The sequence below is a fragment of the Arachis ipaensis genome, chromosome B9 (genome assembly GCF_059453495.1).
Source record: "Arachis ipaensis isolate K30076 ecotype BB chromosome B9, ASM5945349v1, whole genome shotgun sequence".
NCBI lineage: Eukaryota > Viridiplantae > Streptophyta > Magnoliopsida > Fabales > Fabaceae > Arachis > Arachis ipaensis.
In genome coordinates, this window is record NC_142444.1 from 60,560,341 (window position 1) to 60,632,429 (window position 72,089).

Consider the following 72,089-nt stretch of genomic DNA (forward strand, 5'->3'; position numbering starts at 1 on the left):
TCTACTTCAACAATTCATCCATACTAAAATGAGAAAATCTATATGAACATCCTAGTTATCCAACAATAGCAACAAAACTAGCATTCCTATGCAATCAACAACATCAAGAAGTCATAAAATGTACAAAAATCTAGAGCTAAAAACAAGAGGGTATACATAAAGAAGATCTTACCATGGTGGGGTGCCTCCCACCAAGCACTTTTCTTTAACGTCCTTAAGTTGGACAGTCAGTCGCTCAAGCTTCTCCTCTTCTAGGTGCATTCATTAGTAGGAACACCTCTAGCGCTTTTGGGAGCTTGTAGCCATGGTACTTCTTCACTCTATGTCCATTCACCTTGAAAGTTGCTTCACTTTTAGGATCAAACAATTCCACCACCCCATAGGGCTTTATCTCCTTCACCTTGAAGGGTCCTTCCCATCTAGAACGGAGCTTGCCAGGCATGAATCTAAGTCTCGAGTTGTAGAGGAGAACCTCATCACCTTCTTGAAAATCCTTCATCCGAATGTGATGGTCATGAAATGCCTTAGTCTTTTCCTTGTAGATCTGGGCATTCTCATATGCTTCATTCCTCAAACACTCAAGCTCCTCTAGTTGTAATTTCCTGGCCACACCCGCTTTGGTTGAATCCATATTGCACTGCTTTACCACCCAATAGGCTTTATGCTCAATCTCCACCGGAAGGTGGCATGCCTTACCATAGACGATCCGGAAGGGACTCATCCCCAACGGAGTTTTGTAGGCCGTCCTATACGCCCATAGTGCATCTCCTAACCGGAGGCTCCAATCCTTCCTTTGTGGATTTACCACTTTCCCCAAGATTCTCTTAATCTCCCGGTTGGACACTTTCGCTTGTCCATTGGTTTGTAGGTGATAAGCAGTGGCAACCTTATGCAATACTCCATAGCGTTTGAGCAGTGCCACTACTTTCCTGTTACAGTGGGATCCTTGGTCGCTCACGATTGCTCGTGGCGACCCATAACGGCATACAATGTGATTTCTAATAAAAGAAATGACATTATTGACATCGTCAAGGCAGGTAGGTGATGAGCGGATATTTTATACGCTTTTTGGGGTTAATTTCATATAGTTTTTAGTGTGTTTTAGTTAGTTTTTAGTTTATTTTCAATAGTTTTTAGGAAAAATTTATATTTCTGGACTTTACTATGAGTTTGTGTGTTTTTCTATGATTTCAGATATTTTCTGGCTGAAATTGAGGGAGCTGAGCAAAAATCTGATTCAGGCTGAAAAAGGACTGCTGATGTTGTTGGATTCTAACCTCCCTGCACTCAAAGTAGATTTTTTGGAGCTACAGAACTCCAAATGGCACGCTTCCAATTGCGTTGGAAAGTAGACATCCAGGGCTTTCCAGAAATATATAATAGTCTGTACTTTGCTCAAGAATAGTCAACGTAAACCGGCGTTCAACGCCAGTTCCATGTTGCTATCTGGCGTCCAGCGCCAGAAACAAATTACAAGTTGGAATTCAACGCCAGAAAAGGATCCAAAGCTGGCGTTGAACGCCCAAAACAGCCCTATGCACGTGATTTGTTTAAGTCTCAGCCCCAGCATACACCAAGTGGGCCCCAGAAGTGGATTTCTGCACCATCTATCATAGTTTACTCATTTTCTGTAAACCTAGGTTACTAGTTTAGTATTTAAACAACTTTTAGAAATTTATTTTGCATCTCATGACATTTTAGATCTGAACTTTGTACCTTTTGATGGCATGTGTCTCTAAACTCCATTGTTGGGGGTGAGGAGCTCTGCTGTGTCTCGATGAATTAATGCAAGTATTTCTATTTTTCATTCAAACATGCGTGTTCCTATCTAAGATATCCATTCGAACTTCAATATGAATGTGATGAACGTGACAATCATCATCGTTCCTCCACAAATGTGTGCCTGACAACCACTTACGTTCCACCATAGAATGAATGAATATCTCTTAGATCCCTTAATCGGAATCTTCGTGGTATAAGCTAGATTGATGGCAGCATTCAAGAGAATCCGGAAAGTCTAAACCTTGTCTGTGGTATTCCGAGTAGGATTCAAGGATTGAATGACTGTGACGAGCTTCAAACTCGTGAGTGCTGGGCGTAGTGACAGACGCAAAAGGATAGTAAATCCTATTCCGGTACGACTGAGAACCTGCAGATGATTAGCCGTGCGGTGACAACGCACCTGGACCCTTTTCACTGGAAGGATGGATGGTAGCCATTGACAACGGTGATCGCCCAACACACAGCTTGCCATAGGAGGACGTGCATGCGTGAATCAGAAAATAGAGGAAAGCAGAATTTCAGAAGACAAAGCATCTCCAAAACTCCAACATACTCTCCATCAGTGCATACAAGTATAATTTGTGTTCTGCCCTTTTATTCTTTGCAATCAAATTTGATAAGTGAATTATTTTATTGTTTTCCTGACTAAGAGTTACAAGATAACCATAGATTTCTTCAAGCCAACAATCTCCATGGGATCGACCCTTACTCACGTAAGGTATTACTTGGACGACCCAGTGCACTTGCTGGTTAGTGGTACGAGTTGTAAAAAGTGTGATTTACAATTCGTGCACCAAGTTTTTGGCGCCGTTGCCGGGGATTGTTTGAGTTTGAACAACTGACGGTGAATCTTGTTGCTTAGATTAGGAAATTTTTGTCTTTTGGGTCAGAGTCTTTTATTTTCTTTTCAAAAATAATTTTTCTATTAAATCTCGTGCCGAACTTTAAGTTTGGTGTTTTCTGGTTGGTTTTCCTTTGTTTTTCAAAAATTTTATTTTGGTTTTCTAAAAATTTTAAGTTTGGTGTTCTTTCTTCATGTTCTTGTGTTCTTGCGAGTCTTCAAAGTGTTCTTGAGTTTTCCTTGCATCTTGATCTTAAATTTTTTAAGTTTGGTGTTCCTTGGTGTTTTCCCTCCAGAATTTTCGAAAACAAGGAGCATTAGATCTAAAAATTTTAAATCTTGGGCTATCTTATTGTTTCTCTCTTTCCTCTTTAAATTCAAAAATATCTTTTCTCTCTATTTTTAAAAACAAATTTTCGAAAATTATATTTAAAATTCAGATTTTTTTTAAATTTAAAATCTTTTTCAATTCGTATCTTTTTCAAAACTTCCTGACCACTTTCTCTCTCCTCATTTTTTCGAAAATCTTCACCTAATTTTATTTATTTTATTTTAATTCATTTTATCTTCGAAATAATTAAATAAATAAATAAAAATAAATTTTTTATTTTACATCATCTCCCTTTCTCCATCATGGATCTTAGTGGAAATATACAGTCCAGGAGGACTCTGGGGTCATATGCTAACCCCTCTACTGCTTCATATGGGAGTAGTATCTGCATACCCTCCATTGGAGTCAGTAGCTTTGAGTTGAATCCTCAGCTCATTATCATGGTGCAGCAAAGCTGCCAGTATTCCGGTCTTCCACAGGAAGAACCTACAGAGTTTCTGGCACAGTTTTTACAAATTGCTGACACAGTACATGATAAGGAAGTAGATCAGGATGTAGATTATTACTATTTCCATTTGCTGTAAAAGACCAAGCCAAGAGGTGGTTAAATAACCAACCTAAGGCTAGCATAAGGACATGGAAACAGTTGACAGAAAAATTCCTGAATCAATACTTTCCTCCAAAACGGATGACACAGCTAAGGCTGGATATCCAAGGCTTTAAACAAGGAGATAATGAATCCCTTTATGATGACTGGGAGAGATACAGAGAGATGCTACGAAAATGCCCCTCTAAAATGTTTTCAGAGTGGGTTCAGTTAGACATCTTCTATTATGGGCTTACAGAAAGAGCTCAGATCTCTTTAGATTGCTCAACAGGTGGATCTATCCACATGAGAAAGACAATTGAAGAAGCTCAAGAGCTCATTGATACAGTTGCTAGAAATTAGCATCTGTACCTAAGCAGTGACTCTTCCATGAAAGAAGAGGCTAAAACAGTAACTGCTGAACTCAGTCCTACAGAGCAAGCTGTTGAATTCAATCAGCAATTGGATTTTCTAACAAAGCAGTTGGCTGAATTCAAGGATAAACTACAAGAGACAAGGATGGCTAATATACACATGGAAGTACAACTAAAGCAAATAAAGCAGCAGCTGTCAAAATAAATAACAGAAGAATGCCAAGCAGTTCAATTAAGAAGTGGGAAAGCACTAAATACCCCACTTCAATGCAGCAGGAAACCAAGAAATAAGCAAACCACCCAAAATCCATCTGAGGACAGTAAGAGCCCAGGGAAAAATAATTCTGGCGTTAAAACGCCAGAAGTTGGGTGGAAGGCTTGCGCTGAACGCCCAGACCATGCTCAGGACTGGCGTTCAACGCCAGAAACAAGCAAGGATCTGGCATTGAACGCCCAAAAGAAGCACAGTTCTGGCATTCAAATGCCAGGAACAGATGAGGAGCTGGCGTCTAACGTCACTCCAGCTTCTAACTCTGGCACTCAATTGCAAGTGAGGGATCAGACACACACAAGTGCTGATAACAACCCATCTAAAAAGGCTTCTTCAACCACTTCTGTAGGAAATAAACTTACAGCAACTAAGGTTGAGGAATATAAAGCCAAGATACCTTATCCTCAAAAACTTCGCCAAGAGGAGCAGGATAAGCAATTTGCTCGCTTTGCAGATTATCTCAGGACTCTTGAAATAAAGAATCCATTTGCAGAGGCACTTGAGCAAATACCTTCTTATGCCAAGTTCATGAAAGAGATCTTGAGTCATAAGAAGGATTGGAGAGAAACTGAAAGAGTTCTCCTCACTGAAGAATGCAGTGCAGTCATTCTGAAAAGCTTTCCTGAAAAGCTTAAAGACCCTGGGAGTTTTCTGATACCATGCACATTAGAAGGTAATTGCACCAAGACAGCTTTATGTGATCTTGGGGCAAGCATCAACCTAATACCTACATCCACTATCAGAAAGCTTGGTTTAACTGAAGAAGTTAAACCAACCCGGATATGTCTCCAACTTGCTGATGGCTCCATTAAATACCCATCAGGCGTGATTGAAGACATGATTGTCAGAGTTGGGCCATTCGCCTTTCCCACTGACTTTGTAGTGCTGGAAATGGAGGAGCACAAGAGTGCCACTCTCATTCTAGGAAGACCCTTCCTAGCAACTGGACAAACTCTCATTGATGTCCAACAGGGGAAAATAACCCTGAGAGTCAATGATGATGAGTTTAAGTTGAATGCTATCAAAGCCATGCAGCATCTAGACACATCAAAAGACTGCATAAAAGTTGATCATATTGACTCTTTGGTAGAAGAGATCAACATGGCTGTGAGTCTCGAATCAGAGTTGGAAGACATCTTTAAAGATGTTCAGCCTGATTTGGAGGATTCAGAGGAAATGAAAGAGCCTCTGAAATTTCCTCTGGAAGAGGAAAAACCTCCTAAACCGAGCTCAAACCATTACCACCATCCCTGAAATATGCATTTCTGAGAGAAGGTGACACTTTTCCAGTGATCATAAGCTCTGCTTTAAATCCACAGGAAGAGGAAGCACTTATTCAAGTGCTAAGGACACACAAGACAGCTCTTGGGTGGTCCATTGGTGACCTTAAGGGCATAAGCCCAGCTAGATGCATGCACAAAATCTTATTGGAGGATAATGCTAAACCAGTGGTTCAACCACAGAGGCGGCTAAATCCAGCCTTGAAGGAAGTGGTGCAGAAAAAGGTCACTAAATTACTGGAGGCTGGGATCATTTACCCTATTTCTGATAGCCCCTGGGTGAGCCCTGTTCAAGTTGTCCCTAAAAAGGGGGGCATGACAGTGGTTCATAATGAAAAGAATGAATTGGTTCCTACAAGAACAGTTACAGGGTGGCACATGTGTATTGACTACAGAAGGCTCAATACAGTCACCAGAAAGGATCATTTTCCTTTACCGTTCATAGACCAAATGCTAGAAAGACTGGCAGGTCATGATTATTACTGTTTTTTGAATGGCTACTCAGGCTATAACCAAATTGCAGTAGATCCCCAGGATCAAGAGAAAACAGCATTCACATGTCCATCTGGAGTGTTTGCTTATAGAAGGATGCCATGTGTAATGTGCCTGCAACCTTCCAGAGATGCATGATTTCTATTTTCTCTGATATGGTGGAAAAATTTCTGGAAGTCTTCATGGATGACTTCTTAGTATATGCAGACTCATTCAGCTCCTGTCTTGATCACCTGAAACTAGTTCTGAAAAGATGCCAAGAGACCAACCTGGTTTTAAACTGGGAAAAATGTCACTTTATGGTGACTGAAGGAATTGTCCTTGGGCATAAAATTTCAAACAAGGGAATAGAGGTGGATCAAGCAAAAATAGAGGTGATTGAAAAATTACCACCACCCGCAAATGTTAAGGCAATCAGAAGCTTTCTGGGGCATGCAGGATTCTATAGGAGGTTTATAAAGGATTTTTCAAAAATCACAAAACCTCTGAGCAATCTGCTAGCTGCTGACACGCCATTTGTGTTTGACACAGAGTGTCTGCAGGCGTTTGAAACGCTGAAAGCCAAGCTGGTCACAGCACCAGTTATTTCTGCACCAGTTAAGACATTACCATTTGAGCTAATGTGTGATGCCAGTGATCACGCCATTGGTGCAGTACTGGGACAGAGGCATGACAAGCTTCTGCATGTCATTTATTATGCTAGCCGCGTTTTAAATGATGCCCAGAAAAATTACACAACCACAGAAAAAGAATTGCTTGCAGTGGTTTATGGCATTGACAAGTTTAGATCATACTTAGTAGGATCAAAGGTGATTGTGTATACTCACCATGCTACTCTTAAATATCTACTCACAAAGCAGGATTCAAAACCCAGGCTCATAAGATGGGTGTTACTTCTGCAAGAGTTTGATATAGAAATAAGAGACAGAAAAGGGACAGAAAACCAAGTGGCTGATCATCTGTCTCGGATAGAGCCAGTAGAAGGGACGTCCCTCCCGTCTCTTGAGATCTCTAAGACCTATCCGGATGAGCATTTATTTGCCATTTAGGAAGCACCATGGTTTGCAGACATTGCAAACTATAAAGCTGCAAGGTTCATACCCAAAGAGTACAACAGGCAACAAAAGAAAAAACTAATTACTGATGCAAAGTACTACTTGTGGGATGAACCCTATCTCTTTAAGAGATGTGCAGACGGAATAATCTGGAGATGTGTGCCTAGAGAAGAAGCACAGAGGATCCTATGGCATTGCGATGGATCAAAATATGGAGGCCATTTCGGAGGTGAGCGGACAGCCACCAAGGTCCTCCAATGTAGTTTCTATTGGCCCACTCTCTATAGAGATTCCCGAGAGTTTGTACGTAACTGTGACAGTTGCCAAAGAGCTGGTAATCTACCCCATGGTTACGCCATGCCTCAACAAGGAATCTTGGAGATTGAGTTGTTCGACGTATGGGGAATTGACTTCATGGGACCTTTCCCACCATCATACTCAAACACTTACATTCTGGTGGTAGTTGACTACGTATCAAAATGGGTAGAGGCCGTTGCCACACCCACCAATGATACTAAAACAGTGCTGAAGTTTCTCCAGAAATATATCTTCAGCAGGTTTGGGGTCCCTAGAGTACTAATCAGTGATGGGGGCACTCACTTCTGCAACAAACAGCTTTACTCTGCCATGGTCCGGTATGGGATTCGCCACAAGGTGGCGACTCCATATCATCCACAGACTAATGGGCAAGCTGAAGTCTCTAACAGAGAGCTAAAAAGAATCCTAGAATGGACTGTAAGTACCCGTAGAAAGGATTGGGCAAGAAGCTTGGATGATGCTCTGTGGGCATACAGAACAGCATTCAAGACTCCTATAGGGACCTCTCCATACCAACTTGTGTATGGTAAGGCATGTCACCTGCCCGTGGAACTGGAACATAAAGCCTACTGGGCAACCAGATTCCTAAACTTTGATGCCAAATTAGCTGGAGAAAAAAGATTGCTCCAGCTAAATGAGCTAGAGGAATTCAGATTCTCTGCTTTCAAAAATGCCAAGCTTTATAAAGAAAAATAAAAAAAGTGGCATGACAGAAAGCTGTCATCTAGAATCTTTGAACCAGGACAAAAGGTCCTGTTGTTTAACTCTAGGCTCAGGCTATTCCCCGGAAAACTGAAGTCCCGGTGGAGGGGACCATATGTGATTACAAGTGTATCACCATATGGTTATGTGGAGCTTCAAGATATTGATTCTGATAAGAAGTTCATTGTTAATGGACAGAGAATCAAGCACTATCTTAAAGGCAATGTTGAGCAAGAGTGCTCAAGGCTGAAGCTAGATTAAAAGCTTAGCAAGGTCCAGCTAAAGACAATAAAGAAGCGCTTGCTGGGAGGCAACCCAGCCATGGGGCATCACTTCCTCTAAGCATTTTTTCCTATTCTTGATTTTATTTGTTTATATAAAGTTCACTGATACTAAGGTAAAGAGTCAATTGTATAAGTTCACAGGGCTACAGAAGGATTCTACACACAAAACAGAGAAAAAGAGCTCACTGGCAAGAAAACACCAGTAAAAGTCTGTTTTGGGCGTTCAACGCCCAAAAGAAGCATCCACTGGGCGTTGAACGCTAGTAAGGATAGCCATCTGGGCGTTAAACGCCAGAAAGAAGCATCTTCTGGGCGTTGAATGCCAGAAAGAAGCTCCTTCTAGGCGTTTAACGCCAGATTTACAGCGTTCTGGGCATTCAGAAAAATGCCCAGTGACAAAGGAGTTCCTGGCGTTCAACGCCAGAAAGAAGCAACAGCTGGGCGTTGAACGCCCAGGAGAGGCAGCATTTTGGCGTTGAACGCCCAAAACATGCAGCGTTTGGGCGTTCAAACGCCAAGATGGTGGGGAGGAGGTGAATTCGTTTTTACTTCATATTTTTCATTCTAAATTTAATTTTCATGTTTCAATTCATGATTTCTTGCATAAACATGTTAAGAACCCTAATTTCTAAAATCCTTAATTTCTAAAAACCCTATTTTAAAAATATCAAATGTATCTTAATCCATAAGCACAAATCCTTTTTTTCAACCCAATTCAACTCTTTTTCAAAATTTTCAAAACAAATCTATCTCTTTTCTTTCAAAAATCTTTTCAGCTAATCAATATCTTTTTCAAATCTCCGTATTATCTTTTTCAAAAATCCAAATCTATCTTTTTCAAATATCTTTCATATCTCTTCAATTTTAGATTATATCTTTTCTTATCATACTTAAAATTTTCTTAAAAATCATATCTTCTATCTTATCTTCCTCCCTATTTTCGAAAACCCACCCCCCTTCTCCCTTTAAATATGGGTTCGGCCTCCCTCCCCTCCCATCCACCATTGCACCTAGCTCTCCTTCTCTCCCTCTCCCTTGGTGTGCTTATCCGTGATCACTAAGATCATGGCTCCTAAAGAAAAATAACCCACTCCAAGAGGCAAGAAAGAAAGCGTTCCAAAACCACTTTGGAATCAAGGGAAGTTCTTAACTAAAGAACATTCAGACCATTATTACAAAATAATGGGTCTAAGATCAGTGATCTCGGAAGTTAGATTCGATCTGAAAGAAGACGAATATCCGGAGATCCAGGAGTAAATTCGAATCAGGAACTGGGAGATCCTAGCTAATCCTGAAACGAAAGTGGGAAGGAATATGGTCCAAGAGTTCTATGCTAATATGTGGCATACAGACAGGCAAAGACTATCTGGATCTGCTATCTATGACTATCGGACCTTGGTCAGAGGAAAGATTGTTCATACCCACCCTGACAAGATCAGGGAGATCTTAAAGCTGCCTCAGCTCAAAGATGATCCAGACTCCTTCAATAGGAGAATGATGAGAACAGACAAGGGCCTGGATAAGATTCTAGAGGATATATGTATCCCTGGAGCCAGGTGGACCACCATCACGAAGGGTGTCCCAATTCAACTCAAAAGAGAAGATCTCAAACCAGCCGCCAGAGGATGGCTGGACTTCATTGGGCATTCTCTGCTGCCCACTAGCAACTGTTCTACAGTCACTATTTGAAGGGCAGTGATGATCCATTACATCATGATGGGAAAAGAAGTGAAAGTTCATCAACTGATTTCAACTGAATTCTACAAAATTGTAAACAAAAATTCCAAAGATGCCAGGTTGGCTTATCCAAGCTTGATTTCTATGTTCTGCAAGGACACTGGAGTAAGGATGGGAATAACTGAGTATATCTCAGTTGAGCGGCCAATCACCAAAGCATCAATGGAAAAACAACAAGCACAGAATGACTCCATCAAGAAGAGAACACAGGAAATTCTCCTAGAAATCCCTCAATCTGAATACTGGGAGTATCTTGAAACATCTATTACCAAGATGCAAGAAGCTATGGAACAAATACAGAAAGAACAGAAGGAACAAAGTAGCATTCTTTGCTATTTGCTTAAAGAACAGGAGGAGCAAGGGCGTGATTTAAGGGAATTGAAGCGCCAGAAATTATCTCTTGAAGGACCAAGCATCCCGCAGATTAGAGGAACATCCACTTCCCAGAACAAAGGTTGTTAAATTCCAATCTTAGCCTTAACTCTGTGATAACTGTTTTTATTAGTTTTACCTTAGGAGTCATATAGTAGTAATTAATATCTATATTTTTTATTTTATCCCCCAATTAAGCTATAATTTAATTTTATCATCATCATTAAACATGAATAAAATAGAAGAATTTCTTTAGAATAAGAGGCAATATTTTTTTTGAGTTTTTAATAAGGTAAATTCTAATTATTTATATGTGGTGGCAATGCTTTCTGTCTTCTGAATGAATGCTTGAACAGTGCATATCTCTTTTGAATTTGATGTTTAAGACTGTTAAATATGTTGGCTCTTGAAAGAATGATGAACATGAGACATGTTATTGATAATCTGAAAAATCATAAAAATGATTCTTGAAGCAAGAAAAAGCAGCAAAGAACAAAGCATTCAAAAAAAAAAAAAAAGAGAGCAAGCAGAAAAAGCCAATAACCCTTAAAACCAAAAGGCAAGGGTAAATAAAAGGGATCCCAAGGCTTTGAGCATCAGTGGATAGGAGGGCCTAAAGGAATAAAATCCTGGCCTAAGCGGCTAAACCAAGCTGTCCCTAACCATGTGCTTGTGGCGTGAAGGTTTCAAGTGAAAACTTGAGACTGAGCGGTTAAAGTCAAGGTCCAAAGCAAAAAGAAGAGTGTGCTTAAGAACCCTGGACACCTCTAATTGGGGACTTTAGCAAAGCTGAGTCACAATCTGAAAAGGTTCACCCAATTATGTGTCTGTGGCATTTATGTATCCGGTGGTAATACTGGAAAACAAAGTGCTTAGGGCCACGGCCAAGACTCATAAAGTAGCTGTGTTCAAGAATCAACATACTGAACTAGGAGAATCAACATCACTATCTGAATTCTGAGTTTCTATAGATGCCAATCACTCTGAGCTTCAATGGATAAAGTGAGGTGCCAAAACTGTTCAGAAGCAAAAAGCTACTAGTCCCGCTCATCTAATTAGAATCTGAGCTTCACTCCAAAAACTCTGAGATATTGTTGCTTCTTAAAATTATTTTCATTCTATTTTATTTATCTAGTTGCTTGAGGACAAGCAACAGTTTAAGTTTGGTGTTGTGATGAGCGGATATTTTATACGCTTTTTGGGGTTAATTTCATATAGTTTTTAGTTTGTTTTAGTTAGTTTTTAGTTTATTTTCAATAGTTTTTAGTCAAAATTCATATTTCTGGACTTTACTATGAGCTTGTGTGTTTTTCTGTGATTTCAGGTATTTTCTGGCTGAAATTGAGGGAGCTGAGCAAAAATCTGATTCAGGCTGAAAAAGGATTGCTGATGTTGTTGGATTCTGACCTCCCTGCACTCAAAGTGGATTTTCTGGAGCTACAGAACTCCAAATGGCGCACTTCCAATTGTGTTGGAAAGTAGACATCCAGGGCTTTCCAGAAATATATAATAGTCCATACTTTGCTCAAGAATAGGCGACGTAAACTGGCGTTCAACACCAGTTCCATGTTGCTGTCTGGCGTCCAGCGCCAGAAACAAGTTACAAGTTGGAGTTCAACGCCAGAAAAGGATCCAAAGATGGCATTGAACACCCAAAACAGCCCTATGCACGTGATTCAGGAGAATGAATGAATATCTCTTAGATCCCTTAATCAGAATGAATGAAGACAGATAGTGTTACTGACTCTCCTAGTTAAGTATGTTGATTCTTGAAGACAGCTACTTTATGAGTCTTGGCCGTGGCCCTAAGCACTTTGTTTTCCAGTATTACAACCGGATACATAAATGCCACAGACACATAACTGGGTGAACCTTTTCAGATTATGACTCAGCTTTGCTAGAGTCCCCAATTAGAGGTGTCCAGGGTTCTTAAGCACACTCTTCTTTTTGCTTTGGACCTCGACTTTAACTGCTCAGTCTCAAGTTTTCACTTGACACCTTCACGCCACAAGCACATGGTTAGGGACAGCTTGGTTTAGCCGCTTAGGCCAGGATTTTATTCCTGTGGGCCCTCCTGTCCACTGATGCTCAAAGCCTTGGATCCTTTTTATCACCCTTGCCTTTTGGTTTAAAGGGGTATTGGCTTTTTCTGCTTACTTTTCCTCTTTTTTTTTTCTGTTTTTTCTGCAAGCTTTTCACTGCTTTTTCTGGCTTCAAGAATCAATTTTATGATTTTTCAGATCACCAGATAACATTTCTCATTTTCCTTTCATTCTTTCAAGAGCCAACAATTTTAACATTCATAAACAATCAAATTCAAAAATATGCACTGTTCAAGCATTCATTCAGAAAAACAATAGTATTGCCACCACATTAAGATAATTAAACTGTTTTAAAATTTGAAATTCATGCACTTCTTTTTCTTTTTCAATTAAAAACATTTTTCATTTAAGAAAGGTGATGGATTTATTTTCATAGCTTTAAGGCATAGAGACTAATGATCATGTATAAAGACACAAACATAGATAAACATAAAGCATAATTTTCAAAAAACAGAAAATAAAGAACAAGGAAATTAAAGAACGGGTCCACCTTAGTGATGGCGGCTTGTTCTTCCTCTTGAAGATCTTATGGAGTGCTTGAGCTCCTCAATGTCTCTTCCTTGCCTTTGTTGCTCCTCTCTCATGTTTCTTTGGTCTTCTCTAATTTCATGGAGGAGGATGGAGTGCTCTTGGTGTTCCACCCTTAGTTGTCCCATGTTGGAACTTAATTCTCCTAGGGAGGTGTTGATTTGCTCCCAATAGTTTTGTGGAGGAAAATGCATCCCTTGAGGCATCTCAAGGATTTCATGATGAGGAATTTCCTCATCCTCTTGTCCATGAGTGGGATCTCTTGTTTGCTCCATCCTTTTCTTAGTGATGGGCTTGTCCTCATCAATGAGGATGTCTTCCTCTATGTCAATTCCAGCTGAATTGCAGAGGTGACAAATGAGATGAGGGAAGGCTAACCTTGCCACAGTGGAGGACTTGTCCACCACTTTGTAGAGTTCTTGGGATATAACTTCATAAACGTCTACTTCCTCTCTAATCATGATGCTACAAATCATGATAGCCTGATCTATAGTAACTTCAGACCGGTTGCTAGTGGGAATGATTGAGCGTTGGATGAACTCCAACCATCCCCTAGCCACGGGCTTGAGGTCATGCCTTCTTAGTTGAACCGGCTTCCCTCTTGAATCTCTCTTCCATTGAGCGCCCTCTTCACATATGTCCATGAGGACTTGGTCCAACCTTTGATCAAAGTTGACCCTTCTTGTGTATGGGTGTGCATCTCCTTGCATCATAGGCAAGTTGAATGCCAACCTTACATTTTCCGGACTAAAATCTAAGTAATTCCCCCGAACCATTGTAAGCCAATTCTTAGGGTCCGGGTTCATACTTTGATCATGGTTCTTGGTGATCCATGCATTGGCATAGAACTCTTGAACCATTAAGATTCCGACTTGTTGAATGGGGTTGGTGAGAACTTCCCAACCTCTTCTTCGGATCTCATGTCGGATCTTCGGATATTCGCCCTTTTTGAGCTTAAAAGGGACCTCGGGGATCACTTTCTTCTTGGCCACAACTTTATAGAAGTGGTCTTGATGCACCCTTGAGAGGAATCTCTCCATCTCCCATGACTCGGAGGTGGAAGCTTTTGCCTTCCCTTTCCACTTTCTAGAGGTTTCTCCGGCTTTTGATGCCATAAATGGTTATGGAAAAACAAAAAGCTTTAGCTTTTACCACACCAAACTTAGAAGGTTGCTCGTCCTCGAGCAAAAGAAGAAAGAAGAGAGTAGAAGAAGAAGAAATAGAGGAGATGGAGTGGGCTTTGTGATTCGGCCAAGGGGGAGAAGTGTTGTTTAGGTTGTGTGAAAATGAAAGAGTGAAGATGGGTTTATATAGGGGTGAGAGGGGTGTGTATGGTTCAGCTATAGAGGGTGGGTTTGGGAGGGAAAGTGGTTTTAATTTGAATGGTGAGGTAGGTGGGGTTTTATGAAGGATGGATGTGAGTGGTGAAGAGAATAGTGGGATTTGATAGGTGAGGGATTTTTGGGGAAGAGGTATTGAGGTGATTGGTGAATGGGTGAAGAAGAAAGAGAGTGGTGGGGTAGGTGGGGATCCTGTGGGGTCCACAGATCCTGAGGTGTCAAGGATATCTCATCCCTGCACTAAGTGGCGTGCAAAACGCCCCTTTCTGCCAATCCTGGCGTTAAACGCCAGGCTGCTGCCCATTTCTGGTGTTTAACGCCAGCTTCTTGCCCATTCCTGGCGTTAAACGCCAGTCTGGTGCCCTTTTCTGGCGTTAAACGCCCAGAATGGTGCCAGACTGGGCGTTTAACGCCCATTCTGCTACCTTTACTGGCGTTTAGACGCCAGTAACTGTCTCCTTCAGGGTGTTCTATTTTTCATTCTGTTTTTCACTTTGTTTTTGCTTTTTCAATTGTTTTTGTGACTTCACATGATTATCAACCTACAGAAAACATAAAATAACAAAGGAAAATAGAAATTTAACATAGAATAGTAACGATTAGGTTGCCTCCCAACAAGCGCTTCTTTAATGTCAATAGCTTGACAGTGGCTCTCATGGACCCTTACAGATGTTCAGAGCAATGTTGGAACCTCCCAACACCAAACTTAGAGTTTGAATGTGGGGGTTCAACACCAAACTTAAAGTTTGGTTGTGGCCTCCCAACACTAAACTTAGAGTTTGATTGTGGGGGCTCTGTTTGACTCTGTATTGAGAGAAGCTCTTCATGCTTCCTCTCCATGGTGACAGAGGGATATCCATGAGCTTTAAACACAAGGGAATCTCCATTCACTTGAATGATCAATTCTCCTCTGTCAACATCAATCACAGCTTTTGCTGTGGCTAGGAAGGGTCTGCCAAGGATGATGGATTCATCTATACACTTCCCAGTCTCTAGGACTATGAAATCAGCAGGGATGTAATGGTCTTCAACCTTTACCAAGACATCCTTTACAAGTCCATAAGCCTGTTTCTTTGAATTGTCTGCCATCTCTAGTGAGATTCTTGCAGCTTGTACCTCAATGATCCCTAGCTTCTCCATTACAGAGAGAAGCATAAGGTTTATGCTTGACCCTAGGTCACACAGAGCCTTTTCAAAGGTCATGGTGCCTATGGTACAAGGGATTGAGAACTTTCCAGGGTCCTGTCTCTTTCGAGGTAATTTCTGCCTAGTCAAGTCATCCAGTTCTTTGATGAGCAATGGAGGTTCATCCTCCCAAGTCTCATTACCAAACAACTTGGCATTTAGCTTCATGATTGCTCCAGGGTACTTAGCAACTTGCTCTTCAGTAACATCTTCATCCTCTTCAGAGGAAGAATACTCATCAGAGCTCATGAATGGAAAAAGTAAATTCAATGGAATCTCTATGGTCTCAGTGTGAGCCTCAAATTCCTATGGTTCCTCATTAGGGAACTCTATGGAGGTCAGTGGGCGTCTATTGAAGTCTTCCTCAGTGGGAATCACTGCCTCTTCCTCCTCTTCATGTTCGGCCATGTGGGATGTTGTTATGGCCTTGCACTCTCTTTTTGGATTCTCTTCTGTATTGCTTGGGAGAGTACTAGGAGGGAGTTCAGTAATTTTCTTACTCAGCTGACCCAATTGTGCCTCCAAATTTCTAATGGAGAACCTTGTTTCAGTCATGAAACTTTGAGTGGTTTTGATTAGATCAGAGACAATGGTTGTTAAGTCAGAGGGGTTTTGCTTAGAATTCTCTGTCTGTTGCTGAGAAGATGATGGAAAAGGCTTGCTATTGGTAAACCTATTTCTTCCACCATTATTGTTGCTGAAACCTTGTTGAGGTCTCTGTTGATCCTTTCATGAGAGATTTGGATGATTTCTCCATGAAGGATTATAGGTGTTTCCATAGGGTTCTCCCATGTAATTCACCTCTTCCATTGCTGGGTTCTCAGGATCATAAGCTTCTTCTTCAGAGGAAGCTTCCTTAGTACTGCCTGTTGCTGCTTGCATTTCAGACAGACTCTGAGAAATCATATTGACTTGTTGGGTCAATATTTTATTCTGAGCCAATATGGCATTCAGAGTATCAATCTCAAGAACTCCTTTCTTCTGAGTTGTCCCATTATTCACAGGATTACTTTCAGAAGTATACATAAATTGGTTATTTGCCACCATTTCAATGAGTTCTTGAGCTTCTGTAGGCGTCTTCTTCAGATGAAGAGATCCTCCAGCAGAGCTATCCAATGACATCTTGGATAGTTCAGACAGGCCATCATAGAAGATTCCTATGATGCTCCATTCTGAAAGCATGTCAGAAGGGCACCTTCTGATCAATTGCTTGTATCTCTCCCAAGCTTCATAGAGGGACTCACCATCCTTCTGTCTAAAGGTTTGGACTTCCACTCTAAGCTTACTCAATTTTTGAGGTGGAAAGAACTTTGCCATGAAGGCATTGACTAGCTTTTCCCAAGAGTTCAGGCTTTCTTTAGGTTGTGAATCCAACCATGTCCTAGCTCTGTCTCTTACAGCAAAAGGAAAAAGCATAAGTCTGTAGACTTCAGGGTCAACCCCATTGGTCTTGACAGTGTCACAGATTTGTAAGAACCCAGCTAAAAACTGATGAGGATCTTCCAATGGAAGTCCATGAAACTTGCAATTCTGTTACATTAGAGAAATTAATTGAGGCTTAAGCTCAAAGTTGTTGGCTCCAATGGCAGGGATTGAGATGCTTCTCCTATAGAAGTTAGGAGTAAGTGCAGTAAAGTCATTACCTTCCTTGCATTGTTGGCATTATTGTTGTTTTCGGCTGCCATGGTTTCTTCTTCTTTGAAGAGCTCTGTTAGGCCATCTAGAGAGAGTTGTGTTTTGGTTTCTCTTAGCTTTCTCTTCAAGGTCCTTTCAGGTTCAGGATCAGCTTCAACAAGAATGCTTTTATCTTTGCTCCTGCTCATATGAAAGAGAAGAGAACAAGAAAGTATAGAATCCTCTATGTCACAGTATAGAGATTCCTTGAAGTGTCAGAAGAAAAGAAGAATAGAAGGAGGAGGTAGATGGAAGAGAATTCGAACATATAAAGAAGGAGGGGGTTCGAATTGTACCTTGAGGAGGAGTGTTAGTCCTTTAAATAGAAGGATGTGCGAAGAGGGGAAGAATTTTCGAAAATAAATTAAAAAGATTTTGGAATTATTAAAAGAAATTTTGAAAAATTGATTGATGATTTTCGAAAACTAAAATTGGGAAAGAAATTAAGTGATTTTTGAAAAAGATTTTGAAATTAGAAATTAAAAAGATATGATTGAGAGTTAATTTTGAAAAAGATGTGATTGAAGAGATATGATTGAGAAGATATGATTGAAAATCAATTTAGAAAAAGAAAGTTTTTTTTTTTAAATTAAAGTTGATTACTTGACTATCAAGAAATTAAAAGATATGATTCTAAAATTTAAAATTTGATCCTTTCTTAATAGGCAAGTAACAACTTGAAAATTTTTTGAAGTAAATCTTGAATTGAAGCAAGAATTTTTGAAAATATAAAATGGAAAGAAATTGATTTTGAAAGAGATATGATTGAAAAGATATGATTTGAAAAAGATTTGATTTTGAAAAATTATGAAAACTTGAAAAAATGTGAATTAAAAACAAAATCTTCCCTCTAGTGTCATCCTGGCATTAAACGCCCAGAATTGTGCCCATTCTGGCGTTTAACGCCCAAATCTCTACCTTTTTGGGCGTTAAACGCCCAGCCAAGTACCCTGGCTAGCATTTAAACGCCAGTTTTCCTTCTTCACTGGGCGTTTTGAACGCCCAGCTTTTTCTGTTTGATTCCTGTGCTGAATGTTTTGAATCTTCAATTCTCTGTATTATTGACTTGAAAAGACATAGTTTTGAAAATATTTTTGAATTTTTGATGATGAGAAACAATAAAAATGCAACTAAGATCAAATAAACAATACATGTAAGACACCAAACTTAAAAGTTTGTATACTAAGGACTATAACAATGTAAAAATGCATGTAAGAAATAACAAAACATACAAAGCAAGAGAATTTGAAGATCAAAGCAATGAAATCATCAAGAACAACTTGAAGATCAATGAAGAACATAATGCATGTATTCGAAAAAAATGCAAGAATAAAAACATGCAATTGACACCAAACTTAAAAATTGATACTAGACTCAAACAAGAAACATAAAATATTTTTGGTTTTATGATTTTAAATTTTTTTGTATTTTTTTGAAAATTATATAGAAAAGAAAATAAAGAGAATCAAAACTTTTAATAAGAATTCCAGGAATCATGCAATGTTAGTCTAAAGCTTCAGTCTAAAAAGGATTAGACATGTTTAGCCAAGCTTCAGCAGGACATTACATTCAATAGCTAAATTGATGAGAATCAATTAGCTTTTGTGATGGTGGGAACATCACCTTGAAACTCTAGAATTCATTCTTAAAAATTTTGAAGAAAAGATACCTAATCTAAGCAACAAGATGAACCGTCAGTTGTCCAAACTCGAACAATCCCCAGCAACGGCGCCAAAAACTTGGTGCACGAAATTGTGATCATCAACAATGGCGCCAAAGGACTTGGAGCTCGCAAACATGAATCACACTTTGTCACAATTTCACACAACTAACCAGCAAGTGCACTGGGTCGTCCAAGTAATAAACCTTACGTGAGTAAGGTTCGATCCCACGGAGACTGTCGGCTTGAAGCAAGCTATGGTCATCTTGTAAATCTCAGTCAGGCGGATTCAAATGGTTATGGAGTTTAAGGTGATGAAAATAAACATAAAATAAAGATAGAGATACTTATGTAATTCATTGGTGGATTTTAGATAAGTGTATGAAGATGCTTTGTTCCCCTTGAACCTCTGCTTTCCTATTGCCTTCTTCCAATCATTCATACTCCTTTCCATGGCAAGCTTTATGTTGGGCATCACCGTTGTCAATGGCTACATCCCGTCCTCTCAGTGAAAATGGTCCTGATGCTCTGTCACAACATCAGCTAATCAGCTGTCGGTTCTCGATCATGTCGGAATAGGATCCATTGATCCTTTTGCGTCTGTCACACGCCCCACAATCGCGAGTTTGAAGCTCGTCACAGTCATCCCTTCCCAGATCAACAATGGCTGCCATTAATTCTAGCCTATACCACGAAGGTTCCAATCTTAGATTAGAAACCCAAGAGATACACACTCAATCGAAGGTAGAACAGAGGTGGTTGTCAGGCACACGTTCATAGGTGAGAATGATGATGAGTGTCACGGATCATCACATTCATCAAGTTGAAGAACAAGTGATATCTTAGAGAAGAAATAGACTTGAGTTGAATAGAAAAACAATAGTACTTGTATTAATTCATGAAGAACAGCAGAGCTCCACACCTTAATCTATGGTGTGTAGAAACTCCACCGTTGAGAATACATAAGAACAAGGTCCAGGCATGGCCGAATGGCCAGCCTCCAAACGTGTCTAAGATAGCATAAGACTTATCAAAGATTCAAAGTATGAAAATACAATAGCAAAAGGTCCTTTTTATAGAGAACTAGTAGCCTAGGGTTTACAGAAATCAGTAATTAATGTAGAAATCTTCTTCCGGGCCCACTTGGTGTGTGCTTGGGCTGAGCATTGAAACATTTTTGTGTAGAGAATTTTCTTGGAGTTAACGCCAGCTTTTGTGCCAGTTTGGGCGTTTAACTCCAGCTTTTGTGCCAGTTTTGGAGTTAAACGCCAGAATTCTTGAGCTGACTTGGAATGCCTGTTTTGGCCATCAAATCTCGGGCAAAGTATGAACTATTATATATTTCTGGAAAGCCTAGGATGTCTACTTTCCAACGCAATTGAGAGCTCGCCAATTGGGCTTCTGTAGCTCCAGAAAATCCACTTTGAGTTTAGGGAGGTAAGAATCTAATAGCATCTGCAGTCCTTTTTCAGCCTCTGAATCAAATTTTTGCTCAGGTCCCTCAATTTCAGCCAGAAAATACCTGAAATCACAGAAAAACACACAAACTCATAGTAAAGTCCAGAAGAGTTATTTTTATTTAAAAACTAATAAAAATATAATAAAAACTAATTAAAATATACTAAAAACATACTAAAAACAATGCCAAAAAGCGTATAAATTATCCGCTCATCAGTAGTGGTCCTTCCTTGTAGTGATGTTCAATCTTCTATAATCAATGCACACTCGCCATGCGTTTTGTACTCTCTTGGTGACCACTTCACCATCATCCTTTTTAACCGCAGTGATGGCTGATTTCTTGGGAACAACCTGGACCGGGCTCACCCACTCACTGTCAGAAATTGGGTATATGATACCCGCATCAAGTAGCCTAGTGACTTCCTTCTTTACCACGTCGAGGATGATTGGGTTGAGTCTCCTTTGTGGTTGCCTAACCGGCCGAGCTCCCTCTTGGAGAAATATACGATGCATGCACTTGCGGGGGTCAATCCCTACAATATCGGCTAGGCTCCAACCAATTGCCTTCTTGTACTTTCTTAGAACATCTAGGAGCTTCCCTTCCTCTTCACTAGAAAGCTCACTAGCAATAATGACCGGAAACTTTTGGTTGTCCTCTAAGAAAGCGTACTTTAAATGAGATGGAAGAGGCTTCAGCTCACTCTTTGCCTCAAGCTGAGGTTCCTTTTCATCAGGCTCATGGAGTTCATTCTCAACAACTTTCTCTTGTTCATCCTCTTGGCCATCCGTCTCTTCAACAATAGGGTAGCATAACTTGATGTAGTCTTCTTTTCGCACTTCCACTACCACTTCATCGATTACATCACATCGAAGAACGGAATGCTCTTCGGGAGGATGCTTCATGGCTTCTTCCAAATTAAACTTTATAGTCTTGTCTCCAACCTCAAAGGAATATGTGCCGGTGAAAGCATCTAACTTGAATTTAGAGGTCTTAAGGAAGGGTCTACCAAGTAGAACGGAGGATGAGCTTCTATTTTCTGTTGGAGGCATTTTAAGGATGTAAAAGTCCACCGGAAAGACCAAGTCCTTGATCGCCACAAGTACATCTTCTGCTATTCCTATCACAGTGATCACACTTTTATCGGCTAAGGCAAACTTCACCACCGACTTCTTTAATGGAGCTAAATTCAACTGCACAAAGATAGAAAGCGGCATGATACTTACGCAAGCTCCTAGATCACACATACAGTCATGAAAAGTGCGCCCACCAATACAACAAGACACCAAACAAGGCCCAGGGTCACCACATTTTTTTGAAATAGGCTCCATCAAGGAAGAAATCGAACTACCCAAGGATAATGTCTCCAAATCTCCTATCCTATCCTTGTGTGTAAACAAGTCTTTCAAAAATTTTGCATACTTCGGAATTTGTTAGATAGCATCAAGAAGTGGTATGGTTACCTCAACCTTCTTGAACACTTGAAGCATGTTCAAATCAAATTTCGGGGTTTTCTTTGCTTTCTTCACCATGGAAGGGAATAGAATAGGAATGGACTCATCCACTATAGCTTTCCTCTTGGGTTCCTTAAAGCTTACTCCTTCTTCCTCATGCCTTTTGTCTACCTCCTCTTCTTCATGTGGAGCTTCAACAACCACTTCTTCCTCATGAATGTTTTCCACGACCCTAGGAGGTATCTCCTCCAATGTAGTCCTCGACCGTAGAGTGATGGCATTGAGACCGCCCTTGGGGTTTGGAAGAGCTTGAGGGTTGGTTGGTATTATTGTTGGAGGAGGGCATGGACATCTTTGAAAGCATGTCGGCGAGGTTGGCCAATTGAGCGCCCAAGGCGTCAAATTGAGCCTTGTTGCTCTCGTCCCATTTCTCCATAGCAGCTCTAAGCTCATCAACTTGATTGGTGGAAGATGAAGAGGTTTGGTTGGATTGTTGTCTATGGTGTGGTGCTTGGTATTTGGTGTAGCTGCTTTGGTTTTAGTTGTGGTAATTTTGGTTGACTTGGTGGTTGTTGTTGTTATGGTGGTATTGGGATGAAGATTGGTTGTTGTTGTGATGATAAGAAGAGTTGTTCCATCTTTGGTTTTGATTTCTCCCTTGTACATTATCCCTCCACCCTTGATTTTGATTACTACCATGGGGGTAGTTGTTTTGGCCTTGAGAAGGATAGGGCGGATGGTTGTTGTAATTCACATTGGTTATGACAAGGGCATGTTCCTCTTGAATTTGATGGCATTGATCAGTGTAATGTGTGGTGCTAGAGCACAAACCACAAATCCTATGAGGGCCTTCCAGTTGAGCAACTGGGGGTGGGGCTTGGATGGCTTGGATGGAGTAGTATTCCTTTTGATCTTTTTGTATTCGCGTGAGGATAGTGGTCATGTCCCCAAGTTCTTTGGTCAAGCTTGCTTCGGAGGAGGATGGTTTTACCACACCCTTAAGAGGATTACTTCTCACCCTTACATGTTGTGTAGCCTTGGCAACATCATTTATCAATTTCCAAGCTTCTCCCTCCGTCTTTTTTTTTGAAAGGGAACTACCACTAGAAGCGGTGAGCAATCTTCTATCTTCCACACAAAGACCTCCGGTGAAGTAACTAATGAGCAAGTGAGTGTTCAATCAATGGTGTGGACAAGATTCCAATAGCCTTTTGAACCGAGTCCAATACTCATATAAACTCTCTTGGTCCCTTTGTATTATACCCGAGATCTCCTTCCGGACGTAATCGGTCTTCTCCAGTGGGAAGAACTTATCTAGAAACTCTCTTCTCAAGAAATCCCAATTGGTCACAATCTCATCCGATAGCGAATAAAACCATGTCTTTGCTTGCCCTTCAAGAGAGAAGGGAAAGGCAAAAACCATAATAGCCAACTCATCGGCTCCATGCCTTCGAGCCGTAGAACAAGCAACTTGAAAGTCTCTTAGATGTCGGATGGGGTCTTAACCTGGCAACCCATGATACTTAGGAAGTAGATGTATCAAGCTACTCTTCAACTCAAAATTTGGATCAAGGTTGGGATACCTTGCTTGCAAAGCTTGAAGTATGAGATCCGAAGCTCCTTGCTCATGCAAAGTGATCCGTCATGGCTCCGCCATGTATGGTTCACCTGTAGCATGCAAAGATGTATTAGTAGTGCCAACAGAAGAATAGGAAGTAGCGGACTCCAAGTCACTCTCGGTACCGTCTAGTGATTCGGTATGTTCCTCGAGAGAGGCCGAAGTACTAGCCGTATAGTCCAACCGCCGTCTAGCTTGCCGAGTGTGTAACAACGTTCTTTCAATCTCAGGGTCAAACTCGGCTAAGCTAGAATTCGGTTGAGACCGAGTCATCAAACTTGGGAGTCATAGCACACATACAAAAGAAATCTAAACTATAGGTAAGTATTGAAAGAAAGTAAACTAATTACAATTTTCACATATTCACATAACCAATATCAAGGCATATGTTGCAACCATTCCCCGGCAACGGCGCCAAAAAATTTGATGGCCACGGAATACCGTCGGTAAGGAATTTCACAAGATTTTCGCGTTGCAAGTATAGCCCTCAACCGAAAAATAATCTGCGAATCAAATTTCAAAGGAATTGGTTGTCACAAATTCAACCCCAATAAAAGTAAACGAAGTATTCAAACCTCGGGTCATCTCACAAGGAATGGGCAAACATGTGCATCAACATTGGTTAGAATTCCGGGGTTGTAAGTCATGAGCAAGAAATTAAACTAAGAATCCTAACAAGCAAGTAATCTTGAAGTGCAAGAAACTAATTCAAATAACTAAAGCAAGATGTGAGCAATTCCAAACTAATAAGATAACATCCAATATAAGCCTACTCTAAAACTAAACAAATAACTATGACTAAGACAAAGCAATTAGGTTTTTTGTGTTTTCAAATATGAATGATAAAACAACTCTTGGCTAGACATGGGAATTGGGGTCACTATCCTTGTCTAATAACCATAGATTGATAATTATGAGGAACCAAACTCATTAAGTCTACTTCTATACTTGAAGTATGTTAAATGGTTTAGTCAACATCAACCCATAAGGTCCAACCTAGCTACTAATTGACTTAGTAGTATGCTAGTGTCAATGGTTATCAAATTGACCACTAAGGGTTCCCAAATCATCAAATCCATTAGACCCAATGACTCAAGTTTACCCAATTCCCTTAGCCTAGGCCAAGAGTAAAGAGAACTACTCCATAATCAAGGGAAACATTTCATCAAACACATGGTGAGCATTACTAAAAGACATATTCAAAGTGCAATTAAATTGAAATTAACAAGTACCCACTAACAATTATCAACATACAATCACTCAAACAACACAATTAACCATGAAAATCATCAATGTAACATCAAAAATTCAAGATTCCCAAGATTCATGGAATGGGTATAAAATGACAATTGACAAGAAAACATAAAACTACACAAGATCTAAACAAAATTATGCTAAGGAATTCAAATTAAGCAATCAAAACTAGTAATTAACAAGATCCAATTCAGAATTTAACAAGGGAAGATCAAATCAAACTAGATCTAGAGAGGAACAAGGGTTTCTCTCTCTAGAATAACAAGAACCAAAAACTAGCTAAAAATTGTGTCTAAGTGTGAATGAATGATCCCCCCATTTCCCCTAGCATCCTTGGGTCTTTTCCATGGAGAACCAGCTTAGATTTGGGCCACTTGAGCCTCAGAAATTGCCAGGCACGATTTCCTTTAATGAGGTCACGTGCAGCTTATCGCGTGTACGCGCCATGCGTGCGTGCGCGCAGATTGATTTTGTGATCCACGCGTGCGCACCATGTACGCGTGCCCGCCGGTGTGGATTTCTCTAATCTGCGCGTATGCACCGATCTTCGCGTGCCGCTTCCAGCTCTCTACATCCACGCGTGCGCGTGAGGTGCGCGTGCGCGCCCATGCTGAAATTCCCAAAATCCAAATCTTCATGTTCCTTCCTCTTATGCATGCTTTCTTTCTCTCTTCTAGGCCATCCTTGCCCTATAAATTCTGAAATCACTCAATAAACACATCACGGCATCGAATGGTAATAAAAGAGGATCAAAATTTAGTAATTCTAAGGCAAAAGAAGCATGTTTTCCATCTTGAAGCAATATTAGGAAGAGAACACAAAACCATGCAATTCTTGTGAATAAGTATGAAAAATATTGACAAAACCCCCCAAATTCTACACAATATAAACCACAAAATTGGAGTTTATCAGTCCTCCCTTAATGAGAGGTGTAAAAGTCTTTAAATACTAAATTAATGACTAAGAATTACATTAAGAAGGGTAAAATAGTCTTTTAGTACTAAAATCCATTTTTGGGGCCCACCTGGTGAGTGTTTGGGCTGAATTTTGATGAGATCCACGTGCTATGAGGCCTCTAGGGTGTTGAACGCTGGCTAGGGGGTCTTCTTTGGGCGTCTGGACGCTGGTCTCCTCCTTATGGGCGCTGGACGCCTGGACTGGGGCAGGAGGCTGGCGTTGGACGCCAGTTTTGGGCCTTCTATTCTAAAGCAAAGTATGATCTATTATACATTGCTGGAAAGCTGTGGAAGTCAGCTTTCTATAGCCATTAAGAGTGCCCCATTTGGACTTCTGTAGCTCCAGAAAAGCTCTTTCTTTGTCTCTAAATCAGACTTTTGCTCCAACTCCTCAATTTCAGCCAGAAAATACCTGAAATTGCACAAAAACACAAAAACTCATAGTAGTATCCAAAAATGTGAATTTAACACTAAAACCTATGAAAACTTAATAAAAATTAAACAAAATATGCTAAAAACTATATGAAAATGATGCCAAAAAGCGTATAAAATATCCGCTCATCACAACACCAAACTTAAACTGTTGCTTGTCCCTAAGCAACTAAAAACAAAGTAGGATAAAAAGAAGAGTAAGATACAATAAATCTCAGAGTTTCCAATAAAACTCAGTTTCAATTAGATGAGCAGGACTTAGTAGCTTTTTGCTTCTAAATAGTTTAGGCATCTCACTATCCACTGAAACCCAGAAATGTTGGTCTCTTTAGGAACTTAAAATCCAGATGATATTATTGATTCTCCCAGAGTCTTGAACACAGCTTTTAGAGTCTTGGCCGTGACCCTAAATACTTTGTTTTCCAGTATTACCACCGGATACAAAAATACCACAGACACTTTAACTGAGTGAAACCTTTTGGATTGTGATTCAGCTTTGCTAGAATCCCCAGATAGAGGTGTCCAGAGTTCTTAAGCACACTCTTTTTTCTTTGGACCACGACTTTAACTGCTCAGTCTCAAGCTTTTAACTTGACACCTTCACTCCATCAGCATATGGTTAGAGACAACTTGGTTGAGCCGCTTAGGCCCTCCTAACCATTGATGCTCAAAGCCTTGGATCCTTTTACCCTTGCATTTTTGTTTAAAGGGTTATTGACTTTTTGCTCTTGCCTTTTGGTTTAAAGAGCTATTGGATTTTTTTGTTTTTTATTTTTTTTGCTATTTTTCTATTTTTTTGCATGCATATATTATTTTTTCTTTTGCAACATGCTTTTTCTTTTTCTTTTTGCTGTTTTTTCTTGCTTCAAGAATCAATTTTTGAGATTTTTCAGATTACCAATAATACTTTTCCTTTTTCATCATTCTTTCAAGAGCCAACATTCTAAAATTCCAACTTTAAATATGCACTATTTATTCATACATTTCGAAAACTAAAGGAATGCCACCACATCAAGATAATTGAACTATTCTTATTATATAACTTGAAATTCATGTATCTCTCAATTCTTTTCAAATAAAATTTTCTTTTTAAGTAAGGTGAAAGATATATGGAACATTTTATAGCTTAAAGACATAGATGAAAATGATCATGCAATAAGAATAAGAGAACATACAATACAACATAACAGAAAATAGAAATATAACATAAGAAAAGGGGATTAAGAGAACGAATCCACCTTAGTGATGGCTGCTAGTACTCCTCCTTGAGGATCCAATGTAGTGCTTGATCTCTTCAATGTCATGCCCTTGTCTTTGTTTCCATACTTAGGAGTGGTATAAGTAAAAAAGAAAAGCTTTTGCAACATCAAACTTAAGAGTTTTGCTCGTCCTTGAGCAAATATGAAAAATGGGGAAGAATAGCATAGAAGAAGGTAGGGTAGGTGGAGATTCTGTGGGACCTACTGGTCCTGAGAGGCTAGGGAATTCAAATTCTCTGCCTTCTGTATGAGCGTTGAACGCCCAGCTTGTGCACCACAGCTGGCGTTCAATGGCTGCTTGCCTCCCATTTGTGGCATTGAATGCCCAGGAGGAACCTCCTTCCTGGTCTTTTTCTCACTGTCACTTGGGAAACTATCAGTGGACTTCAGAATCTACTGTGAAAGATGTCCTACTTGAGATTTGAGATTCTTAATAATCTCTCCTCGGTTTTTTATACTCCCTCTCACTTCTTCCTTGAATTTTTTCATGTCTTCAGACTCTTTGCAAAGATTTGCAAGCATAGCTTCCATTTTGGCCATTCTGTCCTCATCATGTGGTGATGGTTGGTTGGAATTAGGATGTTGAGGGTGGTTATTGTGGTTTTGGTATGGTGGCTGTGAATAAGTGTTTTGTGTGGTCTGGTATGGTCTTTGGTTGGAGTATTGGTGAGTAGAATTGTGATATTGGTTTGGATTATGGGATCTGTGGTCTTGGCCTTGGTTTTGTTGGTTCTCCCACCTAAAGTTTGGGTGGTTCCTCCAACCAGAGTTATAAGTTTTAGAATAAGGATCATTAGCTTGCCTAGATGAATTTCCAAGGTAATTAGCTTCCTCCCAGTTAACTCATTCTTCTGTTTCCAACTCTCCTTGAGATGATGGTCCAGTGTGGATAGCTGCAACCTAATTCTTCTCCATTTTCTTGGTCAATTTAGCCAGTTGCTTGGTGATCATCTTATTCTGGGCCAGGATTGCATCCATATGGTTTAATTCTAAGACTTCCCTGTTGTTGCTTCTGTCTGAGGCATAAAAATACTCGTTGTCATCCACTGTCTCTATAACATCAATGGCTTCTTCAATGGTCTTCTTCTTGTTAAGGGAACCTCCAGATGAGTGGTCTACATCTTTCTTTGATTCACAATTCAACCCTTCATAAAAGATATGAAGTTGCACCCTCTAATTAAACATATCAGGGGGGCTTTTCCTTGTCAAATCTTTGAATCTCTCCCAGGCTTCATAAATAGTCTCACCATCCTACTGTCTGAATGTCTGCACTTCAGTTCTCAGCCTGTTTACTTTTTGTGGAGGATAGAACCTTGTCAAGAATCTATTCACTACATCCTCCCAAGTTGTCAAGCTTTCCTTGGGAAATGATTCTAGCCATTTTGATGCTTTGTCCCTCAAAGAAAATGGAAAAAGTAGCAATATATAGGTGTCAAGATGAACATTATTAGACTTAACCGTGTCACATATCCTTTGAAATTTAGTGAGATGCTCATTAGGGTCCTCTTGGAAACTCTGACGAACGGGATTTTCTGTCGGTAAAGAATTTTGCAAATAAATTCCCGTTGTAAGTATAGTTTCTAAACCAACAAGGAATCCTTTTGTACAAAAGTTTGGTTGTCACAAGTAACAAACCCCTAGTAAAATTGATAACCGAAGTATTCAAACCTCGGGTCGTCTCTCAAGGAATTGCAGGGAGGTGTATTTATTATTGGTTATGGAAGATTATCTTTTTGGGGTCTTTGAAAGGTTGAACAAGGAAATTAAAAGCTAAGAAAGTAAATTAATAACTAGAAAAGCTCTTGGCAAGGTATGAGAACTGGAAATCTCATCCTAGTTATACCTATCAATTGTGATGAGAATTGTTTATTTCTCTCACTTAGTTAACCCTTACTAAATAAAGGAAAGTCAAGTGGACTAATCAATTTGATTCCTCAAGTCCTAGTCAACTCCTAAAGAAAGACTAGCTTTAGAGGGATCCAAATCAACCAGCAAACTTCAAATATCAATCAACAAAGGAGTTTGATAACTCAAGTGTCACCAATTACTCCACCAAATCCAAAAGGGGAGAAATCTAAATTAAATTGAAAGCATCAATAACATAAATAGAAGAAACAATCATAAATTTAATATACCTCAAAGTGTATTAAATGGAAAATCAAATTAAACATGAGAATTCATAAACCAAATAGCAACATAAAGTAATTAATAGGGGAAATAGATAAAGTAGAATACTAAGACAAATAGAACTAGAAAAGAAACTAAATTAAAGGAACATTGAACCTGGAATGGAGAAGGAATAAACCTAAAACTAAGAGAAATCCTAAATCCTAAACCCTAGAGAGAGGAGAGAGCCTCTCTCTCTCTCTAGAAAACTACATCTAAAACCTAAAATTTGAATTATGAGAAGTTGTATCAATGAATGAATTGATTCCCCTACTCTGTAGCCTCTAATATGTGTTTTCTAGGCCAAAAACTGGGTCGAAAATAGCCCAAAAATCGCCCCCAACAATTTCTGATACGTCCAACACGCGGCTCTGTCACGCATATGCATCGTCCACGCGTACGCATGGATTGAACTTTTTCCAGGTCACACGTACGCGTGATCCACGTGTGCGCGTCACCTAACAGCATGGAAACCATGGCAAATTATATATTTTTTCGAAGCCCCGGATGTTAGCTTTCCAACGCAACTAGAACTGCCTCATTTGGACCTCTGTAGCTCATGTTATGGTCGATTTAGTACGAAGAGGTCAGGCTAGACAGCTCAGCAATTCCTTCAATATCTTGTATTCCTTCCAGTTTTGCATGCTTCCTTTCCATCCTCTAAGCCATTCCTGCCCTATAAATCCTGAAAACACTTAACACACATATCAAGGCATCGAATGGCAATAAGAGAGAATTAAACATAGCAAATTTAAGGCCAAAGAAGCATATTTTCAATCATAGCACAGAATTAGGAAGGAAAATGTAAATCATGCGAATTATATGAATAAGCGTGAGTTTAGTGGATAAAATCCACTCAATTAAACATAAGATGTACCACAAAATAGTGGTGCATCACACTCCCTCCAAAAGAACAGTTGTTCTGGACTAGGGTTATGAGCTGAGGCTTCAATTCGAAATTATTAGCATGGATAATTGGCTTTTGAATGCTGCTACCACAGTTTCCTAGGTTTGGATTGATGTATGATCCCAGACCTCTCCTCTCTTGTCCAGCAGGGTTGGCTGCACCTCTTCTGGCATGATTATTTACCTCTCCTTCATGATGATTTTCCATATCATCCTCCATGGTTATATCCAAGTCTTCCTCCTCTACTTCTACACCAACAACCCTCTTTCCTCTTACTTCCCTTCTTAATCTCAGGAAGGTTCTTTCTAGTTCACTGTCAAAAGAGGTTGAAACCTCTCTTCTACCTGTCATACAAGTAGCACAACAAGCAGCAACCAGCAAGTGAAGGATTCACAATTAATGAAAAAGTGTGGTTAGCGCAATTGAGGCAATTAATCAAACAGTTAATGAGTTAGTGGGTTAGTTTTGCTGGAAAGTAAAGAAGTAAGGTAAAATTAAAGAAAAACAACTAAAAATTGTAGAGAACAAAAATGAACAACTGAAATTAAAATTTAATTAATCAAACAAAAAGAAAAGTGTTCAATCTAGTTATCCTCCAATTTAATAATTTTCAATACAAAACCAATCCCCGGCAACGGAGCCATAAACTTGATTCACTCAAAAACTGTCTCTCAACAATTTTCTACCGACAAGTGTACCGGATTGTCGTCAAGTAAAAACTTACCGTAGAGTGAGGTCGAATCCCACAGGGATTGGTTGGTTGATCAATGTTAATTGGAGAATTGTGCTAGTTGAGTGAAATCAAATTTGGTTGAGAATTGCAGAAAGTAAATTTGGCGAGAAACTTAAATTGCAAGAAATTAAATGACAGAAATTAAATTATGGGAAATGAAATGACAGAAGCTTAAATTGCTAGAAATTAAATGGGAATGGGGAATTAAGCATGAAATTAAAGAACAGAATGTCAAAGAATGGGTAAGATTAGAGATAGGGGATTCATTGGGTTTTGGGAGATATTAAACTCTCTGGATCAAATCATTTTCATCTCTTCCTCAATCAATGCATTCATTGACATTGCTTGGCAGTCTTAGATGATTGGATCCTAATGTCTTGGCTCACCAATCTCTCTAAGCATGAACAATTTCCCAATGTCTTGATTTAATTGCTCATGAGAAGAGTTGAAGTTCAGTCGCTGACTATACCACACAAATTCATAGATCAAAGTATTTGTAGGATTACATGTAACTATATCCATCCAACCCCCAATCTAATCCAATGTGAGAAAGCAATTCTAGCATGAATTTTTTATCCCTCTCTCAAGGATCCGAAGAATTCCAATTATGGATAGCTTCTCTCTCAAGACAACTATCCAATTGAATTAAGACCGAAAGCTTTCTAACAAAAATCAAGAGAAAAGAAAGAAGAAGAAGATGAAAATTACTATTGATCCATTGAATTACAATAGAGCTCCCTAACCCAATGAAAGGGGTTTAGTTGTTCATAGCTCTCAAAATAGAAATTGGAATTGAAAGATACATTGCTGAATTGAAAGAAATTGCAGAAAACTAAAAAATGAGCCGAAAAGTAAAAAGTGGAGTAAAAATTTTTTCTAACTTAAATTCTAAGCTATTTATACACTTTCTTCCATTGATTTTCAATCTCTGAATTGGGCTTTTGGCCTTGATGGAATTGGGTTGAAGTTGCTCCAATTGGCTTCCCTTGCTATTGAGAAGAATTCTGTTTGAATTGCAAACTTCTGGTGCTCAAGTTGGAGTCAACGTTTGATGGCCAACGTTGACTCAAACGCCCTTCTTAAAAACCAGATAAACTTGCTGTCATTGGCGTTTGAATCAATGTTGGAGGGCCAACGTTCTTCTACCCACGCGTACGCGTGCCTTGCGCATTTGCGCCCTTGGGATTAGAATCCATATCAACGCGTGCGCGTGGATGCAAAAATCCCATTTCCAGTTTTCGAAACATATAGAAGAATGTTGGCCTCAACGTTAGACTGGCAACGTTCCCTCCAACTTTGGCCAATCCACGCATGTGCGTGCTGTACATATGCGCATGGATTCTCATGAAATTGTATCAAATTAATCGTAGTTAGATGAATTTAGGCATGCATGAATTTCTACCCCAATTGCTTACTTATTGCCTAAGAAAGTGCATAAAATCTATTAAAAACAAAGAAAAAGGCTAGTGAAACTAGCCTAAGATGCCCTGGCATCACAACACCAAACTTAAATCTTGCTTGTCCCTAAGCAAGTACTGAATTATTGAGAAGAAAGAATGAAACAGAAGGTGATGTTTATATCAGCAAGTCATTCTTAGTAGTTCATGGGGTTTTATGCAGAAAATGTGATAGTTCACTTCTTATTGATCTTTAGGCATAGACTGTCTCCTTTAAGCATCAATTAGCACACTTCTATGACCTCTTATTATTCACTCATCCTTGGTAATTACTTTTCTTTATTTTCTTTTTCTGAGAACTTATTCTTTGATTCTAGCAGCTCAGTGTCATGTGTTGTAGCAGCTTCTTAGCTTATTTATGCTCAACACATATTCAAAACAGACACTTGGCTCACAATTCTTCTTAAGACATTGGTGCCAAGCACCTCTTTGGGTTATTAAATGTCTTATCACTAGGTTGCTCTTGATAGTGAATTTTTGGTTGATAATCCCGAGTTAGTTAACCCAAGTTACCAAGTGTTAAAGCACTCCACAGAACCTAATCATCCAAGCAGATCCTAGTACAAAGACACCACAAGCATATGTCCTAAGGTCCAAGCTATTGGTGTCTAGCCTTATTCTTTTGCTTTCTTCTATTTTTGGTTGCCACTTTTGGCTTTTCCTTCTCTTTCTTTTTGTTTGTTTTTCTTTCATCCAAGGATTTTTTCATTTTGCTAAGATTCATAAACAACATCCTAGTTTTCACTAAAAGGGGAACAATCTATCCTTTTGTTCATTATAAGTGAGCTACTACACAATCAGACATATACCACCACTTACTGTTATTTCACTTCCTTGCCAAAAAGGAACTATTCCACTTCTGTTCAAACATTTCTTTTATTCAAATTGAAAAGACTCAGGGGACAAACAACCATTTAAACTAGCGAAAGTGAAAACACACACACCTAGGCTAGAATACTTATTGCAAAATTAAACACCACAGAATGCAAAATGACTTAAACTAAAAGTTGAGTATTAACTAAAATAGACATGTTCTTTCTTTATTGAATAGAATAACCAAGGAGCAAGTTCATCTTTCATTCTTTATCCTTTTTGTCTTTCTTCTTCTTGCTTGCTTGCTTGCTTACTAGTGTAGCATGACAGCCCTTTTCTTGTTAACTTCCGAGGTGTTCACTGTGCCCAGAATTGATCTCTTTATAAGCTCATACCAACCTTTTGCTTCAGGAATGAGATCTCCCCTTTTCAAGAACTTGTGCCCTCTTTGATTGTCCCTCTCCCAGTCAGTGTTCACCACACAGATATCACTAGAGATTTCATCATAATCTGGGTTACCATTCACTCTTTCTTGGTACCCGGGCTCATCAAAATGTGCTGCCCTTAGTCCTAAGACCTTCATAATGGTCTTCGGACTAAACTCTACTTCCACATCCCGTACATAACTCTTGTACGTTAGGGCTTCGGTCATATCAAGCCTTGCGGTGTTAGCATAAAACTCCCTTTTGATGTTTTCATTAATCCTGGTGATTGGTGAAGTAAGCTCTTTCCATTTTCTCTTTTTGATCTTTGCTCTTATTTCTGGGCATCCATCCTCTAGTAGTTGGAAAGGGATTTTTGGATATATCTTTTTGTCATTCATCCACCCAAGTTGCATTTGGGGGAACCATGATCTGAACTTCCATCGATCATAGTCGTTTTCACCTTCTTCAGTAATGGGTTCCTTTCCTTTCCTCCTTTTGAAACTTGAAGAAGATGCCATACCTTCCTTGATGGTTACCCGAGTGGGGGTTGAAGGTTTATGAAGAGGGATGGCTAGTGTGATGTACTCTCGGTGGAAAAGTGGTTTGAAGGTAAGGTGGTATTATGGAAGCAAGTGAACAAAGATGCTTTATTGCACAAAGACACGGTTGTTGAGTCTTGGTTTTAGAGAACACAAGAACCGAATTTGTTTAAAGTACAAGAAGTATGAACATTTTGGTTCATATGCATGGTCCAAGTGAAGCCTGATAAACCATTATTTTATTGTTTATATTGTGCTTAATTGTGTGGTTTTATTAATTCTTTACCCACTTATTCATATGATTAGCATGCATTTATAATTCCTTCCCAAAATTACTTCATGGTTGAAAAGCTGCTTCCTAGAGACTTTTAATTTTGTATTTTAATTCTCCTTTATTCCATTCGATGCCGTGATCTGTGTGTCAAGTGTTTCAGGTTTTATAGGGCATGAATGACTTGGAGATATGAAAGAAAGCTTGCAAAAATGGAAGGAACACAAAAAATTGAGGAGATGACCAGCGAGAAGTGATGGGATATTTTTGTGGAAGAAACGAATTCCTCCAAAACACCCAAATCTAACCGGCAAGTGCACCGGGTCGCATCAAGTAATAAAACTCACGGGAGTGAGGTCGATCCCACAGGGATTGATGGATCAAGCTACTTTAGTGGATGATTAGTTTAGTCAAGCTAACATTTGAGTGATAATTGATGCAGGAAAAAGTAAATGACAAGGAAAATTAAAGTGCAGAAAGTAAATTGGCAAGTAGCTTAAGGGGCAAGAAATGTAAATTGCAAGAATCTTAAATTGCAAGAAATGTAAATTTAATGAAATTAAAGGGGAGTGGGTGCTGGAAATTAAAGAGAGCAGTAGATCAAGTAACTGGAAAGTTAAATTGCAGGAAAAATAAATCAAGATCACAACAACTCAAATGTAAAGTGCAGAGGAACAAAAGTGCTGGAAAGTAAATTGGGAACAAGGAGATCAGAGAGCAAAGTGACTGTGCTTAATTTGCAGAAATTTAAAAGGATGTTGAAGATCTCAGGAGTGGATCCTTCCTTGATCCAACAAGAGAAAAGTTGCAGAGAGTAAAAAAAAGATTGCAGAAGAAGTAAAGAGACGTTGCAAATAGAGAATGAAAACAGAATTCCTTCCAATCTCAATTCAAGATTTAAAACAGAAAATGAAACTCAGAGAGAGAGCTCTGTATTCCTAATGCTCCCTAGTGGAGCTCTAAGCAAACCGAAAAGAAAGCTATTCTGAAAAACTAAAAGGGAAGCTCTCTGAAAAACTTAAATCCTATGCTATTCATACACTTTCTTCAAATGGTCTTCAAGCCTTCAATTGGGTCTTTGCTCTTGATGGAATTGGGTTGAGAGAGGCCTTGGTTGATTGCTCTTGGAGTTTGGAGAAGAACCGAATTGAACCAGGTTTGAAATCATGAAAGCTTGAGTAAAAGTTGGAGTAAAAGTTAGGGGCTAACTTTTGCTCCAACTTTTCACATCAGCACCCTTCCTTGCTGATACCAACGTTGGGGCAAAAGTTAGGGGTCTAACTTTTGCTCCAACGTTGGCCTCCCCTTGGTTATTCATGGCGCCAACGTTAGCCAAAAAGTTAGGGGCTAACGTTGGCGCAAACTTTTGCTAGTCCAGGGAGTGTTTTTCATGCGCCAACGTTAGCCAAAAAGTTAGGGGCTAACGTTGGCGCAAACTTTTGCTCATCCAGGGAGTGTTTTTCATGCCAAAAGTTAGCCAAAAAGTTAGGGGCTAACTTTTGCTCCAGCTTTTGCCCAAAAGTTAGCCAAAAAGTTTGAGGCTAACTTTTGGTCCAGCTTTTTGCTTCCTGGTTCATTTTCAATTAATCCAAAAGTTTGAGCTAAAGTTTGAGGCAAACTTTTGCTCAAACTTTTTGTCCTCTCTTCCTCCTAGCCATTCCTCCTTGCTTCAACCTTTCTCCAAGCTTTCTTCACCTATCATTAATCAACCAAACACATCAAAGCTATGCTCAAAATCATGAGTTTGTCATTCTTTCATAATATGTGACAATTATAGCATAAAACCTCATGAAATAGCATTAATTCATACATGGTTGATTAAATCAAAGGAAACATGGAAATCTACCCAATTGGCTTGCTTATGGCTTAAGAAAGTGCCTAAAACCTATTGAAAACAAAGGAAAAAGCATAGAAAAACATGACATGGTGACATGTCATCAAGAAGTGACGCAGACGCATGGCTCACGCGACCGCGCGACATAGAAGAAATTGCAGTGATGCGGACGCATGGCTCACGCGACTGCACGGATCAGAAACTGCACAAGTGACGCAAATGCGTGGATGATGCGCACGCATGGCAAGGCAAAACGCTGGATGACGCGAACGCGTGAATGACGCGATCGCGTGACAAGCGCGATCTGCAGAATCTGCAGAATTCACTGGAGGCGATTTTGGGCCCTGTTTTGACCCAGTTTTTGGCCCAGAAAAGCAGATTAGAGCCATGGAACATGCAGAGACCAGAGGACGACATTCATTCCGCATAATTTTAGTTTTAGATATGATTTTACTCCTCATCTAGGTTTTCTCTCTGAACATCTATAGTTCTTAGGATTTTGATTTTATGTCTTTTTAGACTGGGATATTGAGAAGAGTTATTACTTCCGTAAAGACTTCGTCATTCTAGTTTGTTTCCTTACTTGTCACTTACTCTTCTAGATCCTTCATTTACTGAGAATTATTATTGGATTATTTTTAGAATTTATTAATACAAGAACTATTTTTATTTTTAATTGATCCTTTTGATTATTATTTACCATGTCTTTCAATATTTCCCTTTCTTATTTCGTGGATTTTACAATCATAATGAGCGAGTAGTTCCTTAACTTGATTGGGAGTTGATTGAAAGGAGGACCTTGAGTTGGATGCTCAAGAGTAAAATTATAGTTGACTTTCACGTTGGGTCGCCCTCTAATCACTGACACTAGTCCTTCCCAAGGGAGAAGATCGGAACTGGTGAATAGAAACTGACTTCAAACTTGCTTAACTTTCCTTTATCTGGTAAAGGATAACTGAGCAGGCAACCTTTAATTATCACTTTTATCTTGAGAGAACTCCATCAAGGATAGGGCTTCCAACTAATCTACTCCCAGTCAAGGTTTTTATTTAAATTACATAAATTCTCTTATTTAATTTCCTGTTTAACAACTCAACCATTTTTAGAAAACATGTGATTAATAAAATAGCACATCTTCCTGCAACTCGTTGGGAGACGACCTGGGATTCATACTCCCAGTATTTAAATTTTAATTTTGTGACAACCCTTCTAAATTGATAAGCGGATTTTTGGTTGGTTAAGAACTGTACTTGCAACGTATCTCTTACAATAATTTCTTAGCTCGCCAATTTTCGCCAAGTCAATTTTTGGCGCCGTTGCCAGGGAGTTGCAATAGAGTGCTAAGTTATTGATTGGAATTTATTTATTTGCATTTTATTTTGTTTTGCTACTATGAGCTGCATGTTTCTTTCATTAAATGACGCGTTCACTTCCTGATCCAAGCTTGCCAGTTTTTGATCCTGAGATTGAAAGAACTATTTCACATATAAGGCAAGCTCGGCGTCGGTTAGTCCTCTCTGAGGGCGGATCTGAAACGTCACTTGAGGAAGACACAAGCCCCCGTTCTATTGATTCGGTTGATTTACGTGCAGGTTACATGGCAGCACCTAGGAGAGTTACTATCCAGGAGGCTGGAGCCCCTGATTTCACAATGCAACCGTTTCAAGCGCATCACCCAGCAGTGGCTACAGATTTTGAAATAAATACTGCACTGCTCAATTTGATGCCTAAGTATCATGGCTTACCTGCTCAAGAGCCTATCAAGCACCTGAGGGATTTCCAAGCAGCCTGTTCTACTGTCAGGCGAGATGGTGCAGATGAAACTTCTATTCTATTGAAAGCCTTCCCATTCTCTCTTGAGGGAAAGGCGAGAGAGTGGTACTACACTCAACCCGCAGCAACTGTTTCTGACTGGGATACGCTTAGAAGAGAATTTTCAGAAAAATTCTTTCCAGCTGAAGTTACTGACAAACTGAGGAAAAACATTAACATGATTGTTCAGGACGAATCCAAGACTCTCTATGAATACTGTTGCTTGGCTACGTCACACACCATATGATTGACAAGATAGTGTTGCTCGGCTACGTCACACAAGGCATGAGGCCCCAAAATAAGACCACATTGGAGAGTGCTAGCAATGGATCTATGAAAAAGTACAAGACCACTGAGGAGGCATGGCAATTGATCAGTGACTTGGCTAAGTCTACAAGGAATCACAAGCAGAAACTGGGCCGGTCAAAAGCTGTTGCGGAAGTATCTTCTAGCAAGGAAACTACTGCTCTGACTCAGAGTATATGTGAAATGACCAACTTACTGAAGCAGATGCAGTTGAGTCAACAACAAGCACAGCAGAGCCAACAACTAGTCCCACAGAGAGTGTGTGGGATCTATGCTGATTACAGCCATTATACTGATGAATGTCCACAGCTCCAGCAGGAAGACAACACTGTGGCAGCCACTCATAACTTCTATGACAGCCCCAACCAAGGGTACAATCAAGGTGGCAGTTACAGCCATAGATGGCAGGACAATTCTAACCAAGGTTGGAGAGACAATTCTAACCAGAATTGGAGAGATAATTCTAACCAAAATTGGAGGGACAACAATAACAGAGGAGGCAGAGACAATCAAGGATATCAGAGGTGGAATAATAACAACAACAGGCAGCAGAACCAGAACCAACCTTACAGAGCACCTCACCTGAAGCAATCCCAAGGACCACAGCACAACCAGCAACAAGTTCCGCAGATCACTCAATCTAATTCCTCTCCGAGTGAAGAGGCGCTTCAATCCATTGCGCAAGGGCAAAAGAACGTAGAAAGTTCAGTTAATGGCCTAGCATCCTCTATACAAGCTCTCATCTCTCAGTTGGCATCACCCAATACTTCAATTACTCAACATGCAAGCTCTAGTAGGATTCCTTTTCAACCTTACCCAATCCAAAGGGTGGCATCAATGCCATCACCCTAAGGTCCAGAACCACACTGCAAGAGAGGAATCAGGAGGAGCCAATCCCATCAGAACACGCCTCAGCTGAAGAGGTGGTAGAAGTAGAGGATGCTGAAGAGGAAGAGGAGATACAAGACATGGGTGAAGAAGTAGAAGCTCAACCACATAAAGAAGCACCAAAGGAGGCAGACCCTGCAGAAAACGCCCTCCTTATTCCATTTCCACAAATTGCAAGGAAGCCCAGGAAGCAGATGGAACTTGATCCCAAAATGGTAGAAATATTCAAAAAGGTTGAGGTAACTGTTCCCCTTTTTGATGTTATTCAGCAGGTACCTAAATACGCAAAGTTTTTAAAGGATTTATGTATACATAAAGACAAAATTAATGAATTAGAAACTATTCCTTTAGGTAGTTCTATATCTGCTTTAATGGGAGGTATACCTGAAAAGTGTAGTGATCCAGGCCCATGTATGGTTAATTGTACTATTGGTGGTGTGATATTTTCTGACTGCATGTGTGATCTAGGAGCATGTGTTAGTATAATGTCTTTGTCTATATATGATACTCTGAGGCTCCCTCCCTTAAAAAGGTTGGCAGCTTGTTTTGTGTTAGCAGATAAAAGCATTATTACAGTGGTTGGAGTTGTTGAAGATGTATTAATGAGCATTAAGGGACTCACATTTCCCATTTACTTCTATATTCTGGAAATGCCCCCTAATGACTCAGGAAGGCCATCATCAATCCTTCTTGGAAGACCATTCCTAAAGACTTCAAAATCCAAGATGGACGCATTTTCCGAAATTTATTCCTTTGAAATAGATGGCAGAATAGTGAAATTTAGTTTAAATGGAGCTTTGAAGCACCCTCCGGATGACCTTTCTATCTCCCAGTGTGACATCATAGATGAAACCGTGGCTGAAGTTCACCAGGAGGAATTAGAAGAGAAATACACAGGACAAGGTCCAAGTGTATGGATATTTTCAGAGGACAATGAGGGCACTTTGCCATTATCACCAGCCCCAGATAATCCAGAGCCTGACCATGAGCAGAAATTGGAATTAAAGCCCTTCCCTGTACACCTCAAGTATGCTTACCTTGAGGACAAGCAGAAGTTTCCAGTTATCATTACAAGGGAACTCACTTCCCAACAAGAAGAACAGTGACTCAATGTGCTGAGGAAACACAAGAAAGCAATTGGATGGTGCCTGGCGGATATTGCAGGCATCAGCCCTCAAGTTTGTGAGCACAGAATATTCCTAGAAGAGGCAGAAAAGCCCGTCCGTCAACCTTAGAGAAGACTGAATCCCACCATCTTAGAAGTTGTTAAGAATGAAGTGACCAGGCTACTTGAAGCAGATATCATTTACCCCATCTCAGATAGCGAATGGGTCAGCCCAGTACAAGTGGTGCCCAAAAAGTCTGGAATTACAACAGTAAGAAATGAGCATGGAGAGCTTCTGACAACTAGAGTGCAGAATTCATGGAGAGTTTGCATTGACTATAGGCGTCTTAACCAAGCCACTCGCAAGGATCATTACCCCTTGCCATTCATTGATCAGATGCTTGATCGCCTGTCAGGTAAATCCCATTATTATTTTTTAGATGGTTATACAGGCTATTTTCAAATCCATATAGCTCCTGGAGATCAGGAAAAGACTACTTTTACATGTCCTTTTGGAACTTATGCTTATAAGAGAATGCCCTTTGGCTTGTGCAATGCACCAGCTACTTTCCAAAGGTGCATGATGAGTCTTTTCTCTGACCTTATTGAGGACTGTATGGAGGTTTTTATGGATGATTTTAGTGTTATGGTGATTCATTTAGCCTTTGCTTGGATAGTTTATCTAGAGTATTAGATAGATGTGTCCGTACAAACCTTGTATTGAATTTTGAAAAATGTCACCTTATGGTTAAACAAGGGATTGTACTAGGACATGTTGTGTCTAATACTGGCATTTCTGTAGATCCAGCAAAGGTGGATATTATTTCTAGTTTGCCTTACCCCTCCTCTGTGAGGGAAGTCCGTTCGTTCCTTGGCCATGCAGGTTTTTACCGGAGATTCATTAAGGACTTTAGTAAAGAAGCACTTCCCTTATCCAAATTATTATAGAAAGACATTGAGTTCGAGTTCAGCGAGGATTGCAAACAAGCATTTGATAAGCTGAAGACTGTCCTGACTTAAGCTCCAATTGTGAGAGGACCTGACTGGAGCCAGCCATTTGAAATCATGTGTAATGCTTCCAACCATGCAGTAGGAGCAGCGCTGGCTCAGCGTGAGGGTAAGGATCCTTTTGTAATTGCTTATGCGTCTAAGACTTTAGACACAACTCAGTCTAATTACACTACTACTGAAAAAGAACTTCTTGCTATTGTTTTTGCTCTGGATAAATTCTGAGCCTATTTACTCGGTACCTAAGTAGTAGTGTACTCAGACCATGCAGCTCTAAAGTATTTATTAGCTAAAAAAGAGTCCAAACCAAGGCTTATACGTTGGATATTGCTACTACAAAAATTTGATTTAGAAATTAAGGATAGGAGTGGTAACCAGAATCTAGTGGCAGACCACTTGAGTCGCCTTGAGCACATTAAGGATACCGCCACTCCTATAAATGATAATTTCCCGTTTGATGATTTACAAGCAGTATTTGAAGTAATCCTTTGGTATGCACCTGTAGCTAATTATCTAGTTAGCCGCACCTTTACTCCAAACTTTACTAAGCATCAAAGAGATAAGCTGAAAAGTGAGTCCAAATATTATATATGGGATGACCCATATTTATGGTGATGTGGCACTGACCAGGTAATTCGGCGGTGTGTGCCTCAATCAGAATTTCAGTCTATTTTAGAGGCCTGTCACTCATCTGAGAGTGGAGGACATTTTGGCCCTCAAAGAACAGCTAGAAAAATTTTAGATTGTGGATTCTGGTGGCCTACCCTTTTTAAAGACGCTGCTGAATTTTGTAAATCTTGTTCCACGTGCCAAAGGTTTGGTAATATATCCAAGAGGGATGAGATGCCTCAACAGACTATGCTTTTCTATGAAATCTTTGATGTTTGGGGCATTGACTTCATGGGTCCATTTCCAAATTCTAATGGTTATTTTTATATATTGTTAGCTGTAGATTACGTTTCTAAATGGGTGGAAGCAATTCCTACCCGCATTGATGATGCTAACACTGTTGTTTCCTTTGTTAGAAACCACATTATTTGTCGCTTTGGATCACCACGAGCAATCGTGAGCGATCAAGGCACCCATTTCTGTAATAGGAGACTAACAGGATTACTGAAGAAGCATGGGATAGTTCATAAAGTGGCAATAGCCTACCATCCCCAGACTAATGGGCAAGCTGAGGTGTCTAACAGAGAGATAAAGAGTATATTGCAGAAGATAGTCAAACCTAATAGAAGAGACTAGAGCACCAGGCTATAAGATGCACTCTGGGCATACAGAACTGCATACAAGACACCCATTGGGATGAGTCCCTTCCACCTAGTTTATCGAAAGGCATGTCACCTCCCAGTAGAGGTAGAGCACAAAGCCTTTTGGGCAGTAAAGGAGTGCAATATGGAATTTAAGAAGGCCGGAACTGAGAGAAAGTTACAACTGCAAGAATTAGAGAGCCTACGCCTAGAAGCTTATGAGAACTCAAGACTGTACAAGGAAAAGATGAAGGCTGTGCATGATAAGCACATCAAGAGGCGAGAGTTCCAACCTGGGGACTTTGTCCTCCTTTACAACTCTAGACTGAGACTCATGCTAGGAAAGTTGAGATCAAGATGGGAAGGTCCATATAGAATAGAGAAGGCTGAGCCATACGGAGTTTTCCACCTGAGTCATCCTTCAAGCTCTGAATTCATCAAAGTTAATGGACATTGCCTAAAGCTATATCATGGTGCGAAGGCGACGAAAACCAGGGAGCTAGAGATCTTCCTCTTGGAGGATCCACCTACAGCAGTAGACTGAACTAGTGGAGCGTCCAACTTAAGGACGTTAAAGCAAAGTGCTGGGTAGGAGACAACCCACCATGGTATGATCGTTCTTTTCTTTATTCTTAGTTTTCTTTTTTCAATAACTCTTCTCTTTATTAGCACATTTAGTTTGCATCTGCATTCACATATTTTTATTTATAAAAAAAAAGTGTCCCGCGACGCGACAGCGTCGCCGACGCGTCCGCGTCACATGCGAGTAAGGAAGAAAAAGCAATCGACTTTTGGGTGCTTTGCCCCATGAGCAACAGTGACTCAATGTGCTGAGGAAACACAAGAAAGCAATTGGATGGAGCCTGGCAGATATCGCAGGCATCAGCCCTCAAGTTTGTGAGCACAGAATATTCCTAGAAGAGGCAGAAAAGCCCGTCCGTCAACCTTAGAGAAGACTGAATCCCACCATCTTAGAAGTCGTTAAGAATGAAGTGACCAGGCTACTTGAAGCAGATATCATTTACCCCATCTCAGATAGCGAATGGGTCAGCCCAGTACAAGTGGTGCCCAAAAAGTCTGGAATTACAACAGTAAGAAATGAGCATGGAGAGCTTCTGACAACTAGAGTGCAGAATTCATGGAGAGTTTGCATTGACTATAGGCGTCTTAACCAAGCCACTCGCAAGGATCATTACCCCTTGCCATTCATTGATTAGATGCTTGATCGCCTGTCAGGTAAATCCCATTATTATTTTCTAGATGGTTATACAGGCTATTTTCAAATCCATATAGCTCCTGGAGATCAGGAAAAGACTACTTTTACATGTCCTTTTGGAACTTATGCTTATAAGAGAATGCCCTTTGGCTTGTGCAATGCACCAGCTACTTTCCAAAGGTGCATGATGAGTCTTTTCTCTGACCTTATTGAGGACTGTATGGAGGTTTTTATGGATGATTTTAGTGTTTATGGTGATTCATTTAGCCTTTGCTTGGATAGTTTATCTAGAGTATTAGATAGATGTGTCCGTACAAACCTTGTATTGAATTTTGAAAAATGTCACCTTATGGTTAAACAAGGGATTGTACTAGGACATGTTTTGTCTAATACTGGCATTTCTGTAGATCCAGCAAAGGTGGATATTATTTCTAGTTTGCCTTACCCCTCATCTGTGAGGGAAGTCCGTTCGTTCCTTGGCCATGCAGGTTTTTACCGGAGATTCATTAAGGACTTTAGTAAAGAAGCACTTCCCTTATCCAAATTATTATAGAAAGACATTGAGTTCGAGTTCAGCGAGGATTGCAAACAAGGATTTGATAAGCTGAAGACTGTCCTGACTCAAGCTCCAATTGTGAGAGGACCTGACTGGAGCCAGCCATTTGAAATCATGTGTAATGCTTCCAACCATGCAGTAGGAGCAGCGCTGGCTCAGCGTGAAGGTAAGGATCCTTTTGTAATTGCTTATGCGTCTAAGACTTTAGACACAACTCAGTCTAATTACACTACTACTGAAAAAGAACTTCTTGCTATTGTTTTTGCTCTGGATAAATTCTGAGCCTATTTACTCGGTACTAAAGTAGTAGTGTACTCAGACCATGCAGCTCTAAAGTATTTATTAGCTAAAAAAGAGTCCAAACCAAGGCTTATACGTTGGATACTGCTACTACAAAAATTTGATTTAGAAATTAAGGATAGGAGTGGTAACCAGAATCTAGTGGCAGACCACTTGAGTCGCCTTGAGTACATTAAGGATACCACCACTCCTATAAATGATAATTTCCCGTTTGATGATTTACAAGCAGTATTTGAAGTAATCCTTTGGTATGCACCTGTAGCTAATTATCTAGTTAGCCGCACCTTTCCTCCAAACTTTACTAAGCATCAAAGAGATAAGCTGAAAAGTGAGTCCAAATATCATATATGGGATGACCCATATTTATGGAGATGTGGCGCTGACCAGGTAATTCGGCGGTGTGTGCCTCAATCAGAATTCCAGTCTATTTTAGAGGCCTGTCACTCATCTGAGAGTGGAGGACATTTTGGCCCTCAAAGAACAGCTAGAAAAATTTTAGATTGTGGATTCTGGTGGCCTACCCTTTTTAAAGACGCTGCTGAATTTTGTAAATCTTGTTCCACGTGCCAAAGGTTTGGTAATATATCCAAGAGGGATGAGATGCCTCAACAGACTATGCTTTTCTATGAAATCTTTGATGTTTGGGGCATTGACTTCATGGGTCCATTTCCAAATTCTAATGGTTATTTTTATATATTGTTAGCTGTAGATTACGTTTCTAAATGGGTGGAAGCAATTCCTACCCGCATTGATGATGCTAACACTGTTGTTTCCTTTGTTAGAAACCACATTATTTGTCGCTTTGGATCACCACGAGCAATCGTGAGCGATCAAGGCACCCATTTCTGTAACAGGAGACTAACAGGATTACTGAATAAGCATGGGATAGTTCATAAAGTGGCAACAGCCTACCATCCCCAGACTAATGAGCAAGCTGAGGTGTCTAACAGAGAGATAAAGAGTATATTGCAGAAGATAGTCAAACCTAATAGAAGAGACTAGAGCACCAGGCTATAAGATGCACTCTGGGCATACAGAACTGCATACAAGACACCCATTGGGATGAGTCCCTTCCACTTAGTTTATGGAAAGGCCTGTCACCTCCCAGTAAAGGTAGAGCACAAAGCCTTTTGGGCAGTAAAGGAGTGCAATATGGAATTTGAGAAGGCCGGAACTGAGAGAAAGTTACAACTGCAAGAATTAGAGAGCCAACGCCTAGAAGCTTATGAGAACTCAAGACTGTACAAGGAAAAGATGAAGGCTGTGCATGATAAGCACATCAAGAGGCGAGAGTTCCAACCTGGGGACTTTGTCTTCCTTTACAACTCTAGACTGAGACTCATGCCAGGAAAGTTGAGATCAAGATGGAAAGGTCCATATAGAATAGAGAAGGCTGAGCCATATGGAGTTTTCCACCTGAGTCATCCTTCAAGCTCTGAATTCATCAAAGTTAATGGACCTCGCCTAAAGCTATATCATGGTGCGAAGGCAATGAAAACCAGGGAGCTAGAGATCTTCCTCTTGGAGGATCCACCTACAGCAGTAGACTGAACTAGTGGAGCGTCCAACTTAAGGACGTTAAAGCAAAGTGCCGGGTAGGAGATAACCCACCATGGTATGATCGTTCCTTTCTTTATTCTTAGTTTTCTTTTTTCAATAACTCTTCTCTTTATTAGCACATTTAGTTTGCATCTGCATTCACATATTTTTATTTATAAAAAAAAAAGTGTCCCGCGACGCGACAACGTCGCCGACGCATCCGCGTCACATGCGAGTAAGGAAGAAAAAGCAATCGACTTTTGGGTGCTTTGCCCCATGAGCAACAGTGACTCATTGTGCTGAGGAAACACAAGAAAGCAATTGGATGGAGCCTGGCAGATATCGCAGGCATCAGCCCTCAAGTTTGTGAGCACAGAATATTCCTAGAAGAGGCAGAAAAGCCCGTCCGTCAACCTTAGAGAAGACTGAATCCCACCATTTTAGAAGTTGTTAAGAATGAAGTGACCAGGCTACTTGAAGCAGATATCATTTACCCCATCTCAGATAGCGAATGGGTCAGCCCAGTACAAGTGGTGCCCAAAAAGTCTGGAATGCGTCCGCGTCACATGCGAGTAAGGAAGAAAAAGCAATCGAACAGAAAGTCACGCGAGAGTGTGGCTGGAGGCATGCCTGTGGCTCAAATCACCCCACGCGACCGTGTCGCTGACGCGTCCGCATCACCCACACGGACGCATGACATGAAAATCGACGTAAGAAAGGGTGCATGGCCGAAAGTTGTGCTGAAGTGGGGCTGGACTGGCGCTAGTCGCACAAGCCCTACCACGCGAACGCGTGCCCCACGCATCCGCGTCATATTCCAATATTAACCACCCATGCGACCACGTCAACCACGCGATTGCGTCACCCAAAATTTGGCAAAACAAGGTTTCGAACAGAGAGTTGTGCGAGTGATGAGCGGGTAATTTATACGCTTTTTGGCATTGTTTTTAGTATGTTTTTATTAGAATCTAGTTACTTTTAGGGATGTTTTCACTAGTTTTTATGTTAAATTCACATTTCTGGACTTTACTATGAGTTTGTGTGTTTTTCTGTGATCTTTGGTACTTTCTGGCTGAAATTGAGGGACTTGAGCAAAAATCAGATTCAGAGGTTGAAGAAGGACTGCTGATGCTGTTGGATTCTGACCTCCCTGCACTCAAATTAGATTTTCTAGAGCTACAAAACTCAAAATGGTGCGCTTCCAATTGCGTTGGAAAGTAGACATCCAGGGATTTCCAGCAATGTATAATATTCTATACTTTACCCAAGTTTAGATGACGCAAACTGGCGTTCAACGCCAGCTTTCTGCCCAATTCTGGCGTCCAGCGCCAGAAACAAGCTGCAAAGTGGAGTTCAACGCCCAAACTGGCACAAAAGCTGGCGTTCAACTCCGAGAATGACCTATCCACATGTAGACTTCAAGCTCAGCCCAAGCACACACCAAGTGGGCCCTGGAAGTGGATTTATGCATCAATTACTTACTTCTGTAAACCCTAGTAGCTAGTTTATTATAAATAGGACTTTTTACTATTGTATTTGACATCCTGAGTTTATCTTCGGATCATAGTAGTCTTGCTTACTCTGGTTCCCCTCTGGGGCCGAGACCAATGAACTCCATTATCACTTATGTATTTTCAATGGTAGAGTTTCTACACACCATAGATTAAGGTGTGGAGCTCTACTGTTCCTCAAAGATTAATGCAAAGTACTACTGTTTTCTATTCAATTCATCTTATTTCGCTTCTAAGATATTCATTCGCACTTCAACCTGAATGTGATGAACGTGACAATCATCATCATTCCCTATGAACGTGTTCTTGTTTGAGTCTTGAGTCATGTTATAAGTTTGGTGTCAATTGCATGTGCATCTTGCATTTTTTTCGAAAATAATCATGCATTCATGGTGTTCTTCATGATCTTCAAGTGTTCTTGGTAAGTCTTCTTGTTTGATCTTTGCATTTGCATGTTTGGTGTCTTTTCTTGTTTTTCATATGCATTCTTGGATTCTTAGTGTCTAAGCATTAAAGAATTCTAAGTTTGGTGTCTTGCATGTTTTCTTTGCATTAAAAATTTTTCAAAAATACGTTCTTGATGTTCATCATGATCTTCATAGTGTTCTTGGTGTTCATCTTGACATTCATAGTATTCTTGCATGCATTCATTGTTTTGATCTAAAAATTTCATGCATTGCATCATTTTTCTTGTTTTTCTCTCTCATCATAAAAATTCAAAAATCCAAAAAAAATATCTTTCCCTTTTTCTCTCAAATTCGAAAATTTGGATTGACTTTTTCAAAAAATTTTCAAAATCAAGTTGTTTCTTATGAGTCAAATCAAATTTTCAATTTGAAAATCTTATCTTTTTCAAAATCTTTTTCAAAAATCAAATCTTTTTCAAACCTCTTAGTTATTTTCGAAAATTCCAAAAATATTTTTCAAAAATCTTTTTCTTATTTTACATCATATTTTCGAAAATAACATCATCAATTAATGTTTTGATTCAAAAAATTTCAAGTTTGTTACTTGCTTGTTAAGAAAGATTCAAACTTTGAGTTCTAGAATCATATCTTGTGATTTCTTGTGAATCAAGTAATTAATTGTGATTTTAAAAATCAAATCTTTTTCAAAAACTAATTTCTATCATATCTTTTCTAACTTCCTAACTTCTTATCTTTTCAAAATTAATTTTCAAAATTATTTCAACTAACTAACTAACTTTTTGTTTGTTTCTTATCTTTTTCAAAACCACCTAACTAACTCTCTCTCTCTCTAATTTTCGAAAATATCTCCCTCTTTTTCAAAATTTCTTTTTAATTAAACTAATTATTTTATATTTGTTATTTCTTTGAATTTTCGAAAAATTACTAACCTTTTTCAAAAACTATTTTCAAAAATCACTAACTCTTTTTCAAAAATTATTTTCGAAATTTTCCCTCTCTCATCTTATTCTATTTATTTAATTCATCTACTAACATCTCTCCCCTACCCACCAAAAATCCGAACCCTCTCTCTCTCTCTTTCTGAGTTCAGATTTTTCTCTTCTTCTTTTCTTCTACTAACAATAAGGAACCTCTTTACTGTGACATAGAGGATTCCTCTTCTTTTTTTTTTTCTCTTCTCTTTCTTATGAGCAAGGACAGAGAAAAAGGCATTCTTGTTGAAGCTGATCCAGAACCTGAAAGGACTCTGAAGAGAAAACTAAGAGAAGCTAAATTATAACAATCCAGAGACAACCTTATTGAAAATTTCGAACAAGTAAAGGAGATGGCAGCCGAACCCAACAACAATAATGCAAGGAGAATGCTTGGTGACTTTACTGAACCTAATTCCAATTTATATGGAAGAAGCATCTCCATTCCTACCATTGGAGCAAACAATTTTGAGCTGAAACCTCAGCTAGTTTCTCTGATGCAGTAGAACTGCAAGCTTCATGGACTTCCATCTGAAGATCCTTTTCAGTTCTTAACTGAATTCTTGCAGCTCTGTAATACTGTTAAGACTAATGGAGTAGATCCTGAAGTCTACAGGCTCATGCTTTTCCCATTTGCTGTAAGAAACAGAGCTAGAATCTGGTTGGACTCTCAACCCAGAGATAGCCTGAACTCTTGGGATAAGCTGGTCATGACTTTCTTAGCCAAGTTCTTTCCTCCTCAAAATCTGAGCAAGCTTAGAGTGGATGTTCAAACCTTCAAACAAAAAGATGGTGAATCCCTCTATGAAGCTTGGGAAAGATACAAACAGTTGACCAAAAAGTGTCCTTCTGACATGCTTTCAGAATGGACCATCCTGGATATATTCTATGATGGTTTATCTGAGCTATCAAAGATGTCATTGGATACTTCTGCAGGTGGATCCATTCACCTAAAGAAAATGCCTGCAGAAGCTCAAGAACTCATTGACATGGTTGCTAATAACCAGTTCATGTACACTTCTGAGAGGAATCCTGTGAGTAATGGGACGCCTATGAAGAAGGGAGTTCTTGAAGTTGATACTCTGAATGCCATATTGGTTCAGAACAAAATATTGACTCAGCAAGTCAATATGATTTCTCAGTCTGAATGGAATGGAAGCTGCATCCAACAGTACTCAAGAGGCTTCTTATGCAGAAGAAGCTTATATCCTGAAAACCCTGCAATAGCAGAGGTGAATTACTTAGGTGAACCTTATGGAAACACCTATAATCCATCATGGAGAAATCATCCAAATTTCTCATGGAAGGATCAAAAGCCTCAACAAGGCTTTAATAATGGTGGAAGAAACAAGTTTAGCAATAGCAAGCCTTTTCCATCATCCACTCAGCAACAGACAGAGAATTCTGAGCAGAATCCATCTAGCTTAGCAAATTTAGTCTCTGATCTATCTAAGGCCACTGTGAGTTTCATGAATGAAACAAGGTCTTCCATTAGAAATTTGGAAGTACAAGTGGGCCAGCTGAGTAAAAGGATCACTGAAATCCCTCCTAGTACTCTCCCAAGCAATACAGAAGAGAATCCAAAAGGAGAGTGCAAGGCCATTGACATAAGTACCATGGCCGAACCTGTAAGGAAAGGAGAGGACGTGAATCCCAAGGGGGAAGACCCCTTGGGACGTCCAGTGATCAATAAGGAGCTTCCCTCTGAGGAACCAAAGGAATCTGAGACTCATCTAGAGACCATAGAGATTCCATTAAACCTCCTTATGCCATTCATGAGCTCTGATGAATATTCCTCTTCTGAAGAGAATGAGGATGTTACTGAAGAGCAAGCTACCAAGTTCCTTGGTGCAATCATGAAGCTGAATGCCAAATTATTTGGTATTGAGACTTGGGAAGATGAACCTCCCTTGTTCACCAATGAACTAAGTGATCTGGATCAACTGACATTGCCTCAGAAGAGACAGGATCCTGGAAAGTTCATAATACCTTGTACCATAGGAACCATGATCTTTAAGGCTCTGTGTGACCTTGGTTCAGGAATAAACCTCATGCCCCTCTCTGTAATAGAGAAACTGGGAATCTATGGGGTGCAAGCTGCTAAAATCTCATTAAAGATGGCAGACAATTCAAGAAAATAGGCTTATGGACAAGTAGAGGACATGTTAGTAAAGGTTGAAGGCCTTTACATCCCTGCTGATTTTATAGTCTTAGATACTGCAAAGGAAGAGGATGAATCCATCATCCTAGGAAGACCTTTCCTAGCCACAGCAAGAGCTGTGATTGATGTGGACAGAGGAGAATTAATCCTTCAATTGAATGAGGACAACCTTGTGTTTATAACTCAAGGATCTCTCTCTGCATCCATAGAGAGGAAGCATAAAAAGCTTCTCTCAAAGCAGAGTCAAACAAAGCCCCCACAGTCAAATTCTAAGTTTGGTGTTGAACTCTCATATCCAAACTCTAAGTTTGGTGTTGGAGAGTCTCAACAATGCTCTGAACATCTGTGAGGCTCCATGAGAGCCCGCTGTCAAGCTACTGACATTAAAGAAGCGCTTGTTGGGAGGCAACCCAATTTTTATTTATCTAACTATATTTTTCTTAGTTATATGTCTTTATAGGTTCATGATCATGTGGAGTCATAAAATAAATATAAAAATTGAAAACGGAATCAAAAACAGCAGAAGAAAAATCACACCCTGGAGGAGCATCTGTCTGGCGTTCAACGCCAGAACAGAGCATGGTTCTGGCGCTTAACGCCCAAAATGGGCAGCATCTGGGCGCTGGACGCCAGAATTGCACCCTGGAGAAAAGCTGGCGCTGAACGCCCAGAACAGGCATGGTTCTGGCGTTCAACGCCAGAAATGGCCAACAAATGGGCATTGAATGCCCAAAATGGGCACCAACCTGGCGCTGAACGCCCAGAGTTGTGTGTAAGGGCATTTTACATGCCTAATTTGGTGCAAGGTTGTAAATCCTTGAACACCTCAGGATCTGTGGACCCCACAGGATCACCTCAGGATCTGTAGACCCCACAGGATCACCTCAGGATCTATGGACACTACAGGATCATCTCAGGATCTGTGGACCCCACAGGATCCCCACCTACCTCTACTCACTTCTTTTCATCCCTCACCACTCTCTTTCACACAATCCCATAAACACTCTTCCCCAAAACCCTTCACCAATCACCTCAATCCCTCTTCTCCATCACCTCTTCACCACTCACATCCATCCACTCTTCCCCATAAACCTACCTCATAAACTCCACCTACCTTCAAAATTCAAAATCAATTTCCCACCCAAACCCACCCTATATGGCCGAAACTTAACCCCCCTCCTTCCCCTATATAAAGCCCTCCATTCTTTCTCATTTTCACACACTACAACCCTCTCTTCCCCTTCTTGGCCGAATACACTCTCCCTCTTCTCCTCTATATTTTCTTCTTCTTCTTCATCTATTCTTTCTTCTATTGCTCGAGGGCGAGCAAAATCCTAAGACCGGAGAATCCTCTAGAAAAGGAAAAGGGAAGACAAAAGCTTCCACCTCCGAGTCATGGGAGATGGAAAGGTTCATCTCCAAAGCCCATCAAGACCACTTCTATGATGTTGTGGCCAAGAAGAAGGTGATCCCCGAGGTCCCTTTCAAACTCAAAAGAAATGAGTATCCGGAGATCCGACATGAAATTCAAAGAAGAGGTTAGGAAGTTCTAACAAATCCCATCCAACAAGTCGGCATCCTAATGGTTCAAGAGTTCTATGCCAATGCATGGATCACCAAGAACCATGATCAAAGTAAGAACCCGGATCCAAAGAACTATGTTACAATGGTTCGGGGGAAATACTTAGATTTTAGTCCGGAAAATGTGAGGTTAGCGTTCAACTTGCCAAACATGGAAGAGAATGCACGCCCCTACACAAGGAGAGTCAATTTTGATCAAAGGTTGGACCAAGTCCTTATGGACATATGTGTAGAAGGAGCTCAATGGAAAATTGACTCAAAAGGCAAACCGGTTCAACTAAGAAGACTGGACCTTAAGCCTGTAGCTAGAGGATGGCTGGAGTTCATTCAATGCTCAATCATTCCCACTAGCAACCGGTCTGAAGTTACTATAGACCGGGCCATCATGATCCATAGCATCATGATTGGAGAAGAGGTGGAAGTTCATGAGATTATACCTCAAGAACTCTACAAGGTGGCTGACAAGTCCTCCACTATGGCAAGGTTAGCCTTTCCTCACCTCATTTGCCACCTATGCAATTCGGCTGGGATTGACATAGAGGGAGATATCCTCATTAAAGAGGACAAGCCCATCACTAAGAAAAAGATGGAGCAAGCAAGAGAGCCCATTCATGGAGCTCAAGAGGCGCAGGAAGCTCATCACCATGAGATCCCGGAGATGCCTCAAATGCATTTTTCTCCACAAAACTATTGGGAGCAAATCAACACCTCCCTAGGAGAATTAAGTTCCAACATGGGACAACTAAGGGTGGAACATCAAGAGCACTCCATCATCCTTCATGAAATAAGTGAAGATCAAAAAGCAATGAGGGAGGAGCAACAAAGACAAGGAAGAGACATAGAAGAGCTCAAAGACATCATTGGTTCCTCAAGAAGGAAACGCCACCATCACTAAGGTGGATTCATTTCTTGTTCTTATTTCTTCTGTTTTTCATTTTCTATGTTACGTGCTTATCTATGTTTGTGTCTTCATTACATGATCATTAGTAGTTAGTAACTTTGTCTTAAAGTTATGAATGTCCTATGAATCCATCACCTCTCTTGAATGAAAAATGTTTTAATTCAAAAGAACAAGAAGTACATGAGTTTTGAATTTATCCTTGAACTTAGCTTAATTATATTGATGTGGTGACAATGCGTCTTGTTTTCTGAATGTATGCTTGAACAGTGCATATGTCTTTTGAAGTTGTTGTTTAAGAATGTTAAATATGTTGGCTCTTGAAAGAATGATGACTAGGAGACATGTTATTTGATAATCTGAAAAATCATAAAAATGATTCTTGAAGCAAGAAAAAGCAGCAAAGAACAAAGCTTGCAGAAAAAAAAAAATAGGTGAAAAAAAATAGAAAGAAAAAGAAAAAGCAAGCAGAAAAAGCCAAAAGCTCTTAAAACCAAGAGGCAAGAGAAAAAAGCCAATAGCCCTTAAAACCAAAAGGCAAGGGTAATAAAAAGGATCCCAAGGCTTTGAGCATCAGTGGATAGGAGGGCCTAAAGGAATAAAATCCTGGCCTAAGCGGCTAAACCAAGCTGTCCCTAACCATGTGCTTGTGGCGTGAATGTGTTAAGTGAAAACTTGAGACTGAGCGGTTAAAGTCAAGGTCCAAAGCAAAAAAAAAAAAGAGTGTGCTTAAGAACCCTGGACACCTCTAATTGGGGACTTTAGCAAAGCTGAGTCACAATTTGAAAAGGTTCACCCAATTATGTGTCTGTGGCATTTATGTATCCGGTGGTAATACTGGAAAACAAAGTGCTTAGGGCCACGGCCAAGACTCATAAAATAGCTGTGTTCAAGAATCATCATACTAAACTAGGAGAATCAATAACACTATCTGAACTCGGAGTTCCTATAGATGCCAATCATTCTGAACTTCAATGGATAAAGTGAGATGCCAAAACTATTCAAGAGGCAAAAAGCTATAAGTCCCGCTCATATGATTGAAGCTCTGTTTCATTGATAGTTTGGAATTTATAGTATATTCTCTTCTTTTTATCCTATTTGATTTTTAGTTGCTTGGGGACAAGCAACAATTTAAGTTTGGTGTTGTGATGAGCGGATAATTTATACGCTTTTTGGCATTGTTTTTAGTATGTTTTTAGTAGAATCTAGTTACTTTTAGGGATGTTTTCACTAGTTTTTATGTTAAATTCACATTTCTGGACTTTACTATGAGTTTGTGTGTTTTTCTGTGATTTCAGGTACTTTCTGGCTGAAATTGAGGGACTTGAGCAAAAATCAGATTCAGAGGTTGAAGAAGGACTGCTGATGCTGTTGGATTCTGACCTCCCTGCACTCAAATTGGATTTTCTGGAGCTACAGAACTCAACATGGCGCGCTTCCAATTGCGTTGGAAAGTAGACATCCAGGGCTTTCCAGCAATGTATAATAGTCCATACTTTGCCCAAGTTTAGACGACGAAAACTGGCGTTCAACGCCAGCTTTTTGCCCAATTCTGGCGTCCAGCGCCAGAAACAAGCTGCAAAGTGGAGTTCAACGCCCAAACTGGCACAAAAGTTGGCGTTCAACTCCAAGAATGACCTCTCCACGTGTAGACTTCAAGCTCAGCCCAAGCACACACCAAGTGGGCCCCGGAAGTGGATTTATGCATCAATTACTTACTTCTGTAAACCCTAGTAGCTAGTTTATTATAAATAGGACTTTTTACTATTGTATTTGACATCCTGAGTTTATCTTCGGATCATAGTAGTCTTGGTTACTCCGGTTCCCCTCTGGGGCCGAGACCAATGAACTCCATTATCACTTATGTATTTTCAACGGTAGAGTTTCTACACTCCATAGATTAAGGTGTGGAGCTCTGCTGTTCCTCAAAGATTAATGCAAAGTACTACTGTTTTCTATTCAATTCATCTTATTTCGCTTCTAAGATATTCATTCGCACTTTAACCTGAATGTGATGAACGTGACAATCATCATCATTCCCTATGAACGCCTGCCTGACAACCACTTCTGTTCTACATTAGATTGAATGAGTATCTCTTAGATCTCTTAATCGGAATCTTCGTGGTGTAAGCTAGAATGATGGTGGCATTCAAGAGAATCCGGAAGGTCTAAACCTTTTCTGTGGTATTCCGAGTAGGATTCAATGATTGAATGACTGTGACGAGCTTCAAACTCGCGATTGCTGGGCGTAGTGACAGACGCAAAAGGATAGTAAATCCTATTCCAGCATGATCGAGAATCGACAGATGAATAGCCGTGCCGTGACAGGGTGCGTTGACCACTTTCACTGAGAGGATAGGATGTAACCATTGACAAGGGTGATGCCTCCAGACAATTAGCCGTGCCGTGACAGGGCATTTGGATCATTTTCCCGAGAGAAGACCGAAAGTAGCCATTGACAATGGTGATGCATTACATAAAGCCAGGCATGGAAAGGAGTAAGACTGATTGAGTGAAGATAGCAGGAAAGCAGAGGTTCAGAGGAACGAAAGCATCTCTATTCGCTTATCTGAAATTCTCACCAATGATTTACATAAGTATTTCTATCCCTATTTTATTAATTATTTTCGAAAACTCCATTACTATTTTATATCCGCCTGACTGAGATTTACAAGGTGACCATAGCTTGCTTCATACCAACAATCTCCGTGGGATTCGACCCTTACTCACGTAAGGTATTACTTGGAAGACCCAGTGTACTTGCTGGTTAGTTGTGCGAAGTTGTGAACCATGGTATTGGCATCATGTTTTTGGCGCTATTGCCAGGGAAAGAAAGAGCGATGAATTTTACATAATCAAAGTGTAATCACAATTTCTGCGCACCAGCGAGCGCGAGGCTGCCCTCGTGCCAGTAGCACAAAACAAGTCACGCGTTCGCGTGACCGACGCGACCGCGTCGATTCATATGAGCGCAATTCGCACGAACGCGTCTTCCACGCGTCCGCGTCGCTTGCGCCGCACAGCTTAACCTAATCTGCCAAAATATCTTATCTTTCTCTTCCGCAAATCCTACTTTTTCTTTTCCCTCCTTACTTCTTCCTTCTTCCTTCTTCCTTCTTTCTCACTTTCTACTTTCTCTCTCTCTCACCACCATTATCAAGGTTTTTCTTTCCTTCTTCCCTCCTTCCTTTTCTATTCTTCTTTTTATTTTTATGTTTTCTTCTCCTTTTCTTTTTCTTTTTACTTGCATTATTCATGTTTTCTTTTTCGTTCTTTTTCTTTTAATTGGTGTTAAAAATTTATTAGGGTGCTTATTATTCCTTATTATTCCTTATTATTCCTTATTATATACTTGTGGATTGTTGCAAAATTGTTTGGAAATTATATATTAATTTTTAAGGGATGCTTGCATGTTCAATTTATTATTTTCATTCGCTTATTTATCATGCATGCTATGTGTTTGTGAAAACGCCCATATGGCATTGTGCACTATTTTTAGATTTCTTTTATTCTACTACTCTAAATGCTTGCTTTTCACAAAACCCTTTTTTATATTTTATTAATTTAATATAATTGTTATTACAAAAAGCTTATTAGTTTGAAAGGCTTGGTAATCTAACATGGACATTGAATGCTTGATCTATGCTACTCATGTCTTTGCCTGCATGGTAATAAACACCTTGCATTTAACTGTCATCATATGCAGTTGCTATTTTCCGTTGATGATTTTTCACATGTAGTCATGACCATGTGATTAACATCATTCATATTTTAATGTGCATTAATTACCACCTTTCCCGTTCTCTTCCTTGCTCTATCCCTTGACATTTTAACGTACTTTCTCTTTTCTCTCTTTTAGAATGGCCACCAAGAAAGGCAAGGAGAAAGCTACTCCCAAACCACCAGCAAGAAGAGGAACAAAAAGAGCATTAGTGGCAGAACCATCTTCAACTACAGTAAAGTCCTCAACAAAAAGAATTAAGAGGATTATAAAGGTTAATGAAAAAGAGAAAGCCTTCCCAGCAAAGGAAACTGCGCGATTTACCAATCGCTACTGTGAGCAGATGTTCCCCATCCTGGCAGAAAGAAGTTACAACAACGAATACCTTCTTATCCTCCCGACCCATATTGCTGAATTTGTTGAGCCGCAAATTGTGCAGAGACAATGGGGTTTCCTACAGAGACAGCCACGGCAGGTTAATCTTTCTTGGGTAGTCGAATTCTACTCTAATTTCCACCTGCCAACTCTGCAGTCTGTCTATGTCCGTCAGAAGCAAGTCCCCATTACAAAAGAGGCCATTCAACGAGCTTTAGATCTTCCCCCTACTCCAGAAGGACTGGACGCATTTCAAGAAGCCGCACTCAAGCGCCAGATGTACCAATTTGACTGGGACACTGTTCTCAGAGTTATCGCACTACCTGGCAGCAGATGGATTTATGGATACCATCATTCCCATCCTAAGGGAATATCGGCTGTAAATCATGTTGCTTGTATGCGAAGTTTGTATTCATAGGTTTTGATGAATGACAAACCAACAAACGACATGAAAGACAAACCAACAAACAACTTGAATGAACAAGCATATTGAAAGATCAACCAACATTCAACGTTGAGGAATGAAGAGTTGAAAGCAACACAACAACAACAAGAAACTCAAGTCCACAACATTTGAAGACAAGTATAGTGTCTTAGGACTTAGGTAACTTCTTGTTAAGAACCAATTGCTAAATCTCTCAACACACACTCACAAAATGTTTTGATGCACATCATGCAATTCGATGCTAGCCAAATGGTTTAAAAACTTGTTTTCAAAGGTACAAAAGCATAGGAATTGACTCCAACAAGTTTGAGATCAATTCTAAGTAGTTTAAAGTGATTTTAAGCCATTTTTTAAGGTTTGCATCGATGCACACTCATCTTGCATCGATGCAAAGCAGGCAACGACTTTTTGCATCGATGCAAAGATGTTTGCATCGATGCAACCTAGCTGAAAATTCAAATTTCAGCTTCAAAGACACATTTGCATCGATGCAAAGTGTTATGCATCGATGCAAATGATTCAAAAACATAAAAAACGGCTAGTTTTAACAAAACGGCTCCATCCCATTAACTCCCAAACGTTTCTAAGGTTTGGGAAGTCTATAAATAGATGGATTAAAGCCTTATTTCATACATGTGAGTATTTGCAAACTATCTTGTTCATATTCTTTCATTCTACACATTTTTAAAGTGTTATAATACACAATTTGAGAGAGCAATATCAATTGGTTCAATAGTGCTGAACTTGTAATCATACACTCTTCTAGAGAGTATTCATTTCATCTCAACAATTCTTTGAGAATTGTTTTTCTTGTTACACTTTGTAAATTGGGGTGTGATCTCCAAGGTTGAGTCAAGAGTTACAAACACTATAGTCGGTGAGGATACCAAAGAGGTATACTAAGTACTCAAGGCAAATCTTAGAGAAGGTATCTCTAAGTGGAGTGGGTTAGTATACGAGTGGTGATCATATACCGTGAGGTGTTAGAAACTAAGGACTCGGATTGTAAAAGGTTTTGCGCGAGCACCTTGAAGCTTGGCAATAGTGGAACTTCTCAATATCGATTGAGAAAGAAAGTGGACGTAGGACAAGGATTGTGCCGAACCACTCTAAATAGCGTTTGCTTCTCTCCAAACTCATCTCTTCTATATTATTGTCTTTTACCTTTAAGCAAATAAATTGTGATCGAAAAGTAGCTTCGTAAGTACTTAAGGAATAGCTTAAGTCCGATTGGTGAAAAGCTTGATCAATTTATTTGAGTTGGTGTCTATTGGAAAGTAAAAGCTCCTTATAAATGCTTAGCAATTGAGTTAAGCTCTTGGAAAAATACTAGTACAATAACACTTTTATATATTGTCTTTAACTTCCGCAAAAAGATTTCTTGTTGTTGCAATACTCAATTCACCCCCCCCTCTTGAGTAATTGTGCATAGGTTCAACAAGTGGCATCAGAGCTTAACCCTTTGAAAGACTTAACCGTTTAAGGGAAAAGATCATGGCAAGCACAAGCTTTAACAACAACAACACTAGTGAAGGTAACTCAACCGCTAGACCTCCTCTTTTTAGCGGAACAAATTACTCTTATTGGAAAAATAAGATGAGAATTTGGATCCGTTCTCAAGATGTGAGAATTTGGAAAGTGATTGAGAATGGAAATCACATTCCAACAAAGACAACAAGCGCTAAAGAAGGAGAAGTCTCCGTCTTAAAGCAAGTACCGAAAGGAGAAAATGAATATAGTGACGATGATTGGAAGAAAGTGGCAATGAATGATAAAGCCATCAACTTCATCCATTGTGCACTTAACGAGCATGACTATATGAAGATCTCTACATGTGAAACCGCTAAAGAGATTTGGGATAAACTCCAAATCACTTACGAAGGAACCGACCACGTTAAAGAATCAAAGGTATTTATGTTGGTTCATGAATGGGAAAATTTTAAAATGAAAGATGAAGAGAGCATTGAAGAAGCTCTTGAAAGACTCTCCAAGATCTTCAACAACCTAAGCATGCTTGGCACAAAATACAATGATAAACAAATTGTGACCAAGGTGCTTACAAGCCTTACACCAAAATGGAACTCCAAAGTGAACGCCATTGTGGAAGGAAGGCTCTATGATCAACTTACATTTGATCAACTACGAGGTAATCTTCTCACCTATGAGATGACTATGCTAAATAGACAAAAAGGTGAAGAAAGCAAGAAGAAAAGTCTCGCCCTTAAAACAACATCACTACAAGAAGAGAGTGATGATAATGAAGAAGAAGGAGATGAAGAATTTGCACTCTTATTAAAAAGATTCAATAAGTTTGCAATGAAGAAAAACTTCAAGAGCAAAACAAAGGTACCAAAATGCTATGAGTGTGGAGAAGTTGGACACATTAAACCCAATTGTCCAAAACTTCAAAAGGAGGACAAAAACAAGAAATTTAAGAAGAAGGAGAAAGCATACATATCATGGGAGAACGAGGATGAATCCGACTCCGATGACGACGAGGTTGCAAATCTTTGCTTAATGGCAAGCGAAGAAAAGGTTAGTAATGACAACTCCACTTCTTTTAATTTACAAGATGAATATGATGCCTTACTTGAGGTGTACACAAAACTTACCCAAGATTATTCTCTCCTAAAGAAAAAGAATATGGATCTTTTAAAACAAAATGAGATGTTGAAAAATGAGAATATCAATCTTGGAAAAGATAAGTGTAGCACAAGTAGTGATCCATACAAATCTTGTAAAATGCATGAAAATGAAATTACAAATCTTAAGAACACTTTAGCTAAGTTCAATGAATCTTCAAAGAACTTAGATAAAATGTTGAAAAATCAAAAGCATGTTCATAATAAGGAAGGTTTAGGTTTTGAAAAAGGAAATTTTAAAAATACTAAAACTCCTATTAGGCAACCGCAAGCCCAAAAGGCAAGCATGCCTAAAAGGAATGAAGCCTTTAAACATCCTCCTCAACATGCTTCATTTAGAAATTATAATCACAATGCATATAGATCAAAAGATGTTGCATTTAGGAAACAATCTAGGCAACCATTTAGAAACATGCATAGGATGCATAATCCAAATGTCATATGTCATTATTGCAATAAAGTAGGTCATATAGCACCCGTATGCTTTACAAGAATTAAACATATAAACTTTCATAGTCAAGATACGAGATGGGCACCTTATGAGCATTATGCTCATACTAACCATCAAGGACCCAAATTCACTTGGGTACCTAAATCCCAATTTTAATTGTTTTGTAGGTACGTGTTGGAGCTAAGGATACAAATTGGTATGTTGATAGTGGATGCTCCAAACACATGACCGGCGATGAATCAAAGTTCACCGCAATAGAGCCTACAAACGGAGGAAATGTGATCTATGGAGACAACAACACCGGCAAAGTAATCGGCGTTGGAAAAGTTGGTAAAAATTCTTCTACCTCCATAGATAATGTTATACTTGTCAAAGGTCTCAAACATAATCTCATTAGTGTTAGCCAACTTTGTGACAAAGGAAACTTAGTTACCTTTGACTCAAAATGTTGTTTGATAAAAAGGCAAGACACTAATGAAATTGTGCTAATTGGACACCGTGTTGACAATGTATACATGATTAATATAGATGAAGTTTCCTCAAATGATGTGAAATGCCTTGTTAGTAAAAATGATGAAACTTGGTTATGGCATCGTAGAGTAGCTCATGCTAACATGGACCATCTTAGCAAGTTGGTCTCTAAAGAGTTAGTAATTGGCTTACCAAAGCTACGTTTTGAAAAAGACATCCTTTGCGACGCATGTCAAAAGGGAAAACAAGTAAAGGCCTCTTTTAAATCTAAAAACATTGTTTCGACAACAAGGCCATTACAACTTTTGCACATGGATTTATTTGGTCCTTCCAGGACTATGAGCTTTGGTGGCAATTACTATGCTTTAGTGATTGTTGATGATTACTCTCGATTTACATGGACCTTGTTTCTAGCAAACAAGAGTGATGCATTTCGAGCATTCAAAAGATTAGCCAAAGTTATTCAAAATGAAAAGAATTTGCATATATCATCTATTAGAAGTGATCATGGTGGAGAATTTGAAAACAATCTTTTTGAAACTTTTTGTGAAGAAAATGGCATTGAGCATAATTTTTCCTCTCCTAGAACACCACAACAAAATGGTGTGGTTGAAAGGAAAAATCGTCATTTAGAAGAAATGGCGAGAACTATGCTCAATGAGGCTAATATTCCTAAGTACTTTTGGGCGGATGCGGTTAGTACCGCGTGTTATGTTATGAATAGGATTATCATTCGACCTATTCTTAAGAAAACACCGTACGAATTGTACAAAGGAAGAAAGCCAAATATTTCCCACCTTCACGTCTTTGGTTGTAAATGCTTTATTCTAAATAATGGAAAAGATAACTTAGGCAAATTTGATGCTAAGGCTGATGAAGGAATCTTCTTAGGCTATTCTTTAACTAGCAAAGCTTTTAGAGTATATAATAAACGCATCATGACTATGGAAGAAAGTATTCATGTCGCTTTTGATGAAACTAACCGTTGTTATGCTAGAAAAGATTTTGATGAAAATGTAGAAAACTTTGATTCACTAAATTTGAATGGTGAAGACAAAGAAAAAGATTTAAATAAAGCCTCTACAACAAAGGATAATGTTCAAGTTGAAGAAATTGCATCATCCCAAGCACAAATAAATGCACTTCCAAAGGACTGGCGTACTTCAAAGGATCATCCTCTAGACAACGTCATTGGTAATGTTTCGAAAGGGGTAACAACTCGATCCTCTTTTAAAAATTTATTTACATATAGTGCTTTTGTTTCTCAAATTGAACCATCTACCATTGAGTCCGCAATTGATGATGAACATTGGGTTATGGCAATGCAAGAGGAGCTTAACCAATTCAAACGAAATGACGTTTGGGAATTGGTGCCTAAACCAAGTAATCAAACAATTGTCGGAACAAAATGGGTTTTTAGAAATAAACTCGATGAAAATGGTACAATTGTTAGAAACAAAGCTAGATTGGTAGCTAAAGGTTATAATCAAGAGGAAGGCATTGATTATGACGAAACTTATGCTCCGGTAGCTAGATTAGAAGCTATTAGGATGTTACTTGCTTTTGCATCCTCTTATAACTTCAAACTTTATCAAATGGATGTTAAGAGTGCCTTTCTTAATGGTTTCATTCAAGAAGAAGTATATGTTGAACAACCTCCCGGTTTTGAGGATTATGAAAATCCTAATCATGTTTTTAAACTGAAGAAAGCTCTTTATGGTCTTAAACAAGCTCCAAGAGCTTGGTATGAACGTTTGAGCAAGTTTTTAATAGAAAAGGGTTTTAGAAGAGGGAAGGTTGATACAACTTTATTTATCATGATTGAAAACAAAAATATCCTTTTGGTACAAGTTTACGTCGATGACATAATATTTGGTTCAACTAACGAATCACTTTGCAAGTTTTTCTCAAACCTCATGCAAAGTGAATTTGAAATGTCCATGATGGGCGAACTCAACTTCTTCCTTGGTCTTCAAATCAAACAAGGAAAAGAAGGAACTTTCGTTGGCCAAACCAAATATTGCAAGGAATTGCTCAAAAGATTTGGAATGGACAATGCTAAGGCAATAGACACACCAATGAGCACTACTTGCTACCTTGACAAAGATGAACAAGGTAAAAACATAGATGTAAAGAAGTATAGAGGCATGATAGGATCATTGCTTTATCTAACGGCAAGTAGGCCAGATATCATGTTTAGTGTATGCATGTGTGCGAGATACCAAGCTAATCCTAAGGAATCTCACTTAAGTGCGGTGAAAAGGATTATGAAGTATCTCATAGGAACATTAAATGTTGGATTGTGGTATCCGAAAGGATCCACTTGTGATTTGATTGGTTATTCCGATTCCGATTTTGCCGGTTGCAAATTGGATAGGAAAAGCACTAGCGGCACTTGTCACTTGCTAGGAAACTCTCTTGTTTCATGGCATAGTAAGAAACAAGTAAGTGTAGCCTTGTCTACCGCCGAAGCCGAGTATGTAGCCGCCGGTAGTTGTTGCGCCCAAATTTTATGGATGAAACAACAACTTGTGGACTATGGACTCATGCTTGATCACATTCCTATCAAATGTGATAATACTAGTGCAATAAATTTAACCAAGAATCCGGTTCAACATTCAAGAACCAAGCATATTGAGATTAGACATCACTTCATAAGAGACCATGTTGAAAAGGGTGATGTGGTTATTGAATTTGTCGAAACTAGTAAACAACTAGCGGACATCTTCACTAAACCTTTATGTAAAGAAAGTTTTTTTAACATCCGAAATGAACTTGGTATCTTAGATTCTAATCTAATATAATTTGTTTGAATTCATTGTATTTATATTGCTATTTTATCTTTTACTAACTTAAGCATTGGAGATATCCAATTAGCCATTGTTTTGTAGGTTTATGAGTTGATGAATGAGTGATTAATCTTGAGGTAGATTGAAGTATTTGAAGATTATAAACAATGGAGGATCAACAAATTGAAGATTTTTTTTAACATCAAGTCACTTTTTATTGCTTTATGTTTATTTCATTATATGAATTGTTAAACTAACTCCTAGTAAGCTAAGGATTTCTATTATGGTTTTAATATTTTGATATGCTCTTCATAATTTTGTTTAATGATTAATGCTTGTATGCTTATTTGGTGAATAACTCAAAATAGGCTTGGTACCCCTATTTTAAGTTAATGAGCATGCTTTAATATATTTCACTTATTTAGGGGGAATTATGCATGCTTGTTTTATATATGAAAAGAGAAAATCAAATTCTTTTTGAAAGGGGGAAATATCTATTTTCATTGTTTTATGCATGCTTCTATGACACATTTCAAAATCCTTTCTTTTTGATAATGTCAAAAGGGGGAAGAGAAGTTTGAGGATATTTGAAATTTTAAACTTTTGAAAAAGAAGAAGTTTAAGGATTTGAAAAGAAGAAATAAGTTTGTGAAACAATTTTTTTTCAAAAAGACTTCCGCTAAGCAAAAACTTTGATATCTAAATTGTTTTCTTTGATAAACGCCCATTAAGGGAACAAATGCACATATTTAGGGGGAACTCCTGCAAAATTTTTTTTGTGAAGTCTTCTCCAAAGCTTTCTATAAAACAAAGTGAAGTCTTCTCCAAAGCTTTCTATAAAACAAAGTGCATTATTGTTGCTTTCAAAATCATTTAAATGCATATCCTCAAAATTGGTTTGTCATTATCAAAAAGGGGGAAATTGTAAATCATGTTGCTTGTATGCGAAGTTTGTATTCATAGGTTTTGATGAATGACAAACCAACAAACGACATGAAAGACAAACCAACAAACAACTTGAATGAACAAGCATATTGAAAGATCAACCAACATTCAACGTTGAGGAATGAAGAGTTGAAAGCAACACAACAACAACAAGAAACTCAAGTCCACAACATTTGAAGACAAGTATAGTGTCTTAGGACTTAGGTAACTTCTTGTTAAGAACCAATTGCTAAATCTCTCAACACACACTCACAAAATGTTTTGATGCACATCATGCAATTCGATGCTAGCCAAATGGTTTAAAAACTTGTTTTCAAAGGTACAAAAGCATAGGAATTGACTCCAACAAGTTTGAGATCAATTCTAAGTAGTTTAAAGTGATTTTAAGCCATTTTTTAAGGTTTGCATCGATGCACACTCATCTTGCATCGATGCAAAGCAGGCAACGACTTTTTGCATCGATGCAAAGATGTTTGCATCGATGCAACCTAGCTGAAAATTCAAATTTCAGCTTCAAAGACACATTTGCATCGATGCAAAGTGTTATGCATCGATGCAAATGATTCAAAAACATAAAAAACGGCTAGTTTTAACAAAACGGCTCCATCCCATTAACTCCCAAACGTTTCTAAGGTTTGGGAAGTCTATAAATAGATGGATTAAAGCCTTATTTCATACATGTGAGTATTTGCAAACTATCTTGTTCATATTCTTTCATTCTACACATTTTTAAAGTGTTATAATACACAATTTGAGAGAGCAATATCAATTGGTTCAATAGTGCTGAACTTGTAATCATACACTCTTCTAGAGAGTATTCATTTCATCTCAACAATTCTTTGAGAATTGTTTTTCTTGTTACACTTTGTAAATTGGGGTGTGATCTCCAAGGTTGAGTCAAGAGTTACAAACACTATAGTCGGTGAGGATACCAAAGAGGTATACTAAGTACTCAAGGCAAATCTTAGAGAAGGTATCTCTAAGTGGAGTGGGTTAGTATACGAGTGGTGATCATATACCGTGAGGTGTTAGAAACTAAGGACTCGGATTGTAAAAGGTTTTGCGCGAGCACCTTGAAGCTTGGCAATAGTGGAACTTCTCAATATCGATTGAGAAAGAAAGTGGACGTAGGACAATGATTGTGCCGAACCACTCTAAATAGCGTTTGCTTCTCTCCAAACTCATCTCTTCTATATTATTGTCTTTTACCTTTAAGCAAATAAATTGTGATCGAAAAGTAGCTTCGTAAGTACTTAAGGAATAGCTTAAGTCCGATTGGTGAAAAGCTTGATCAATTTATTTGAGTTGGTGTCTATTGGAAAGTAAAAGCTCCTTATAAATGCTTAGCAATTGAGTTAAGCTCTTGGAAAAATACTAGTACAATAACACTTTTATATATTGTCTTTAACTTCCGCAAAAAGATTTCTTGTTGTTGCAATACTCAATTCACCCCCCCCTCTTGAGTAATTGTGCATAGGTTCAACATCGGCTTCCACACTAACCTTGGAGGCTCGCGTATGGGCACAGATCATGTCCCATTATGTCTTTCTGAGCACTCACGTGTCCTCCTTCACTGCAGACATGGCCGTTCTACTATGGTGCATCCTTACAGATCAGCGTCTGAACCTACCAAGACACATCCGAAATGCTGTGGGACACGTACAAATTGCGGGCAAATTACCTTTTCCCGCCTTAGTCTTAGATCTTGTCTTAGCAGCTGGAGTCTCCTACAGAGCTGGGGACACCAATGCCATGCTTCCACGGGATGATCAGTATGTCCCTAACGGGAAATATATCAGACCTCCAGCAGTCACTACAAGCCAGCCTACTGACCCGGCTGAAGATATTCCTCCTTTAACACCACAAGCACCTACAACAAACCAACTACTCCATCAGATACTTGAAAGGTTGGATCGGCAGGAACACAAAGCTAAGCTACGAGATCGCCGAAACAAGCGCCGATTCATATACCTCAAGGAGCTACTTAAAGGAAAATACAGAGACTCAAACACCTCGGACTCCACTTCCTTTACCAGCACAGGGAGCCATGATGGTCCCGACTATGGAGATACTGCTACCAACCCACCCTTGTTTCTGACAGATGGCACCGAGGACGGTGCAAAGCCTTAAGTGTAGGGAGGTCGGTCAGTACCTGAATTTCGGAGGTAATTTCTCTTCCCTAACACCAATAAAATAGGATATTTAGTCAGTTTTTCTTTTGTAGAATAGGATAAATTGCACAGTAATAGGTTAGTTGCATGCATGTTCTACTTGATTGAAAAGACAATAAGCTTCTTCTAAGACCCTATTTTTAGAACAAAATTTCACTAATTTTAATCTAAACTTTTACGTTAAATTTGCTTGAAGTTATATTTGAAACATGGTTTTTGAGCTAAAGAACACACAACCTGTGAGATTTTAGCCTTTATACATGGTTACATTATTTAACCATAATTATTTTGTTCTTGTGTGTTTACTTCTCTGTGATTGTAATCTATATTTTGTTTCATCCTATATGTCCAATATTTAATATATTTATATGCTTGCATATGATTGAGGCCATTATTTGTTTAGCTCACTTATCCAAATTAAGCCTAAACCTTAAGTTACCTTTGTTAGCCACTTTGAGCTTTTAAATCCCATTTGTTCTGTATTCTACCACATCACTAGCCTTAAGCGGAAAAATAATTAAATATCCCAATTGAATATTTGGTTAGCTTAAGATAGAATTATGTGTTAATTAAGTATGGGAAGATTGTGGGAACAATAGATAATAAGAGAATGTGTCATGATAATATAATGGGAATTTGGGTCCTACTCATGTGAAACTATAAAAAATTAAAAATCTATGTGCATTGATAAACTATGTTTATTTTTATTTAAAAAAATAATTCAATAATTAAATAAGGGGACAAAATTGCCCCAATGCTAAGTTAAATTTCAAGGATCAATGCATATATGATAAAATTAAAATAAAAGTTGATACATGAGTAAGGAATGTGAAAGGGAAATTTTGGGTAGCTAGGTGTGAAATTTAAGCTATAAAGAAAATATATGTGTGTTAGGCGAATGCTTGGGTTAATTAAAGATTCAATTTATGAGCTTACTTAGCCATATATATATACCCTCACCCTTACCTTGGCCCCATTACAACCTTGAAAAGACCTCATGATGTTTGCATTGGTATATTAAATGTTGTTGATTGGTTAGGAGAAGAATAAAAATTAGAAAGCATGATTAGAGAAGGATAGAGTGATTACCCTAAACACTAGAGAGATTAGAGCATACATACATCATCAGTGAGGGTTCAATGCTTAAATTCTATGTTCCCTGCTTTCATGAGCTGCCTTATTGCATTTTTATCTGTTCTTACTATATAAGAATTGAATTAGTGGAATTTGATTTGTGAATGTCTTGAAGAGCTTATTTACTTTTGACCAAGTGGACAAGAATCATATAGTTGCATTCACATATATAGGTTGCATTGCATTGCATGAGTTTTACATGTTCCTACTCATTTATTTTATCTCCTTCAACTAAGCATGAGGACATGCTAATGACTAAGTGTGGGGAGGTTGATAAACCATTATTTTATGGTTTACATTGTGCTTAATTGTGTGGTTTTCTTAATTCTTTACCCACTTATTCATATGATTAGCATGCATTTATAATTCCTTCTCGAAATTACTTCATGGTTGAATAGCTGCTTCCTAGAGACCTTTAATTTTGTATTTTAATTCTCCTTTATTCCATTCGATGCCGTGATCTATGTGTCAAGTGTTTCAGGTTTTATAGGGCATGAATGACTTGGAGATTGGAAAGGAAGCTTGCAAAAATGGAAGGAACAAGAAATTGAGGAGATGACCAGCGAGAAGTGACGCAGACGCATGGCTCACGCGACCGCGCGACATAGAAGAAATTGCAGTGACGCAGATGCATGGCTCACGTGACCGCGCGGATCAGAAACTGCACAAGTGACGTGAATGCGTGGATGACGCGCACGTGTGGCAAGGCAAAACGCTGGATGACGCAAACGCGTAAATGACGCGATCGTGTGACATGCGCGATCTGCAGAATTTGCAGAATTCGCTGGAGGCGATTTTGGGCCCTGTTTTGTCCCAGTTTTCAGCCCAGAAAAGCAGATTAGAGCCAGGGAACATGCAGAGACCAGAGGACGACATTCGTTCCGCATAATTTTAGTTTTAGATATGATTTTACTCCTCCTCTAGGTTTTCTCTCTGCACATTCATAGTTCTTAGGATTTTGATTTTATTGCTTTTTAGACTGGGATATTGAGAAGAGTTATTACTTCCGTCAAGACTTCGTCATTCTAGTTTGTTTCCTTACTTGTCACTTACTCTTCCATATCCTTCATTTACTTAGAATTATTATTGGATTATTTTTAGAATTTATTAATACAAGAACTATTTTTATTTTTAATTGATCCTTTTGATTATTATTTACCATGTCTTTCAATATTTCCCTTTCTTATTTCGTGGATTTTACAATCATAATGAGCGAGTAGTTCCTTAACTTGATTGGGAGTTGATTGAAAGGAGGACCTTGAGTTGGATGCTCAAGAGTAAAATTATAGTTAGGTTTTGCGTTGGGTCGCCCTCTAATCACTGACACTAGTCCTTCCCAAGGGAGAGGATCAGAACTAGTGAATAGAAACTGACTTCAAACTTTCTTAACTTTCCTTTATCTGGTAAAGGATAACTAAGCAGGCAACCTTTAATTATCACTTTTATCTTGAGAGAACTCCATCAAGGATAGGACTTCCAACTAATCTACTCCCGGTCAAGGTTTTTATTTAAATTACATAAATTCTCTGATTTAATTTCCTGTTTAACAACTCAACCATTTTTAGAAAACATCTGATTAATAAAATAGAACATCTTCCTGTAACTCGTTGGGAGACGACCTGGGATTCATACTCCCAGTATTTAAATTTTAATTTTGTGACAACCCTTCTAAATTGATAAGCGGATTTTTGGTTGGTTAAGAACTGTACTTGCAACGTATCTCTTACAATAATTTCTTAGCTCGCCAATTTCCGCCACGTCAAAGCCATTTATAGTAAGCATTAATGAAGAATGGATGGTTAGGATTCATTGAGACAGGTTATGAATGAAGGGTGTGCATGCAAGGTTGAATGAAGACAAAAGTTGCCTCTTCATTAAGCATATCTCTTCGGTCTTCTAGGTCCCTCTTCTCAAGGTGTGCAGATTTTTATTCCCAAGAAGCACCCTTCCAACCATGTGACTTACTTTTTCTCCTCATGCTATCTTTATCATCCATTGCCTTGTCCCTTTCATTAAATAGTTGTTCTGCTCACCTAACCATCATAACAAGACAAAAGAAGTAAGTACTAGCAAGTGGTGGCAAGAGAACAATTAATATTTAAAGCTAAAACTTTGACTAGCATTCCTTATGATTATTCAACCAACCGTGACTCCTTTTGTGCTCTTATATATAGTCTTGGAAGACACCAAACTTAGTGTTTGGCTATATAGTTCAAAGTGTTACTTCTTCCAAGTAATGTCATTGGGACCTCAACTGGATTAGTGTCACCTTTGGTTAAACCATCATGAGAACCACTTTATTTTTCTATTTTTAAACATGAACTAAAAATTATAAACATGGTTGCTCTCTCATGAATTTCAAGACTCAAAAGAACTTTGACTCTCATGACTTGTTCTTACAATATATAGAACACCAAACTTAATGTTTGGCTATATACTCCAAGAAACACATGTCAAAATGGCAATATGATCATCATTTTTTTTGAAAGGTATCTTACTGTGCCTGTAGGCACACCAAACTTAGAATTGGATCATATGCTTCACAATGTCATGGATAGTTGTCAAAATTGTCTATGAGAGCTTGAATTCATGTTAGAGCAACAATTATTATTCATACTGAAGCATTAAAAAAAAGGAAACTAAATCATGGGCTGCCCCCATGGAGTGCTTCTTTAGCGTCATAGCTCGACGGTCGGTTTACTGCTAGGGTGGATTGTAATGCCTCAAATCTTCTCCCCTCACAGTGAAGCCTTCTCCACTTAACTCCTTGATGATTTTTACATGTTCCAAAGAAAGGACCTTTTTGACTGTGAACACTTGGGGTAACTGAGATGGAAGTGTCGGAAGCTGTGTTGAGATTAATGGATGGTGGGCTGATATCACCTTGTTTCCAGGAAAAAGATCTGCTGTAGGGATTTTCTTATTTC

The 72,089-nt window shown here is 39.1% G+C and overlaps 3 non-coding genes across 3 annotated transcripts; 2 read left to right on the forward strand and 1 right to left on the reverse strand.

Annotated features, from left to right (window-relative positions):
- The first annotated feature begins 16,756 nt into the window (after positions 1-16,756).
- On the forward strand, positions 16,757-16,864 carry LOC148544831 (small nucleolar RNA R71). Its single transcript, XR_015902049.1, has one exon. It is a non-coding gene; the product is annotated as a small nucleolar RNA R71 (small nucleolar RNA).
- Positions 16,865-28,522: 11,658 nt separating this feature from the next.
- Positions 28,523-28,630, forward strand: LOC148544832 (small nucleolar RNA R71). Its single transcript, XR_015900615.1, has one exon. It is a non-coding gene; the product is annotated as a small nucleolar RNA R71 (small nucleolar RNA).
- A 21,500-nt stretch (positions 28,631-50,130) lies between these two features.
- Positions 50,131-50,238, reverse strand: LOC148544833 (small nucleolar RNA R71). The gene has a single exon (XR_015900506.1). It is a non-coding gene; the product is annotated as a small nucleolar RNA R71 (small nucleolar RNA).
- Positions 50,239-72,089: the final 21,851 nt, after the last annotated feature.